The sequence below is a fragment of the Ovis aries genome, chromosome 12 (genome assembly GCF_016772045.2).
Source record: "Ovis aries strain OAR_USU_Benz2616 breed Rambouillet chromosome 12, ARS-UI_Ramb_v3.0, whole genome shotgun sequence".
Lineage (NCBI taxonomy): Eukaryota > Metazoa > Chordata > Mammalia > Artiodactyla > Bovidae > Ovis > Ovis aries.
In genome coordinates, this window is record NC_056065.1 from 3,539,799 (window position 1) to 3,610,828 (window position 71,030).

General features: G+C 49.2%; 1 protein-coding gene and 1 long non-coding RNA gene across 6 annotated transcripts; one reads left to right on the forward strand and one right to left on the reverse strand.

The window, feature by feature from the left end:
- Nucleotides 1–2,918: 2,918 nt before the first annotated feature.
- On the forward strand, nt 2,919–20,786 carry LOC132657493 (uncharacterized). Its single transcript, XR_009595786.1, has 3 exons — nt 2,919–3,229; nt 3,516–6,806; nt 8,838–20,786. It is a non-coding gene; the product is annotated as an uncharacterized LOC132657493 (long non-coding RNA).
- RAB7B (RAB7B, member RAS oncogene family) lies at nt 12,040–52,157 on the reverse strand. 5 transcript variants are annotated; one of them, XM_042257000.1, is made up of 7 exons: nt 51,937–52,157; nt 49,783–49,914; nt 43,278–43,346; nt 42,668–42,794; nt 41,701–41,916; nt 32,408–32,533; nt 12,040–12,790 (listed from the first exon to the last, which is right to left on the reverse strand). In XM_042257000.1, exons 3-7 carry the CDS (start codon nt 43,328–43,330, stop codon nt 12,575–12,577), a joined length of 738 nt encoding a protein of 245 aa, XP_042112934.1. In that variant the 5' UTR covers nt 43,331–43,346; nt 49,783–49,914; nt 51,937–52,157; the 3' UTR covers nt 12,040–12,574. The 5 variants fall into 5 exon arrangements, with proteins under 5 accessions (XP_042112934.1, XP_042112933.1, XP_004013612.1 ...); XM_042256999.1 differs by lacking the exon at nt 49,783–49,914; XM_004013563.5 differs by lacking the exons at nt 12,040–12,790; nt 49,783–49,914 and adding an exon at nt 23,834–25,800.
- Nucleotides 52,158–71,030: the final 18,873 nt, after the last annotated feature.

Here is a 71,030-nt window from a genome sequence, read left to right on the forward strand (position 1 = left end):
ACCACAGTTCAAAAACATCAATTCTCCAGCGCCCAGCTTTCTTTATAGTTCAACTCTCACATCCATACATGACTACTGAAAAAACCATAGCTTTGACTAGATGGACCTTTGTCAGCAAAGTAATGTCTTTGCTTTTTAATATGCTGTCTAGGTTGGTCATAGCTTTTCTTCCAAGAAGCAAACGTCTTTGAATTACATGGCTGCAGTCACCATTGGCAGAGATTTTGAAGACCAAGAAAATAAAGTCTGTCACTGTTTCCATTGTTTCCCCGTCTATCTGCCATGAAATGATGGGACCGGATGCCTTGATCTTAGTTTTTGTAATGTTGAGTTTTAAGCCAGCTTTTTCACTCTCCTCTTTCACTTTCATCAAGAGGCTCTTCAGTTCTTCTTCACTTTCTACCAAAAGGGTGGTGTCATCTGCATATCTGAGGTTACTGATGTTTCTCCTGGCAATCTTGATTCCAGCCTGTGCTTCATCCAGTCTGGCATTTTGCATGATGTACTCTGCATATAAGCTAAATAAGCAGGGTGACAACATACAGCCTTGACGTACTCCTTTCCTAATTTGGAACCAGTCCATTGTTCCATGTCCAGTTCTAACTGTTGCTTCTTGAACTGCATGCAGATTTCTCAGGAGGCAGGTCAGGTGGTCTGGCATTCCCATCTCTTTCAGAATTTTCCAGTTTATTGTGATCCACACAGTCAAAGTCTTCGGCCTTTGACTAGAAGTCAATAAAGCAGAAGTAGATGATTTTCTGAAACTTTCTTGCATTTTCCATGATCCAATGGATGTTGGCAATTTGATCTCTGGTTCCTCTGCCTTTTCTAAATCCAGCTTGAACATCTGGAAGTTCACAGTTCACATACTGTTGAAGCCTAGCTTGCAGAATTTTGAGCATTACTTTACTAGCATGTTGGGATGAGTAAAACTGTGCAGTAGTTGGAACATTCTTTGGCATTGCCTTTCTTTGGGATTGGAATCAAAACTGACCTTTTCCAGTCCTGTGGCCACTGCTGAGTTTTCCAAAGTTGCTGGCATACTGAGTACAGCTCTTTGATAGCATCATCTTTTAGGATTTGAAATAATGCAACTGGAATTCCATCACCTCCATTAGCTTTGTTCACAGTAATACTTCCTAAAGCCCACTTGGCTTTGCATTCCAGGATGTCTGGCTCTAGGTGAGTCATCACACCATCATCGTTATCTGGCTCATAAGGATCTTTTTTGTATCATTCTTCTGTGTATTCTTGTCACCTCTTCCTAATATCTTCTGCTTCTGTTAGGTCCATACGATTTCTATCCTTTATCGAGCCCATCTTTGCATGAAATGTTCCCTTGGTATCTCTAATTTTCTTGAAAAGATCTCTAGTCCTTTCCATTCTATTGCTTTCCTCTATTTCTTTGCACTGATCTCTTAGGAAGGCTTTCTTATCTCTCCTTGCTATTCTTTGGAATACTACATTCAAATGGGTATATCTTTCCTTTCCTCCTTTGCTTTTAGCTTCTATTCTTTTCTCAGCTATTTGTAAGGCCTCCTCAGACAGCCATTTTGCCTTTTTGCATTTCTTTTTCTTAGGGATGGTCTCGATCACCGCCTCCTGTACAAAGTCATGACCTCCATCCATAGTTCTTCACGCACTCCATCAAATCTAATCCCTGATTCTATTTGTCACTTCCATGGTATAATCATAAAGGATTTGATTTAGGTCATACCTGAATGGTCTAGTGGTTTTCCCTAGTTTCTTCAATTTAAGTCTGAATTTGGCAATAAGGAGTTCATGATCTGAGCCACAGTCAGCTCCCAGTCTTGCTTTTGCCGACAGTATAGAGCTTCTCCATCTTTGGCTGCAAATAATATAATCAATCTGATTTCAGTATTGACCATCTGGTGATGTCTGTGTGTAGAGAGGTCTCTCGTGTTATTGGGAAAGGGTGTTTGCTATGACCAGTGCATTTTCTTGGCAAAGCTCTGTTAGCCTTTGCCCTGCTTCATTTTGTACTCCAAGGATAAACTTGCCTGTTACTCCAAATATCTCTTGACTTCCTACTTTTGAGTTCCAGTCTCCTGTGATGAAAAGGACATCTTTTTTGGGTGTTAGTTCTAGAGGGTCTTGTAGGTCATCATAGAATCATTCAACTTCAGCTTCTTTGGCATTAGTGGTTGGGGCATAGACTTAAATTAGTGTGATATTGAATGATTTGCCTCCAAAAGGGCAGAGATCATTCTGTCATTTTTGAGACTGCACCCAGGTGCTGCATTTCAGAGTCTTTGTTGACTATGAGGGCTACTCCATTTCTTCTAAGGGATTCCTGCCCATAGCAGTGGATAAAATAGTTATCTGAATTAAATTTGCCCATTCTGGTCCATTTTATCTCACTGATTCCTAAAATGTTGATGTTTACTCTTGCCATTTCCTGTTTGACCACTTCTAATGTACCTCGATTCATGGACCTAATATACCACTGAAGGAGGAAACAGACAGAGCTGGACTCCGTCTCAGGCCAGGCTGCGAACATCAGGCTACATGCATGGTCACCCTCCCAATGGACTCTGAACTTTGTGCCTGGTGTCTATAGAAATGGCATACCCATGGAAAACCAGACTCCGCCCCCCCCCCCAACCACCGCGCCCAGATAAAAGAGCCTCAGGACTTGTACTTGGACTCTCCCTTGCATAAAAGAATATGCTAATTATCTCTGTAACAGAACAAAGTGGTAAATTCCATTATGTTTATTGGGATATGACCACAGGCCTATTGATAAATATCCACTGTTTATCTACTCTTGTGACACTTGAATCATGTGTTAACTTTGATCCTATCTCTCTTTTACCTTGCCCAGATTAGTTTCAGGGAATCTGGGGAGGCGGGTTTGAGCAAGCACACTTAGGGTATATAAGGTTTTCACAAAAACTGGTTGGGGTCCTTGGCTAAGAGGAGACTCTGCCTTGGGCCCGCAGGTGTAATAAGCTGCACTCCACTATCTGCATTGTCCTTCTGAGTGAATTTGTTTTCCAGAACGCATGGCTACAACATTTGGTGCTTTGGCCGGGAAACTCCTTACTTTGAGGAGACAAGTCCCATTTGGGATTACTCTGAGGCCTTGTGACTTGAATCTTTTAGAGGGGGAAAGGCACCTCACCCTTCTGGAAGGATTCTGCTTCTCAACGCCTGGACCTTTCACGTTAGCAGGTAGTGGACGGCAGCAGGGGAACTGAGCACTCAGGTGAGGAGGAACCCACCCAGCAGGGTGGGAGAGGGGGCCTGATCACCCCCTGGGAGGGACTAGAAGGAGCGGGGACCCACAGGAGCCTGGAATAGGCAGGCAGCGATTGCTTGGTACACAGATCGTACACAGATAGACAAGCATGCTAGGGTTAGGAAGGGAATTTGTGAAGGTCATTTAGGAGGTGTGTCCATGCCGTCTCAGGGAAAATTATTACCAGCGATCACCAGGGGATTTTTAGGATAGGAAACTGGTCCTTGTATGCTCATATTCTGCCCTCTCCCAGGAGGTGTCCCGTCTGCTGTGAAATTCTTGACCCCCTTGGAATTGTCAGGCTGGAAGGAGGGGGATACATAAGTGAGTATGAATTGGCTTTTCGGGAGACGGCCTGGGACATGGGATATTTAACCCATCTATGTTTTCATCTGCACCTGATCAAGCCCACCAAGGCAGAACTTAAAGGGAGAAACAGTCTTGGACCACATGGTGTTCTGGTTGGGCCTTGCTGACCAGCAGGTGAAGACACACCGATCCCCCTTCTCCCTCTGGGATCTGGCAGGATTTGGACGAGGACGACCTGCCCCTCCCCCATACAGGATGATGACGCGCCCGCCGCCCAGTTCTCCACCATGACCAGAGGCCGCCTTGATGCCCGATCCAGGGCCAGGTGAGTTTCCAGCAGCAGCCGCTGCTCCTCCGCCAGCTCTCCCGGAGGTCGTAGAGCTGCCACCTCGGCGGGCTCCGATCCTGGTGGCAGAAGCCTCTGGCCAACACTTCCAGGATCCGGCTCCAGCCGAACCGCCCAAGCTATACCCGCCTCTCCTGGTGAGTACTGACAAGAAGTAGAGGGAGACGTTGGAATTAAGCAGAGACTGCACTCTGCCAGAGAGCTGGAGGGAACGAAAGAGAAAAGACTGGAGATTTGCAATGCTAGCTGCTGCGCTGGGAAAGTCTATCTCGGGCTCTTTGGAAAACCTCCTCTGCCCCAGGGACAGGACGTCCTTCAACCAGTCCCAACGGAGGCCTCGGGCCCCATTACAGCCAAACCAGTGTGCCCGGTGTGAGGTTTTGGCCACTGGAAGAATGAGTGCCCTAAGGCAAGGAAGGAAGAGGAAGCTCCCGCAGCTGTGGGGCTTGCTGACTTGGAAATTATATAGGGCTGCCAGGCTCAGAGATATCAGGTCCCTGAGAGCCCATGGTCACCTTAAAAGTGAGGGACCAAAACATTGACCTCATGGTGGATACAGGAGCAGAACTTTCCGTAGTAACAAAACCTGTGACACCATTATCCAAAGAGACTACTGCTGTAACTGGGGCATCGGAGAAGAGACGATTAAATCGTTTTGCCAGTCCAGAAAATGTCAGATGAGGGGCACCAAGTGATTCATGAGTTCATCTACATCACAGAGTGCCCAGTAGCCCTGTTGGGAAGAGACTTGCTCTCCAAACTAGGAGCACAAGTGATGTTCTCCCCTGAGGAGAGGCCCACCTTCTGGATGGGCACTATGGCTTATTTGCTCTCTCTCTCAATACCACCCCAAGGTGAGTGGAGGTTGCATGAGCCTCCGAAGGAAAAACCAGGGCGGGCGGAAGAGCAAGAGAGAGAGAGCTAACTCAGTTATTCCCTGATGTCTGGGTGGAAGACACCCCCACCCCCCCTGCTCCCCCCATGCTGGTTCAACATCAAGCCCCAGTGATAATAGAACTCAAAGCAAGCACCATCCCGGTTAGAAAGCACCAGTACCCACTACCGATAGAGGCCTGGGCAAGCATACTGCCCCACATCAATAGACTGAAACAAGCGGGCATTCTAGGAGAGTGCCAGTCGGCTTGGAATACGCCGATCCTGCCAGTCAAAAAGGAAGGACAGGGCTATAGGCCTGTACAAGATCTCAGGGTAGTCAACCAGGCTACTGTGACTTTACACCCCACTGTTCCAAACCCCTATACCTTACTCAGCCTCTTCCCGCCAAGGACTAAAGTTTATACTCGCCTAGATCTCAAGGAGGCCTTCTTCTGCATACACCTTGCCCCAGCATCACAGCCCATCTTTGCTTTGAGTGGGAAGATCCAGTTGGGGGCGCCAAACAACAGCTCACCTGGACTACCCCACAAGGGTTTAAGAACTCCCCAACCATCTTTGGGGAAGCCTTGGCTTCTGACCTGGACTCATTCCATCTGGAAGAGTATGGATGTTGGCTCCTACAATACGGGGATGACCTGCTGCTGGCCGCTGAGACCAAGGAAAAATGCTGGGAAGGGACAAAAACACTGCTCCAGCTGCGGAGGAAGCAGGTTACCGGGTGTCGAAGAAGAAGGCACAGACCTGCAAGGAGGAGGTAAGGTTTGTTTTAAAGGACACAAGGGTCCAGACCCTAGTTGGGTCCTGTGTACTGATGGCACTAGCCTGATAAAACAAGGACAACGGCTGTCAGGTTAGCCAAAGCAGAAGGGGCCATCAAGACTGAAAAGGGATGGTGGGAATTGCCAAGTGGCAAATTATTGGTCCTGGAGGAGCTGGCACTCAATCTGGTAAGCCAAGCACACCAAGCGACCCACCTAGGCCATGCTGCCTGCTCACAGGTTAATGCTGCCTCTCGGGTATTCAGACAAAAACCTCCGGGTATTCAGCTGAAAGGCACGCTGCCCTTTGAACACCTGGGAGTGGACTTCACTGAAATGAAACCTCACCGACACTACTGTTACCTGCTGGTCAAGGTATGTACGTTCTCAGGATGCGTAGAAGCTTTTCCTACCTGGACTGAAAGAGCATCAGAAGTAGCCCGGTGCCTGCTTAGGGAAATAGTTCCCAGACGTGGATTTCCTACCAGCATCGGATCAGACAATGGCCTGGCTTTTGTAGCTGATTCAGTACAACAAGTAAGCAAAACTTTAAACATCAAATGGAAACTGCAGACTGCATATAGGCCCAGAGTCCTGAGATGGTGGAATGAACCAGCCAGACATTAAAGAGACTCTCCAAGTGGATCATAGAGACTGACTGCTCCTGGGTGGACTTGCTTCTGACGGCTCTGCTCAGACTCAGGATGACCCCACAGTCCCAACGCTATTCTCCATACGAAATCGTGTGTGGCAGGCCCCCTCCCATAATAAAACAGGTGTCAACAAATTTGCCTCAGGTAAGGGGGGATAGGATTTCACAGCAGATGGAACTGGGTAAGGTAATAAATCGGGTTCCCTTGGGGAACAGATTCATGAGTTTACGCCTCTTGACCAAGTATGGGTCAAAGATTGGAAACGTGACTTGCTAGCCCCTTGGTGAAAGGGCCCTTATGTTATTCTAACTACCCCTACTGCAGTTAAAGTTGCAATTATTGCCCCTTGGATCCATCATACGAGGGTGAAGAGAACATACCACGCAGACCCAGAAAACGCTGAGTGGACTGCACAGAGGGACCCCACTGACCTTCGAGAGACTAAGACCATCCTTAAGAAGAAGGAAAAGAAGACCCCGGATGAGCCCCTTGAGGATGAAGCTGCATAATCAACTCCTGCTGCTTGGTCTCATCAACGTGCACATTCTTACGCCAACTTCCACAATACCTCCAGCATTTGGGTATGTGGGGCTCTGCCTCTGTCTGTGATGGATGGACTTCCCTGGTGCTGTCACCGCTCTGCCAAGGAGATTTTAAACCACTCTGCTCTTTTCTGGGACACAATCATAATCTCTCCCTGTTCTCTGGGTGTAAGCCAGACCTACAGTCAACAGACTTGAGTCATAGGGTTACATTTGATATAAATGCCAGTGTAAAAAAGCCTAACCTACAACAAGCCCCGGTAAATCTACCTTATTTACATGCTATGTGGACAAGATCCGTGTTTCAGTGGTATGAGTATATTGTTGCCTTATTCGTACCCTCTATAGGGACAACAGATATTATGATTAAAGTAGAGGCCTTGACTAATTTCACAAAACAGGCCCTCCTAGATAGAACAAAAGCTATCCAAGCCTTAAATGAAGTGCAAAGCCAAGTGAGAAAAGCGGTAATTCAAAATAGAATGGCTTTGGACATACTCACAGCTGCTCAAGGAGGGACCTGTGCTACAATTAAGGCTGAATGTTGTGTATGCCTTCCTGACTTATCTGGCAATGTATCAACTGCTGTGGGTGGGTGGGTGGGATAGTCGCCTAGTCGTGTCCGACGCTTTGCGACCCCATGAACTGTAGCCCGTCAGGCTCCTCTATCTGTGGGATTCTCCAGGCAAGAATACTGGAGTGGATCGCCAGTCCCTTCTCCAGACGATCTTCCTGACCCAGGGATCAAACCCGGGTCTCCTGCATTGCAGGCAGATTCTTTACCATCTGAGCTATAGGGTTTAGATGACATGAAAAGCCAGATAAAAGCAATGTCGAATGAAAACATTCCTTTCTGGACTTGGGCCCTATCTTGGGTAAAGGCTGATTGGTGGAAAACTATATTTGCCATGGTTGTAGTTGCCTTGATAGCTCTGCTTTGTGGACCCTGCATTTTACAATGTGTTAGGCAGCACGTATGGTCACCCTCCCAACGGACTCTGAACTTTGTGCCTGGTGTCTATAGAAATGGCATACCCATGGAAAACCAGACCCCCCTCTCCCCCAGATAAAAGAGCCTCAGGACTTGTACTTGGACTCTCCCTTGCCTAAAAGAATATGCTAATTATCTCTGTAACAGAACAAAGTGGTAAACTCCATTATGTTTACTGGGATATGACCACAGGCCTATTGATAAATATCCACTGTTTATCTACTCTTGTGACACTTGAATCATGTGTTAACTTTGATCCTATCTCTCTTTTACCTTGCCCAGATTAGTTTCAGGGAATCTGGGGAGGCGGGTTTGGGCACGTACATGTGGGGTATATAAGGTTTTCACAAAAACTGGTTGGGGTCCTTGGCTAAGAGGAGGCTCTGTCTTGGGCCCGCCGGTGTAATAAGCTGCACTCCACTATCTGCACTGTCCTTCTGAGTGAGTTTGTTCCCCAGAACGCGTGGCTACAACACCACGTTCTTATGCAATATTATTCTTTACAGCATCGGACTTTACTTCCATCACCAGTCACATTCACAACTGGGTGCTGTTTTAACTTTGGCTCTGTCTTTTCTTTCTTTCTGGAGCTATTTCTCCACTCTTCTCTAGTAGCATATTGGGCACCTACCAACCTGGGGAGTTCATCTTTCAGTGTCATATCTTTTGCCTTTTCATACTATTCATGGAGTTCTCAACGCAAGAATGATGAAGTGGTTTGCCATTCTCTTCTCCAGCGGACCACGTTTTGTCAGAACTCTCTTGGGTGGCCCTACCGGGCATGGCTCACAGTTTTATTGAGTTAGCCAAGGCTGTGATCCATGTGATCAGTTTGGCTAGTTTTCTATGATTGTGGTTTTCATTCTGTCTGCTCTCTGCTAAGAGGCTTGTGGAAGCTTCCTGATGGGAGATACTGACTGTGGGGGAATCTGAGTCTTGTGCTGATGGGCAGGGCCATGCTCAGTAAATCTTTAATCAAATTTTCTGTTGATTAAATGGGCTGTGTTCCTTCCTTGTCGTTTGGCCTGAGGCCAAACTATGGTAGGAGAAATTACAATAATGGTGATCTTCTTCAAAAGGACCTGCTGCTGCTACTGCTAAGTCACTTCAGTCGTGTCCGACTCTGTGCGACCCCATAGACGGCAGCCCACCAGGCTCCCCCATCCCTGGGATTCTCCAGGCAAGAACACTGGAGTGGGTTGCCATTTCCTTCTCCAATGCATGAAAGTGAAAAGTGAAAGTGAAGTCGCTCAGTCGTGTCTGATTCTTAGCGACCCCATGGATTGCAGCCTACCAGGCCCCTCCGTCCATGGGATTTTCCAGGCAAGAGTACTGGAGTGGGGTGCCATTGCCTACTCCGTCAAAAGGACCTAAACCTGCACTATTGTTTTCAATGCCCCAACCCTGCTGCAGGCCACTGAAGACTCAGGCCTCTGCTGGAGACTCCTGGACACTCACAGGCAAGTCTGGCTCAGTCTTTTGTGGGGACACCACTCCTTTTTCCTAGCTCCTGGTGCACACAAGGTTTTGTTTGTGCCCTCTAAGCGTCTGTTTTCCCAGTCCTGTGGAAGTTCTGTAATCAAACCCCACTGGCCTCCAAAGTCAAATTCCCCGGGGGTTCTCAGTCCCTTCACTGGATACCCAGGTTGGGAAATCTGTTGTGGGTCCTAGAACTTTCCTAACAGTCTGAGAATTTCTTTGGTATAATTGTTCTGCAGTTTGTGGGTCGTCTGCTTGGCGGCTTTATGGTAGAGCTAATGGCGACCTCCTCAAGAGGACTTGTGCCACGTGACCCATAGTCACGTTATATTCCCTCGCACTGCTATTTGTATTCCTCCAAAATTCATACAATGCTATTTGTGCTCCTCACTTATTCATACATATTCCTCCCTAATACCCCAAACTCATGGTATTAGGAGGTGGAGTCTTTGGCAGGTGGTTGTGTCATGAGGGTGGAGCCTTCATGAATGGGATTAGTGCCCTTATAAAAGAGACTCTGGAGAACAAGCTTGTCCCTTCTACCCTGTGAGGACACAGTAAGAATCTGGCCAACTGAAACCCAGAAGAGGGTCCTCAGCAGAACCCGGCTGTACTTGTACCCTGGTCTTGGGCTTTCAGCGTCTAGACCCGTGAGACATAATTTATGGTGTTTATTAGCTGCTTAGCCCGGAGAAGGCGATGGCGCCCCACTCCAGGACTCTTGCCTGGAAAATCCAGGAGGAGCCTGGTAGGCTGCAGTCCGTGGGGTCGCTAAGAGTCGGACACGACTGAGCGACTTCACTTTCACTTTTCACTTTCATGCATCGGAGAAGGAAATGGCAGCCCACTCCAGTGTTCTTGCCTGGAGAATCCCAGGGACGGGGGAGCCTGGTGGGCTGCCGTCTATGGGGTCGCACAGAGTCGGACACGACTGAAGCGCCTTAGCAGCAGCAGCAGTCTGGTGTTTTATTCCTGTAGCCTGAACAGACTTAGACTCGCACCCTATTCTTCACCCGCTGCGCTCACTCCTCTGGACACCTTATATGATCATCTGTCTACGGTCCGCTTTTCATGCTAGAATACAAACTCCGTGACAGTGTGTTTTGTTCACTGATCCATCCCTAGAATAGTGCCCAACACACAGTAGTCACTCAGTAAATATAAATGGAATCACTGAATGGAAGTTAGAAGGCAGAATTAGTGAAAGTCAGGTGTAGGCTTCAGATCTCTCAAGGAGGGGGCAGCATAGCTGACTAACAGCTCAGCTTCTAGAGCTTGACAGCTTGGGTTTGGGTTTCAGCTTTGTCACATACTAGTGTCCAAAATGGACAAGTAATTTAACCTCTCTGTGCCTCAGTTGAAAACCACAGTAATAGAAAACTAACCAAACTGATCACATGGACCACAGCCTTGTCTAACTCAAAGGAACTATGAACCATGCCCTGTAGGGCCACCCAAGATGGACGGGCCATAGTGGAGAGTTCCACCTTACCTGCCTCCTGAGAAATCTGCAAGAAGCAACAGTTAGAACTGGACATGGAACAATGGACTGGTTCCAAATTGGGAAAGGAGTATGTCAAGGCTGTATATTGTCACCCTGCTTATTTAGCTTATATGCTAAATAGTACATCATGTGAAATGCCAGGCTGGATGACGCACAATCTGGAATCAAGATTGCTGGGAGAAATATCAATAACCTCAGATATGCAGATGACACCACCCTTACGGCCGAAAGCGAAGAAGAGCTAAAGAGCCTCTTGATGAAAGTGAAAGAGGAGAGTGAAAAAGGTGGCTTAAAACTCAACATTACAAAAACTAAGATCATGGCATCCGGTGCCATCACTTCATGGCAAATAGATGGGGAAACAACAGAAACAATGGCAGACTTCATTTTTTTTGGTCTCCAAAATCACTGCAGATGTGACTACAACCATGAAATTAAAAGACATTTGCTTCTTGAAAGAAAAGCTATGACCACACTAGACAGCACATAAAAAGCAGAGACATTACTTTGCCAACAAAGGTCCATCTAGTCAAAGCTATGGTTTTTCCAGTAGTCATGTATGGATGTGAAAGTTGGACTATAAAGAAAGCTGAGTGCTGAAGAATTGGTGCTTTTGAATTGTGGTGTTGGAGAAGACTTTTGAGAGTCCCTTGGACTGCAAGGAGATAAAACAAGTTAATCCTAAAGGAAATCAGTCCTGAATATGCATTGGAAGGACTGAGGCTGAAGCTGAAACTTCAGTACTTTGGCCACCTGATGCGAAGAACTGACTCATTAGAAAAGGCCCTGGTGCTAGGAAAGATTGAAGGCAGGAGGAGAAGGGGATAACAGAGGATGAGATGGTTGGATGGCATCACTGACTTGATGGACGTGAGTTTGAGCAAGCTCTGGGAGTTGATGATGGACAGGGAAGCCTGGCGTGCTGCAGTCCATAGGGTCACAAAGAATTGGACATGACTGAGTAACTGAACTGAACTGAACTGTGCCTCAGTTTCCCCATATGTCTAATGTGGATTATGATTTAACACCTAGTTCACAGGACTCTTGTGAGGACTAAAATAGTTAACATTCATAAACTGCTCAGAACAGTGCCTAGTACATAATAAGCCTCAATATATGTTCGATCGTCTAACACATTATTGACCAGGGGATTTTTGCAGAAACTAACACCTGTGGCATTAATATGTATTGTGTTAAAAATAAGCAACCCACCAACCAACCAACAAAGATATTTTGAATTCAGCATTCCCTCCCTACACCATGTTATGCAGAGCTGTATAGTTTTCAAATGACTAGCATATATATAATTTTACTTTATTTTTCTATCATTTTTCTATCTTACCCTGTGAAATGAGCAAGAAATAATAATAATAACTATTTTTTAGCAGTGTCTCATGGCATGCAGACTCCTAATTCTCTGACCTTTGGTGGAACATGTGCCCTCTGCTATGGAAGCACAGAATCTAACCACTGGACTGCCAGGGAAATCCCCAGGAAACAACTATTGTTCTCATTGTACAGAAGAGAAAACTGAGGCTAGAAAGAATACTAGCTTAATATCACAAAAAAAACTTCGTTAAAATCACCTGACTTCAAATCTATGGCCCTGTCTCTGATTTCACAGGTAATTCTCTGCCCTAGATGTAGCCTGAAACAGGGAAAAAATCAAATCAGAGACTGGTAGAGATTCTCAGAAGTCCTATAAACACCAGTCTCTCTCATTTTCAGAGTTTTGAAATGCACTTAATTTTCTCCAATCATGGGCTCGTATTGCATATAGAACAGATGTTTCTGAGATTTTAAGGGCAAAGAAATCTCCCAGAAATTCAAGAGCTATGGATCCGAGGCTACAGATGTCTGGGGAGCTCCCTGCTGACCGAAGACCTGTCTTCCCAAAACAGTGGCTGTGGGCTCAGAACCGTGCTGGGGCATGGCAGCAGGGAGGACGCAGTGAGCTCCGCCCATGAGGTCTTCTCTCTGGTCCAGTTTGGAGGATGCAGGCAGAGTCTTCCTGGGGCTAAATGTGCCAGCCGCCTGCTTCCAGACACTCTGCAAAGGTGAGAGAATTGGATTTTGCTTTTACAAGTGACCTCAATGCTAACCAGGCAGCTTGAGTCCCAGAAGTCAGTGAGGGAAGATGAGTAGGTGTGAGCAGGATGGATGACTTCTTTTGTTTGTTCTCTCACTCATTCATTCATTCATTTAATTGCACCCTTAACTTAATAAAGGTAAGTTAAAGAATCTGATAACCTTTATTCACAAAGAGATTTAAGCCAATCCTCCTGAAACTCTTCCCGACCCAAGAATAACCAGCATTTATTGCTGGGCCTACCACCTTCTCCTGAGACATAAACCGAGATTTATCACAGGTCTCACACTTTTAATACACTTTACAACTCTACCAAGATAATATTAGAGAGTCCCCCAAATTTCAGATCTGTTTTCTCGGCTAATGCCATAAAGAACAGTAAACCTAGTTACGGGCCGTCCTGTGAAAACCCCTTTCATTTTGACCTGTGGTCCTTCTCTACTTCTCTAATTGTGCTTTCTTAGATTCTGTATCTGTCAGTTCGGCAGCAACAAATCACAGGGCCACCCTCAGAGCTAGAATTGTTTATGTCTCTGCTGCAAGCAGCCTGCCTGGAGCACACCTTTCCAGTGTAGACCCAAGCCTCTGCCACCTTCGACTCTCACACACCATGTAAATGTTTCTCCTGTCCTAAATCAACCCAGGGCCAGGAACCAGACGACTAGGTAAAGACTCACTTGCCCCAAAGCCTGTGGGAATTACTTAAACCAGCCAGTCGTAAACTTTTTACTCAGCCCTGCCTTGCCTTTCCTGCAGAAACCCCAACAAAGCCCGTGTTCTAGGGATCACCACTCTTTCTCCTAGTTTTCCTTCCTGATCACCCTGGTCACCAAAGACAGAAACACGTTAAGATGTATTATTTCAGGGACTAAAGTGATAATTTAATGTTCATTTTGCGACATGCCAATAAAATATTACAGGAAAGGACCAAATGAACAGAAATGATGGAGAATACTTAATGTACTGGGGGACACACTATTAGTAATTACGGGCTTCCCAAGTGGCTCACTGGGTAAAGAATCTGCCTGCAATGCAGGAGACGAAGGACACTTGGGTTCAATTCCTGGGTCAGGAAGATCTCCTGGAGGAGGACATTGCAACCCACTCTAGTAGTTTTGCTTGGGGAATCACATGGACAGAGGAGCCTGGCAGGCTGCAGTCCATGAGGTCACAAAGAGTCAGACATGGCTGAAGCGACTGAGTACGCGTTGAGCATCTACTACAAGCAGGCACAGCACATACATAACCCTTAATGGTAAACATTATTATCCCTACGTACAGAGGAGAAGGCAATGGCACCCCACTCCAGTACTCTTGCCTGCAAACCCCATGGACGGAGGAGCCTGGTGGGCTGCAATCCATGCGGTTGCTAGGAGTCAGACACGACTGAGTGACTTCACTTTCACTTTTCACTTTCATGCATTGGAGAAGGAAATGGCAACCCACTCCAGTGTTCTTGCCTGGAGGATCCCAGGGACGGGGGAGCCTGGTGGGCTGCCGTCTATGGGGTCGCACAGAGTCGGACACTACTGAAGTGACTTAGCACAGATGAGACCATGGATGCTCTGAGAGGGCGGGGGACAGGCCCAAGTTCACACAGCTACGAAAAACAAAGTCAGGCTTCAAACCCAGGAGGGCCTGATGCTAAGGCTCAGACTGTGGCTAAAATTTTAAAAATTGAATCCCTGAGTGGTTAAAATACGTGTAATATATGTAGCATACACCGAAGACACAAAGTGTAATAACAACATGACTGCCTGTGGCCTCAACCCAACTGGAGAAATAGAAGTCTTCCAGCATCGTCCTGGTGCCTTGAGTGTCTGGCCCCTATTGCAGCTCTGCCGACCCTGACCCTGACCCTGTCAAAGGTAAACACAGTCTAAATTTGGGGTCCAGGTGTCCCTTATTTGCTCGCCTTGTATTGCTTTCTGTTGTTTTGCCACATGCAATTATGATAAATATGTATGAAGATAAGCTGTTAAGTTTTAAGCTTTACATAAATGCTTTACCATATGTCTTCTATGGCTTGCTATCTCCCAGAGCTTCTGAGTTTCACCCAGTTGATGTGTGTGGCTTTATTTATTTCCAGTGCTGGGAAGTGCCACTGTTTGAATATACCACATTTTATTTATCTGACTTCCTGGCAGATGTTTAGATCATTTTCAGTTTCTTAAAAAAAAATTTTTTTTTTTGCTATTACAAACAATACAACAAAAAATTCTTTCAGGGGAGACTTTCCTGGTGGTCCAGTGGCTAAGTTTCCATGCTCCCAATGCAGGGGTTCTGGGTTCAATCTCTGGTCAGGGAACTACATCCCACGTGCTGCAACTAAGAGTTCACAGGCTCCAACGAAAGACCCCAGATGCCACGACTAAAGACCCCAGATGCCACGACTACAGACCCCAGATGCCACAACTAAAGACCCCAGATGCCACAACCAAAGACCCCAGATGCCACGACTAAAGACCCCAGATGCCACGACTAAAGGCCCCAGATGCCACGACTAAAGGCCCCAGATGCCACGACTAAAGACCCCAGATGCCACGACTAAAGACCCCAGATGCCACGACTAAAGATCCCAGATGCCACAACTAAAGACCCCAGATGCCACAACTAAAGACCCCAGATGCCACGACTAAAGACCCCAGATGCCACGACTAAAGACCCCAGATGCCACGACTAAAGGCCCCAGATGCCACGACTAAAGACCCCAGATGCCACGATTAAAGACCCCAGATGCCACGACTAAAGATCCCAGATGCCACAACTAAAGACCCCAGATGCCACGACTAAAGGCCCCAGATGCCACGACTAAAGACCCCAGATGCCACGATTAAAGACCCCAGATGCCACGACTAAAGACCCCACATGCTGCAACCAAAAACAAAGATCCTGCATGCCACAACGAGCATCGAAGCTCCTGTGTGCCACAAGAAATAAGCAAATTTAAAAAAAATTCCTTTTAAAAATTGAACTAAAATTGAAGTTTAATTGATTCACAATATTATGTTGGGCTCAGGTGTACAGCAAAGTGATTTGGTTTTATATATATATATATATATATATATATATATATATATATATACACATATTCTTTTTTAGATTCTTTTGCATTATAGGTTATTACGAGATACTGAATATAGTTCCCCGTGCTATACAGTAAACTCTTATTGTTTATCAGGGGATCTTCCTGATCCAGGGATCAAACATAGGTCTCCCACATTGTAGGCAGATTTTTTACCATCTGAGCCATTGGGGAAGCCCCATTTTATATATGATGATGTGTATCTGTTAGTCCCATATTCCTAATTTATCCCCATCCCTCCCCTTCTCTCTTTGGTAACCATAAATTTGCTTTCTATGTCTGTGAGTTTGTTTCTGTTCTGTAATTAAGTTCTTTTGTCCTATTCTTTAGATTCCACATACAAGTGATATCATACAATATTTGTCTTTGTCTGACTTACTTCACTTGGTATGACAACCTCTAGGTCCATCCATGTTGCTGCAAATGGCATTTATTTCATTCTTTTTTTAATGGCTTAGAATTTTCCATTATATATATATATATATATATATATATATATATATACACACCATATCTCCTTATCCATTCATCTGTTGATGGACACGTAGGTTGCTTCTATGTCTTGTCTATTGTAAATAGCGCTGTTATGAACATTGGGGAGCATGTATCTTTTTGAATTATGGTTTTCTCCAGACATATGCCCAGGTAACTCCTGAGTCCCTTGGATGGCAAGGACAACAAGAAGATCAAACCAGTCAATCCTAAGGGAAATCAATCCATTGGATATTCATTGGAAGAACTGATGCTGAAGGTGCAACTCCAGTTATTTTGGTCAACTGACTTGAAAAACGGGCTCATTGGAAAAGTCCCTCATGCTGGGAAAGATTGAGGGTAGAAGAAGAGGGCATTAGAGGATGAGATGGCTGGATGGCATCACTAATGCAATGGACATGACCTTGGGCAAACTCCAGGAGATGGTGAGGGACAGGGAGGCCTGGCATGTTGCAATCCATGGGGTTGCAGAGTCGGACATGACTGGGTGACTGAACAACTACAACAATGGTAACTTTATTTCTATACTTTAAAGGATCCTCTACAGTGTTCTTCATAATGGCTGCACCAACTTACATGCCTACAAACAGTGTAGGAGGGTCCCCTTTTCTCTGCACCCTCTTCAGCATGTATGGTTTGTAGACTTCTTGATGCTGGCCATTCTGACTGGAGTGAGGTGATCCCTCACTGTAGTTTTGACTTGTATTTCTTTAATAAGTAGTGATGTTGAGGATATTTTATGTGCCTGTTGACCATCTGTTGTATTTTTGGGGAAATATCTATTTAGGTGTTCTGCTCATTTTTTGATTGAGTTGTTTGTTTTGTTGTCGTTGTTGAGTTGTATGAGGCTATTTCTATATTTTGGAAATAAAGCCCTTGTTGGTTGCTTCATATGCAAATATTTTCTCCCATCCTGTAGGCTGTCTTTTCATTTTGTTTATGTGTGGTGTGAAGGAGTGTTCTAACTTCATTGATTTACATTTGGCTGTCCAGCTTTCCCACCCACTCCAGTGTTCTTGCCTGGAGAATCCCAGGGATGGGGGAGCCTGATGGGCTGCCATCTATGGGGTCGCACAGAGTCGGACACGACTGGAGCGACTTAGCAGCAGCAGCAGCAGCAGCAGCAGTCGCAGCAGCAGTCCAGCTTTCCCAATACCACTTGTTGAAGAGACTGTCTCTTCTCCATTGCGTAGTCTTGCCTCCTTTGTCAAAAATTAGTTGACCCAGGTGTGTGGGTTTATTTCTAGGCTCTCTATTTTGCTCCATTGATCTGTATGTCTGTTTTTGTTCAATACCACACTATTTTGATTACTATTGTATGAAGTCTGGGAGGGTTATGCCTCTAGCTTTGTTCTTTTTCCTCAGGATTTCTTTGGCAAGTCTAGATCTTTTGTGGTTCCATATAAATTTTAGGATTATTTGTTCTAGTTCTGGGGGAAATATCATTGATATTTTGATAGGGAGCACTTTAAATCTGTAGATTGCTTTGGTTAGGATGACCATTTTAACTATATTGATTCTTCCAACCCAAGAGCACAGGATATGCGTGTCCCATTTCCTTGAATCTCCTTTGATTTCCTTTATTAATTTTTATATTTCTTAGTGTGTAAGTCTTTTACCACTTGGTTAGACTTAATCCTAAGAATTTTATTTTTGTGATGCAAATTTAAACAGGATTTTTGTTTCTACTTTATGATAATTCATTGTTAGTATAAAGAAATGCCTCAGATTTCTATACATGAATTTATATCCTGCTCCCTGTTGAACCAATTTATCAGTTCTAATAGTTTTGGCTTGATAAAGGACAGAAATGGTATGGACCTAACAGAAGCAGAAGATATTAAGAAGAGGTGGCAAGAATACACAGAGGAACTTACAAAAAAGATCTTCATGATGAAGATAATCAGAATGGTGTGATCACTCACCTAGAGCCAGACATCCTGGAATGTGAAGTCAAGTGGGCCTTAGAAAGCATCACTATGAACAAAGCTAGTGGAGGTGATGGAATTCCAGTGGAGCTATTTCAAATCCTGAAAGATGATGCTGTGAAAGTGCTGCACTCAATATGCCAGCACATTTGGAAAACTCAGCAGTGGCCACAGGACTGGAAAAGGTCCATTTTCATTCTAATCCCAAAGAAAGGCAATGCCAAAGAATGCTCAAACTACCGCACAATTGCACTCATCTCACATGCTAGTAAAGTAATGCTCAAGATTTTCCAAGCCAGGCTTCAGCAGTACGTGAACTGTGAACTTCCAGATGTTCAAGCTGGTTTTAGAAAGGGTAGAGGAACCAGAGATCAAATCGCCAACATCTGCTGGATCATGGAAAAAGCAAGAGAGTTCCAGAAAAACATCAATTTCTGCTTTATTGACTATGCCAAAGCCTTTGACTGTGTGGATCACATCACAATAAACTGTGGAAAATTCTGAAAGAGATGGGAATATCAGACCACCTAACCTGCCTCTTGAGAAACCTACTTGCAGGTCAGGAAGCAACAGTTAGAACTGGACATGGAACAGCAAACTGGTTCCAAATAGGAAAAGGAGTACGTCAAGGCTGTATATTGTCACCCTGCTTATTTAACTTCTATTCAGAGTACATCGTGAGAAACGCTGGGCTGGAAGAAGTACAAGCTGGAATCAATATTGCCAGGAGAAATATCAATAACCTCAGATATGCATATGACACCACCCTTATAGCAGAAAGTGAAGAGGAACTAAAAAGGCTCTTGATGAAAGTGAAAGAGGAGAGTGAAAAAGTTGGCTTAAACTCAACATTCAGAAAATGAAGATCATGGCATCTGGTCCCATCACTTTAGTGTCAGACTTTATCTTTTGGTCTCCAAAATCACTGCAGATGGTGACTGCAGCCATGAAATTAAAAGACGCTTACTCCTTGGAAGGAAAGTTATGACCAACCTAGATAGCATATTCAAAAGCAGAGACATTACTTTGCCAACAAAGGTCCGTCTAGTCAAGGCTATGGCTTTTCCTGTGGTCATGTGTGGATGTGAGAGTTGGACTGTGAAGAAGGCTGAGCACTGAAGAATTGATGCTTTTGAACTGTGGTGTTGGAGAAGACTCTTGAGAGTCCCTTGAACTGCAAGGAGATCCAACCAGTCCATTCTGAAGGAGATCAGCCCTGGGATTTCTTTGGAAGGAATGATGCTAAAGCTGAAACTCCAGTACTTTGGCCACCTCATGCGAAGAGTTGACTCATTGGAAAAGACTCTGATGCTGGGAGTGATTGGGGGCAGGAGGAGAAGGGGACGACAGAGGATGAGATGACTGGATGGCATCACGGACTCAATGGACGTGAGTCTGAGTGAACTCCAGGAGTTGGTATGGGCAGGGAGGCCTGGCATGCTGCAGTTCATGAGGTCTCAAAGAGTCTGACATGACTGAGCGCCTGAAGTGAACTGAACTGAATCGTTTTGGTGTGGAGTCTTTAGGGTTTTCTATGTAGTGTATCATGTTATCTGCATATAATGAGACTTTTACTTCTTCCTTCTGATGTGGATACTTTTCATTTCTTTTTCTTGCCTGATTACTGTGGCTAGGACTTCCAATACTATGTAGAATAGAAGTGGTGAAAGTGAGCAACCTTGTCTTGTTCCAGAATTTAGTGGGAAGGCTTTCAGACTTTTACTGGTTAGTATTATGTCAGCCATGGGAGAAAATTCTTGATCATGTCCTCTGGTGCACCAGGAAGGGTTTTGCCTGTGCAGGGACAGAACTGTAGGATTGGAGGGCCTGAATGTGGTGCCTTACTCCATCTAGCCCCCAGATAATTGCACCAGTTTAGTTTGGAGTTTATAAGCTAGAGCAGCATCTTTTCAGGGGTCAGTGTTTCAGTTAGGAAAGGGAGTTCCAGGGTGTTGACAAACTGGTAAGCCCTGAGATTAGCCTTGGGAAATTCCTAAGTGTAGTCATTACATGGTAATTCACAAAGCAGTGCAGACTTGATTGTTCATCTCCAGAGCTGAGTTTCTGAGACTGGAAACACTTGCTCAGTTACTAGCTAACATCCCAGTACAGAGGATCCTCCTCCAGGACACAGGAGAACCAAGAGAACCTGAGGGGCTCTCACCACATCCCAGAGGACTTGGCATCTCAGCCAGAGCACGTGGGCTGGGAGGATTTCTTAAGGGTGTCCTCTATGGCGGCAGAATCTAAGTTTGTCAGCCTTGGATTCAAGGCCATAGGATGTGACTGATTGGAGGCAGGCAGATCCTGGTTGGAGTTTTGCTTCTCTCCCTGTTTGTTCTTTTTTTCCATCAACACTCATTTTCCTTCTTTTAAATTGTTGATTATATAATACATTGAAAGAATTCAAAATTTGAATTGCAAAATTATACAAAGAAGAGTCTTGCTGTCTCTCCAGTCTTGTGTTTGCCCAGTCCCTCTCTGAAAGGTAATCACTTTTATCTACTTCTCATGCATTCTTCTAGAGTTTTCTTTATATACAAGCAAAAATGAACATAAAGTCTTATTTGAGTCTCCTGTTATAGAAGATATAGCATATTATTCCCATGATTCTGCATTGCTTTTTAATGTGCAGTGCATCTCAGATATCTTTTCCAGGTCATTACATAAAACATTGAATTGTCATTAAAAAAAAATACCTGTGTAGTATTCCATTTCACAGTATTTGTTATCTACTATGCACCAGCCTCCATGCTGAGTGCTGGGGTTAAAGTGATCAATCAAAATAGGCCCTACCTTCAGAGATACTACAGTCTAGGCAAATGGACAAAAAACTATGATAAAATACTGGAGGAGCTGTGCCTGTCAAAACTATTTCTCCAGCCCCAACCATTTGTCAGGCATTTCTCTGGGCATGGGGGAGAAGACAGTGGATAAAACCAATGAAAATGCCTGCCCTGTGGCACTTCTATCCTAGTGGAGCTGAAGTTCTGGCACTGTGTTCACGGGGGGCTCAGGGATGTCCACAGTGGGGCCCCTCACTTGGTCTCAGGATCAGGTAATCCTTACTGAAGAAGATAATGATTTAGCTGATAACTAGCAGCTAAGGAGGAATTAGATTGGGGAAGGGCCAGAGAGGAACCAGTGCACCCAACAGAGGTCCCCATGCCAGGCGTGGCAGGGTGAGAGGCATGTCTGGGGACTGAGAGGAGGTCCTTCATTTGCAGCCGTGAGGGAGGCTGTGGCCAGAGCTGAGCCCCGATGAGCAGGCCCTGGCTGGTGGGGGCAGCCCCTGCAGATCCCAGGAACTGTCCTGTGGATGCGGCTGCGATGGTTGCCATGTGGAGCAGCCAGGAAAGGGATCAGCGGGCAGGCGGTGGGCTCCAGGCCAGGGCAGTGGGGTCCAGGCGAGGCATGCGGTCGGCTGGACCTGCTGGAGCAGAGGATGGGGGGGAGGGAATGATTCCAAGAGAAGGATGAGGTGGGATGTGAAGCGAGGAGGGGAAGCCTCTGAAAGATGAGGCCAAGGCCTCCCCCCATGGGCTGTTCTGGGGCTTCACTGGTATGAGGAAGGCTCTCAGCAGCGTTTCTGTTCCTGCACTGCCAACACCGCTTCACGTGGTTTTTTGCTCCCCTCCAAGCCTACGAGCTTATTTTTACTTTGTCTGTACTTTAGCAAGGGAAATCCACTGTCTGATCTTCTAATCCCTTGCTCCCTACCCCCTCCACTCAACACACACACACACACACAGAGGCACACACTGGTCCTGGTACAGTGGTGCAGGCCGCTGCCCTCTAATGGAACTAAACTTCCCGCCATGCCTGACCCTGCTTCCAGCTTTCACCTCGGGGGGAGCCTCCAGGTGTGCATGCCACGGGTCCGGCCTCATACCGGTCCACTGTTGCAGCTGGGTCTGCTGTGCATGGCAGTGGGTCTTGGGTGTTGCCGCGGCCAATGTGGCTGCCCCTGGACTGAGCTTCTGGGAACAGGATCACATCATGGGTGCCTGCTGGTGGCTGAGAGCAGGACCTACCCCTGGCTGTGGAGGGGACAGTGGGAGCCTCTGAGGAGGAGCAAACACAGAAACAGCATTTCCCCCAATCCCCATGGGCAGTGGGGCCAGGCCAGGTTTGTTTTTTTTCCCAAGGCCCATGGGCATGTGTGGGCTTCCCTTGTGGCCCAGCTGGTAAAGACTCCGCCTGCAAAGCAGGAGACCCTGGTTTGATTCCTGGGTCAGAAATATCCTCTGGAGAAGGGATAGGCTACCCACTCCAGCATTCTGGCCTGGAGAATTCCACGGACTGTATAGTCTATGGGGTGGCTAAGAGTGGAGAAGGTGATGGCACCCCACTCCAGTACTCTTGCCTAGAAAATCCCATGGACGGAGAAGCTTGGTAGGCTGCAGTCCATGGGGTCGCTAAGAGTCGGACACGACTGAGCGACTTCACTTTCACTTTTCACTTTCATGCATTGGAGAAGGAAATGGCAACCCACTCCAGTGTTCTTGCCTGGAGAATCCCAGGGACGGGGGAGCCTGGTGGGCTGCCGTCTATGGGGTCGCACAGAGTTGGACACGACTGAAGCAACTTAGCAGCAGCAGCAGCAAGAGGGGGACACGACCGAGTGACTTTCACTTTCACGTTATGGGTGTGTGCCACACAGAGCCCTGGGCTGGATTCTCGATTATTCACTAGCAGCCTGCAGCTGCCCCTCGGAGCAGGGCTGTGGTGGGTCCAGGAAGGGCCTGGTCACCCAGTCTTGTTGGCTGGGTCCCCTCTCTGAAGGGATGCTGAGGGCAGGGCCCTGCGACTTGCTGTCCCACCCCCATGCAGGCTCTAGTGGGCTCTCCTGGGCCTGGAGTTAGAGCCCCCTCACCTTGCCTCTCGCTGCCAATACCTGCTCCTGTGGGGTGGGAACTGAGGGCCAGCCTGATTCAGACGTGGGGCTGGGGGTGAGGAGCGGCCCACAGTGTCTCAGCTGAGTTCCATCTTGAGACTGGTCACTAGCATGTCCCTTAGTCGTGATAGGAGGGAGGCTGTGGGCTGCGGCCCCTACTCTCCACCCGCATGCAAACATTCGGTCCTGGCTCCTGACTCCAGACAAGACTCAGAATGTGTGGTTTGGGCCTGGGGTTGGATCTCCACGTGACTTTTGCAGAGACAGAACCTTTTATCTCCAAGCAGCTCAGCTGGTCCTGGCCAGGGTCTGTCATTCTGGGGAGCCCTGAGAACACGCGTACTTAGTCATGACTTCCTAAGCAGGTGGTCCCTGCGCTCAGAAGGACCCCATGCTTGTTTTAACAGTTCAGCGTCACCGTCTTGGAACTTGCGATTTTTGGACAAGGCACAAGGCGTTTTCATTTTGCAGTGAGCACTGACCGGTACGGTCCTATTTCACGTTTTGATGTCTTTGTCTTCCCTTTTAGTATCTTTTGAATTTTGAACTATGCAGATATTGAAAAAAAAAAAAGACTTTAAAAGCCAAATACCACAAAGGATTAAAACTAAGAAAGACGTTTATTATCTGTCGTGCACATTTAGAATGGTCCCTAGGCCCACTGAAGTGCACAAGCTGTGGTACACATTCCATGCACCACGCATCCAGTCCACAGTCCCACTGCCCCCGGGAGAGCAGACACGCAGAGTGCCGCCCCCACAAAGGACGCAGAGCCAGAGCTGTGCGCGGGGCCGCCTGCTCCTGTGGGGAGAAGGGGTTCCCCAAACTCTTACTGACCCCTCACCTGCCCTTTCCTCTACCTCTGGGCAAATCTTCAGTGCCAGGTGACGCTTGGAAGTCCAGTGCTCACATTCAGAGAAGGGTACTGCTGTGTTGACAGGAGACTTCCGTGGTGGGCATGGATGTGGCCGCGGAAACCCTGGGGGTGGTCAGTCATCTCGCCTACTCCCTTCAGGTTGGGCTCTGTAAATGCTGCTCATCACCAGCAGAAAAAGAAGGTTATGGCTGTAGCATCTGCAGGAACAGACTCCCCAGCGTTCCAGTATTTATCACCGATGCTGATTTCTTGCCTGAATCACCGATGCTGCAGTTTTTGCCCACCTTTCAGTAGGATTAAGAAATTGGTATGTTTCTGCCTCATGAATCTCGAAGGACTGAAAATGCCCGGAGCCAAAGAAAGAGCTCTGAGCATCTCAGCAGACGAAAACTGCGGCCCTTCCAGCGTCCATCGAGCCGCCCTTTCCCGCTCTGCTGGGAGGCGCACTGCTGCCCTCTGGTGGCCGGCTGGCAAGGAGTCTTCCAGGGGTGGGGGTGGGGGTGGGGGTCCACTTTGTCCCTGGAATAGCAGCTTTGAGTTCTCAGGTTAATGAGTGTCTTTTCACTGTCCCTGGAATAAAACAAGCTTGTCCTTGACTTGGAGCCTTGGCCCTTGCTTCTACCTGTCTTCAGAATGCTCTTCATCCAATTCAGATGGCAGCCGTTTTCTCATTCTCCAGCCTTTGGGCCAGTGTCGCTTCCCCAGGGAAGCCCTCCTGGGCTACCTTGGCTGAAACAGCACCTAACCCCACCCTCCGCCCTTCTCTCTCCCATCACCTCGCTTACCTGCTAATTGAAAACATCTCAAATTCTGGGTTTCCTGCCTCCCCCTCTCCAGAACGTCAGACCAGGAGAGCAAGGTCTTTGTTACACGCGTCCCTGGACCTCAAGGCATCGTACGTAGTAGATACACAAAAGGACTTGTGGAGTGAATGGCCAGTGTGTCTCCACAAGAGCGCCTGGGATTGAAGCTGAGCTTCTGGTCCTCAGGAGCCACAGGATGTGGGCAGGGCGCGCGCCACCCTCGTGTGACAGACGAACCAGCGGAGGCTGCAGCCTACCAGCAAGGAGACACACACGGCCCGGTGGGGGGGGGGGGGGCGGGAGGGCGGTCTTCCTGTGCTCCTTCTGTCCTGCGCTGCGGGGGGGACAGACAGATGGTGTCCCAGGCCTGACCAGCTGCTGCCAGGGGTTGAGGGGACCTCCTCCCCGGCCCTGGTTGCAGGGATCCTGGTCCACAGCTGTGCGGCGGCTCTGAGGGGGTGGGGTGCGGTGGGCGCGCTGAGGAAGGCCGGTCCATCGCCTCCGCACGCAGGGGCCCGGGTGCAGGGATGCGCCTTCCAAAGCAGGAGGTGTCTGGGGAGGGCGCAGGGCAGGAAAGCCGGGGCCAGCGAGGGGGCCGTGACTCCTCTGGGACTCGGCTGGGACGTCCCGGTTCGGCCCTGACTGTCTGCACTCCGCCTGAGGCAGGGCTGGTCTGGAGGCGAGGGCCGCGGCTGGCCTCGGAGCCTGGCTGCGGTCTGAGCGCGGGCGGCCGGCGGGGCTGGGGGCCCGGGTGGCCAGCTCGGCGCACGCTCCGTCCTTGGGCGCGCAGAGCCGGGGTCCGGAGGGTCAGCAGCATCTGCTCTTGGGCTGGTCTTCCGGTGAGAGCTTGATGGAGTCTGTGAGGTAACTCTCTAAGATGCTTCGATACTGCGGAAGGAAAAGAGGCGTTAGCGTTCGCCTCTCCGCGGGCCGAGCTCCCGCTGCCCTCTATTTCTCAATGGCCGGTGGTGGTCGGGCTTTCTGTTCGCTAGCCTTGTGCAGCTGGGAGGCCCAGGGGAGGTCTTCCCCGCCCGCTCCTGCCTCACCGCCTTCTCCAGCTCCTTCAGCGGAGCCCAGAGCAGGCCGGCGGCTGCATGGCCGGGACACCCTAGAGGGAGCGGCTGAGAGATGGGGGCTCCGCAAGAAGCAAACACGTGAGGAAGGGCTGGCTCCCAGGCCCGGTGCCCCGAGTTCTGGGCCGTAAGGCTGAACTACTGCTCAGCCTGAGGGTGGCAGCGAGCGGCGGGGCATCAGAGGACCTTCTTGTGCGTCTTGGGGGCCGCCATCGTGAGGGCGAAGCAGCCCAGGTCTCCTGACCTCCAGCCGGGTCCCCTCACTCACCATTCTCCAGAGAGGACAACCCAGGGGACGTCTGACCTCAGGTGACAGAGATGAGAGCCCACTGCTTGTGCCTGCAGAAGATGTCCCTGCGGACGTCCCCACACCCCAACCTTCTGTGTCCAGCTCCCAACCTCCCCTCCATCCTCTGTCCCTCCCACGTCCAGGGAGCCCTCCCAAAAACAGACTCAATGTTTCTACTGGGCCTTTTTGCCTCTCTGCCCAGCCTCCCAAAGTCTCCTGTCTCAGCAAGGTACAGAGAAAGCCTGCGGTCAGTCTGACAGGCCTCTGCCCACCCGGCTGGCCACCCCTCTGCCATGAGCCGCCCTTCTTGGCACAGGGGTGAGGCGGGGAGGCCGACCTCCTGCAGGAGATGGGCCTCTTCTTGGGGGGTCACGTCTCTTTCCCTGCTCACGCTCCCCCGTCTCTGAGCTCCCAGCCTTTACGCTCCTCCCACGGCGGGTGTTGTGTGTGTGATGGTGAGTGGATCACTCACCACCCACACCAGTGGATATGCCAATGTGGACCTGAGCTGGGAACCAGCCTCCTCCATGCGGCTGTCTCAAGTGTCCCTCCGAGGGGACAATTTCCAAAATGATGTCTGTGCCTTTACTTCCTCTGTGGGTCCCAGCTGGGGAATGTCAACCAGATCCTTAGTGCCCATGACTCTGGATCCCAGGAGGCTGCTTCGCCCTCACGATGGTGGCCCCCAAGATGCACAAGAAGGTCCTCTGATGCCCCACCGCTCACTGCCACCCTCAGGCTGAGCAGTAGTTCAGCCTGACAGCCCAGAACTCAGGGCACCGGGCCTGGGACCCAGCCCTTCTTCACGTGTTTGCTTCTTGCAGAGCCCCCATCTCTCAGCTGGTAGGGTGTCCTGGCCAGCAGAGCACAGCTCCCCTTAGTCAGCCCGGATGATGGGCCTAGAGTAGCCCCCAGCAAATTCTCTGGGGAAATTAGAATTTTCTTTGTCGTGTATGCACGCGTGCATGGTGAATCCCTTCAGTTGTGTCCGCCTCTTTGCGACCCTGTGGACTGTAGCCCTCTAGGCTCCTCTGTCCATGGGATTCTCTGGGCAAGAATACTGGAGTGGGTTGCCATGTCCTCCTCTGGAGAATCTTCCCCACCCGGGGATGGAACCCATGTTTCTTACATCTCATGCACTGGCAGGTGGGTTCTTTAGCACTAGCGCCACCTGGGAAGCCTTGTCATATATATATATATTAATAGCAAGTATTAGTTTTGGGGAGTGGGGGCCAGCATCTCCCAGTGAAAGCCTGTCCCTCCAGGGATGTCTCACGCCAGCCCTGTATCTCCCTCTGCTGGGGAGGATCCTAGCCCACTGCTTGTAGACCCAGCCTGCAGACCTCAGATTCCCCCAGCTCCTCACCCCAAGAGAGCAGACTCCTACCCAGAGGTGCCCAAGCAGAGAAAATGGCTCGAGAAGCTCCTTCTCCCAGCACCGCCGAGGCCTGGTGTGCGGGCTGGGGTCTGCACGGCTCGGGACACCGCCTAGTCCTGCAGTCAGTCCCTTCTGCAGGGCCTGCGCGCTCCATTGAGTGGACTGCGATTAAAAGCCTGACGCTTCTGAGCCTCACCGGGAGGGGCAAGGTGGAGACGAGCATTACTGTTTAGGCTGACAGATCCACTGCTTCCAGAAAGACAGGCTTTTGAAAGGAGCCTCTTATTGTGGTATTCTGTCAGGCCTCCTCTCACCGGGAACGACAAAGGCACCTTGGCTGGAATCAGAACATTTTCTTGGACCTGTTGGGCCAGGAGGCTGGGCCTGCTGTTTCATCACCCCGAGAGTGCCCCAGCCTCACATCCAGGCCGGTTGAGACCATGAGGAGAGCCTGGGCCTCAGCCTCAGTTGCTGGACTTGGGGAGGAGAGTCTGAGCTGCCGGAGTAGCTGCGCACTTTCTGAGCCGCTTTGCGCTTTGCGGAACAAACAGAATGCTGCTTCGGAAGACGTGAGAGGCCTGCTCATCCGTTACACAGGTAAAGACTGAGGTCTTCAGGCCGGCTCTCTTCACCCAGTAATAGTCACATCCTCCCCAGGGTCACGTCAGCCCTGAGCTCTTTCTGTTTATGACATCATTTCACTCGATAAGGGCATCATCTCAATCCTCGGGTTTCCTACAGAGCTTCCAAGCCACCAGCAGGCCATAATTAGCCTCCCTGTGAAATTCAGACCACTGACTTCTTGGCAAGTTTGTGCATGCCGAGTGACATGACACCTAGAATCCTAACACACCATTTCGGTGAGGATGTGGCTGTGAGTCTGTCTCTCCGAGCCTGGTCACCTCATGACCCTGCCTTTACATCCTACACCCCAAGGACCTTATAAAAGTCCTGTAATTTCACTAGGCTCAGCTGTTAGTCAGCCTGCCTTCTCCCAGACATGGTAATTATGTCTTTCTCTAATTAACCCAAAAGGAACTGGGCCTCCACACTGCGGCCCACGCCAGGCCTAACCAGCCCAGCAGGGGTGGTATTGCCAGCTTGGTAAGAGCAAAATCCTATCAGCCCAAATCCCCCAAAGCAGGCGGGTTCCCCTTCTTTGATTATGAGGGCATTCTTTTTTAAAAACTAAATAATTAATTTTAATTGGAGGCTAATTACTTTACAAGATTGTAGTGATTTTGTCATACACTGACATGAATCAGCCATGGGTGTACATGTGTCCCCCATCCTGAACCCCTCTCCCACCTCCCTCCCCATCCCATCCCTCAGGGTCATCCCAGTGCACCAGCCCTGAGCACCCTATCTCATGCATCGAACCTGGACTGGCAATCTGTTACACATATGGTAATATACATGTTTCAATGCTATTCTATGAGGGGCATCATAACCATGAATAGCTAAACACCTGATCCTTTCAAGTGGCCAGATTGGGACACTAAAGTAACTATCTGCCTTCTCTCCTTTCAGAATGCAAACTGAGCACCTCTTCTGGTATTCTACCTGTAAATCGCTCCTTCCATCCAGAGCTCGCTGCAGAACTCAGACGTTCCAAGGAAGCCGTGTGCCCCATCGCTCCTCCTCTTGTGAGGCTTCTGCTGTCCCTCGTCTCTTTTCTATCTTGGTCGATAGCATCACTAATCAATCATTCCTACGTTTGGCAAGCTAGAAACCTCGTCATCAACTTCAGCAGCTCCTGATTCCTTCTCTCCTCTATTTGATCATCATCAACCATCAATAGCGCTCCCTCCAAAGTCTCTTAAATCCACCGCATCCTTGTCATCTCCATCTTCTCATGCCTGTACCTTCAGAACCACCCATCAAGCTCATCTTCCCTGCAGCATGAAACTTCCCTGCGCTTTCGTTTAAAAATAGCTACCTTTTAGGGCCTGCTCTCGTGGTCTAGGGATTAAGAATGCAGGTTTGATCTAAGAGTCACATGCCTCGGGGCAGCGAAACCCACATGCTATCACTACTGAGTCCAGGTGCCACAACGAAGACCCAGTGAAACCAAAATAAATGAATAGAAACCGCTACCTTTCCTTCATAGCCTTCTCTGGACCACCACATTACTTTATCTAGAGGAAGACACTATTACTTGTACTGTAAAGGGAGGGAAGCGATGGCTTAAGGAAGCACGTGACTTGTCAAGGACACAGTGAGTAAGAGCGGGATTTAAAGCCAGATCCGCTGATTCAGAACCCAGCTCTTCCCACCCCAGGCTGGGCTCCCTCCGTCATCCTCCTCTCCAAGGATTCTGGACTGCTGTGCATGAGCACATGCGAAGGAGAGACAGGTCCTTGGAGGAAATGTCCTTGAAAACTCTTCTTTGACCTTAAAATAGAGTTTTGCAAACTCCAGCTTCACCTTAAAAACCCACATGTGTTTCTACATTCTTCGTCCTAGTACGTATGTTTGTTTTAGCGCAAAATGTTTCTCCTCCAAATTTCTCAATAACGGGGACATAGCAGGAGGACAGACCCTGGCTTCCAGGCCCCGGGGGGCTCCTGTGTGGCCCAGGGGTCTGGCAGTGGGTCTAGAGACGACGGGCCTATCATATGCAGTCTGAGGTCTGGTCGGGGCTCAGCAGGCCTCCATGGCCTGCTGCTGTTGAGGTCGAGAGCCTTGCTGCTCACCTTGGCCCAGCGCCCCCAGCTTCCTCCAGGCCACATCTCCCCCTCGTACAAATGGAGCCCGTGGCGGTCCCTCACATGAGCCCCGGGGACTCACACCTGGGCCGCTGTCATGCCCTTCTTGCTGCCCTTCTGCAGCTGCTGCTCACACCTGCACCGGCCTAGCCGTCCACCTGCAAACTGTCTGTCATCTCAGCATCCAACCGACAGGCCCCTTCTCCGGGTAGGCATCCTAACCGGCCTTGCCACCAGTGCCTCTCAGTCACGCTGATGCCTTGGCCATTCTCCTCCCCCCCCCCCCCCCCCCCCCCACCCCCGCCCATGGCACTTTCCTCACCCCCCGACCGTCTTTTGTGGATGCCTTAATCCTCTACCTGACCACGGGCCAGGAGGTCTGCATCGCTAGCCCTGGCCTGACATCTCAAGAATTTTTATGGGATGGAATTATTTCTGTTTTATAGGTGAGGAAACTGAGGCTCAGAGGAGTCATAGGTCTTGCCCAGGAGTCCACCTGAAAGCATAAGGCCAGGATCCAGCTGAGGCCAGTCTGACTGTGGATATCGCGCCTTCGGCCTCTAGACTTCCCATCGTAGGTTCCCTCCATCATCATGAGGGACTGACTCGGGGTTGCCAGTCCACCCTCTTGACAAGTAAGGCCGTTGGGAAGAAAACAAGACAAGACAGGCTAACATCTAATAACGCCGCTGCGTCAGGACAGAGGCACAGCAGGAAGGACATGGCTTCAGGAATGAGGACATGCCTTCTCCAGGGAGGACGGATGCTCACCGCACACAGACACGGGCTGGTGGAGCTGATGGAGCTTCCCTGTGAGGAGGCATTTGGTGATCACAGCACCGTGTGTGTGGTGGATCGTCGATCACGCGTCACCCTACAGGGTCAAGCAGCTGCCCGCGCCTTCCAGGGAATGGCCTAAGCAGGCACGTCTGTGCTACCAACTGGGTTACAGAGCTGCGCTTGACCAAGCGCTGGAGATAGTCAGCCCCTGCTTCCCACCAAAGGAGACGGTGAGGGCGGGTGGCCTGGAGGGCATGTATTAAGAATAGCCCGCGAGGACAAACCCTAAGGTTAAGGCAATGGGGTATGAAGATGGCGAGCTTGAACCCTCTCCCTGGGCAGCTTCTGGGGGTGGCTGCTGTCCCCATGGTGGGCAGTGCCAGGCAGTGGGCTACTCTGCAGAGGGCAGCCCTCCAACCGGCTGTCCTCATCTGCTCTTTTCCTTAAAGATTAAAAATTAAAAATCACTGCTGTGATGGCCTTCTCCGTGCTTCTAAGAACCCACCTTGGCTGGATGTGGCAGAACAGTGAAACGGGCTGAGCCCCTCCCAATGCCAGTCTCTCACGGACCCTCTTCATAGTTTCCAGACTCCACACAGAATGGGACTGAAACCCTGCTAATGCTGCCGGGCAGCCCGCCCTGAGCTTCCTCTCCTCTCTCCTGCCTCCCTTCCGCAGTGCGGGCTGTGTGCCCCTCCTCTGGGGCCCCCTCACCCATCCTTGCCCACCGTGCAAAGCCTGCGCTGCAGCTGCTCCCATGGGGACCTGTCTTCTTACGAGACTGACGGGCCCTGGGGCACTGCAAGGGGCCCGGCGCAAATGGCGCACTCAAGACCTGCTTGTTGCAAGACCACACCACGGGGTCTACATCTATCCATTGTCTTGATTGGAGGATGTCAGCAAATTCTCCAGGCTTGATTATTCCCCCTGGACCAATACTTAACACCATGGGGCTGCTCTCGCATCAGTGAGGACTGAACTAGCTCATCGCTTCTGAGACTCTTACTGAATTCGAATCTCCGGGGGTGAGGTACAGGACCGTATTTTATGGAAACTCCACAAATGATAATCAGTCAGACTGAGGGACCACCAATGATGAACCCCCCCATAAAGCTAAGGAAGCTTAATGCCTCTGGAATTCTGTGGTTCCAGAATTAGAGTACTGTTGAGCTCACTCAGCGACTGATTAAGATAATGAGCAATACTGTCGCAGCCGCATCCCTCCCTGTGCCCGCCCTAGGGGGCAGCCCTGGCATGTGCCACTCACCCTCGACAGAGCCCGACTGGCCAGCATCTCAAAGGCTTGTACCACGTTGATGTCATTCTTGGCACTGACTTCAAAATAGGGAATATCCTTCTCTTTACACCAGCCTTGGGCTACCTCTTGCGGAACCTGCACGAGGGGAAGAAATGACCACCATTCCTGTATCATCTTCACCATCATCCCTGATGTCATCATGTCCCCACCACGATCATCTCCACCATCCAAGCCCCACCTTCTCCACTGCCAATCCCAAATACTGAGAACCTTCCATGCGGCTGTAAGCTTACGTGTGCTATTTTTGCTATTATTTTTTTTGTTAACATAAGCCAACGAGGTGGCTATTGTTAGCTCCATTTCACACACAAGGAGATTGGAGACTGGCATATGTAGGGCTGAGCAGGATTTGAACACAGGCTTGGAAGAATTAAAGCCCTCCTCACTACAGCGTCTTCCTGAGGCCTACACTGGGAGTGGCTTCTTGCCAGCAGCTCCTTCCTCAGTGCCTGCAAAGGGAGGTGGGTGCAACACACACCAGCCAGGGCCTGGGGGGAGGACCCATTCTCCTGAGCAGGCTTATCAGGCCTATGCTGCTGGGCAGAGACCCGGGTCCCTGCTAACCTTTCTTGCCCAGGAGAAAGTCCTGGGAGCAGATGATAAGCTTCTAGTCTGGGCCACATGATGGATTAGACGACTGATCATACTAACTCATTTAATCCTCTAACAACCTTGTGAAGTGGGTCTTTTTAGCTGCACTATATAGGTAAGAGAAGCAGAAGATATTAAGAAGAGGTGGCAAGAATACACAGGAGAACTGTACAAAAAAGATCTTCAAGACCCAGATAATCACGATGATGTGATCACTCATCTAGAGCCAGACATCCTGGAATGTGAAGTCAAGTGGGCCTTAGAAAGCATCACTATGAACAAAGCTAGTGGAGGTGATGGAATTCCAGTGGAGCTATTTCAAATCCTGAAAGACGATGCTGTGAAAGTGCTGCACTCAATATGCCAGGAAATCTGGAAAACTCAGCAGTGGCCACAGGACTGGAAAAGGTCCATTTTCATTCCAATCCCAAAGAAAGGCAATGCCAAAGAATGCTCAAACTACCACACAATTGCACTCATCTCACATGCTAGTAAAGTAATGCTCAACATTCTCTAAGCCAGGCTTCAGCAATATGTGAACTGTGAACTTCCAGATGTTCAAGCTGGTTTTAGAAAAGGCAGAGGAACCAGAGATCAAATTGCCAACATCCACTGGATCATGGAAAAAGCAAGAGAGTTCCAGAAAAACATCTACTTCTGCTTTATTGACTATGCCAAAGCCTTTGACTGTGTGGATCACAATAAACTGTGGAAAATTCTGAAAGAGATGGGAATACCAGACCACCTGACCTACCTCTTGAGAAATCTGTATGCAGGTCAGGAAGCAACAGTTAGAACTGGACATGGAACAGACTGGTTCCAAATAGGAAAAGGAGTACGTCAAGGCTGTAAATTGTCACCTTGCTTATTTCACTTCTATGCAGAGTACATCGTGAGAAACGCTGGGCTGGAAGAAGTACAAGCTGGAATCAAGATTGCCGGGAGAAATATCAATAACCTCAGATATGCAGATGACAACATCCTTATGGCAGAAAATGAAGAAGAACTAAAGAGCCTCTTGATGAAAGTGAAAGAAGAGAGTGAAAAAATTGGCTTAAAGCTCAACATTCAGAAAATGAAGATCATGGCATCTGGTCTCATCACTTCATGGGAAATAGATGGGGAAACAGTGGAAACAGTGTTAGACTTTATCTTTTTGGGCTCCAAAATCACTGCAAATGGTGACTGCAGTCATGAAATTAAAAGACGCTTACTCCTTGGAAGGAAAGTTATGACCAACCTAGATAGCATATTCAAAAGCAGAGACATTACTTTGCCAACTAAAGTCCGTCTAGTCAAGGCTATGGTTTTTCCTGTGGTCACATATGGATGTGAGAGTTGGACTGTGAAGAAGGCTGAGCGCCGAAGAATTGATGCTTTTGAACGGTGTTGTTGGAGAAGACTCTTGAGAGTCCCTTGGATTGCAAGGAGATCCAACCAGTCCATTCTGAAGGAGATCAGCCCTGGGATTTCTTTGGAAGGAATGATGCTAAAGCTGAAACTCCAGTACTTTGGCCACCTCATGCGAAGAGTTGACTCACTGGAAAAGACTCTGATGCTGGGAGTGATTGGGGGCAGGAGGAGAAGGGGACGACAGAGGATGAGATGGCTGGATGGCATCACTGACTCAATGGACATGAGTCTGAGTGAACTCCGGGAGATGGTAATGGACAGGGAGGCCTGGCTTGCTGCGATTCATGGGGTCGCAAGGAGTCGGACACGACTGAGTGACTGAACTGAACTGAACTGATAGGTAAGAGGGCTTCCCTGATAGCTTAGTTGGTAAAGAATCTGCCTGCAATGCAGGAGACCCCGGTTCAATCCCTGGGTCAGAAAGATTCTTGGGCTTCCCTGTGGCTCAGCTGGTAAAAAATCTGCCTGCAATGTGGGAGACCTGGGTTTAGTCCCTGGGTTGGGAAGATCCCCTGGAGAAGGGAAAGGCCTTATCCTCCAATATCCTTGCCTGGAGAATTCCATGGACTGTATAGTCCATGGGGTTGCAAAGAGTCAAACACGCCTGAATGACTTTCACTCACTTGTAAATAAGACCCCTGAGGTCAGAGTTTCAGCAGCTTGCCTCAGATCACACAGCTAAGAACGGCAGAGCTCAGAGGCAGCTCCAGCCCCGCCCTCTCACTCCGCCTGCACTGCCCTCTGCTGGGCCCTGCGCAGGAACTGTGCTCTGTTGTCTCCCACTGGACTCTAGCTTTCTTAGCTCAGAAAGAAACAAAGAAAGTAAAAGTGAAGTCACTCAGTCGTGTCCAATTCTCTGCGACCCCATGGACTGTAGCCTGCCAGGTTCCTCTGTCCATGGCATTCTCCAGGCAAGAATACTGGAGAGCGTTGCCATTTCCTCCTCCAGGGGATCTTCCCGACCCAGGGATCGAACCCAGGACTCCTGCACAGCAGGTAGACTCTTTACTGTCTGAGTTGAGAGCTCAGAGTCAGGACTTTTTAGCTCTTGGCCTGGCTCTACAAGCCACTCTGTTCAGGCTGAATGAATACACCTCTACCCAAATGTAAATACCAATCACAGTTTGAGGCCATTGCCTTGGAGAAGGCTCTGGCAGCTCTGCAGTTTACCTCCAAAGACCATTGGCTCCGCTGAGTTTAGTCTAATCAGTTATTTGGGGGAATAAGGAATGACCATATGTTGATATTTGCTGTGCCTGGAACTTTATAACCATTGTTTCATTTTGTTTAAGGTAGCCAAGGTTTTTCTCATAACAAAGAATGACTCAGCTCCTTTTCCTGAACACCGGGCAGCCAGGGGGAGATCTGAGACTATCCTTTGTCTCCTGCAGGTTCGGGAAAGTCTGTCTTCCTGGGGTTAAAGGAGCTCCACTTTTGCCTGTCTCTTTGGTCCTTGCTGTTCTGGCCCCAGGTCCAGGCACTGGGGTTGGCTGAGTGGCCTGCCCCCTGGGGTGTCCGGACGGCATCCCCACACCCCCTTCCTTCCCCAGCCTCCTGGGAGCTGCTGTGCTGGAGCAGAGCAGGGAGCGGCCCCGGCGCTGGCCTTGGCCTCTGGTCCTAAGGTCCTCCTGCCTCGTGGTGCGAGGGGCTCCCCAGCAGCCAGGACGGCCCCCTCCCCTGGAGCATAAGCGCCCCTGACCCGGCGAACAACCAAGATGCCTCACAGCTCGGGCAAAATCCTGAGCTATGTGGATGAAGCGTCGAGGATGGCCAGGTTGCTGATTATGGTTGTCCTCACCAGTAACACACACATAATCGACCATTAGAAATTAACATGTTGCAATATGTCGATGGCATCTTAGGAGTGCAAAGGGCTTTGTATCTTTTAAAGTCCTTGAAAAGACTTTAGGGCAAGGACTGGACTTCCTCTTCTTGCTCCCTCCTTCTTTATATCCTGCCCCCCCACCAGGTGACGAGCATCTTTCTGGGCACACTGTTGGTCCTTGGGAGTTGCAGAAAACATGGAAGCGAACTGAAATGAACTCAAGTGCCTCTGCTTTTCCGGGAGGCAGGGAGCTTCTTCATATCTCACGGCGTGAGAAGCAGAAGCCCAGACTGGTGCCCAGGTTCACCCAGAGACAGAGCTAGGAAGATAAGCCCTCATGTACAGTGATACATAGGTACAGCCCCTTCTCTGCCGTGGACCGTGACCGACCCTGCCCGCTGCCTGGCGTGACAGGCATTTATCTCATTTCTCCCCGCTCCTTCTCTGTCCAGTTTTTACAGAGTGGTTAAATACATACTCCAGAATATCAGTTGAGATTGTGTTGCGAATTAACCTTCTTTTTATAATCCCCCCACGTCTTCCAGTCAACCTCAGAAAGTTGCCACGGGGAAAAAATGACCCACACGGCAGTTTTCATTTTTCCTTCCCAATTCTAGCACCAGCTTCATGATTTTTAAAATCTTGTTGTCTTTTATTTATAAAATAACAGTTATATATATCTGAGGCTCTGACTGTAGACATAAACTCAGGTTGTGGTACATGGAGACATGGGAAGGGTGAAAACTTTGGAAGTGTTACTCCGTTGATTTTTGTTTTGGCTGATGTGTGTGTGAGCCAAGTTGCTTCAGTCATGTCTGACTCTTTGCTACCCTATGGGCTGTAGCCACCAGGCTCCTCTGGCCTTGACAATATACTGTTAATGGTCTTCCCAGGTGGTGCTACTGGTAAAGAACCCAACTGCCTAAACAGGAAGCATGAGAGATGTGGGTTTGATCCCTGGGTCCGGACGATCCCGAGGAGGGCATGGTAACCCACTCTAGTATTCTTGCCTGGAGAGTCCCGTGAACAGAGGAGCCTGGTGGGCTACAGTCCACAGGGTCACAAAGAGTAGAACATAACTGAGGTGACTTAGCATGCACACATGCTATTAACATTTTATTTTTCATCAGCGGTCAAACGTTTGACAAAATTAGTCCATTTTGCAGACGTTTATCTATGATGCTTTTCCATCTCGTATGCATCTAAAATGATCAATTGTGTGTCTTGAGACAGGTCAGATACATTCTAAACCAATAAAAAATAACGGAGAATATCTTCAGAAAACATAATCCCAACGTTATGCATCAGCAGTAAATCAGAACCTGCCTACCTGAGAGCAAAGAATTTACATCCTAATGAATAAATTCCTCATAGCACAGATGCTAGCAGAGCTGTTTTTTTTTTAACAGTTTTTTTTTTTTTCACTTTTACCTCTGTAAAACAGGTAGAGACTTTAAGAAAAACCTAAGTCAGCAATTTCTTTACAATTATCCTGGTGAGATATTGATTGATTGATTATGGTAAAATACACACAAATATAAAATATAAAAATATATATAATATATAAATATAAAATTTAAACTTTATATAAGTATAATATATTTTATATAATTATATATTTAATGTAATTGTATTATATGTTCATATATTTTATATAAATATAAAATGTGTCATTTTGGCTATACTGAAGCGTCCAGTTCAGTGGCATCAGTACATCACATCACTGTGCAACCATCATCAATGCTCATATCCCCAGCTCAGTCAGTAAAGAATCTGCCTGCAGCGCAGGAGACCCGGGTTCAGTCCCTGGGTGGGGAAGATCCCCTGGAGAAAGGAATTTCAACTCACTCCAGTATTCTCGCCTGGAGAATCCCATGGCAGAGGATTGGTAGGATACAGTCCATGGGGTGGCAATCCACAGGGTCGTGAAGAGTTGGACACGACTGAGCGACTAACACTTCATCATGCCACATCTAGCATATGTGTTTTAAATACTCATTTTCTTTTTGTTAAGTAGGAAGAACTTCCCTATATTTCCAGCCCACACACCAGAGATATTAAATTAAGAAGGTGGGTAACAATCTCTTTCATGTATTAAGATTGCCATGTGCTTTATAGCATCATTGCCTGTGAGCCTCAAATAACCTCATGAAATCTGAGTCTGGTGTCCAAAGCTGGAACTAGCCAAAGACACACATGAATTTGAGCTTACAGAAGGTGGTCCTTCAGGGTCCTTATCCACTCAGCCCTGTGAAAGTGAGGACTATCTGCAGCCCACTCTCCAAGCCCGGGCTTCGCCTCTCAGGGTCGGCAGCATCCTCTGCCCGGTCTGTGCCCTTGGAGGGCGGCTGCCTCCCAGCCTCACCTCTGGCTCCCCATCCCGGGTCTCTGGATCAAAGTCCGTCTGCGAGCCCCACTCGCAGCTCCTCCTCTGCACGTCCCTGTGCTCGTTTCATGCCTGTGAGCACTTCCTCACCTCTCTTCCTCCCCTCTCTTCCTCCGGCTTGCCCCACTGCAAATCCTGTCGCCTTCTCCAGGGGGAGGGCGCTTTCCACACCCTGTTCAGCACAGATTCCAGAGATGGAGTTGGGCTTGCCTGGGGCTTCACTGCTTCTTTCAAACCTTTATTCTTCCTCTCTCTGCAGAACAAAGCTCATGCCCCTGCAGCTGGGACTGGATGCCTCTACCCTTCTGAGTCATCACTTTACGCCTCCCATTGGGTACCCTCATTCCTTGGAGGCTCGTGATCTGGTGAAGCTTCCTTTCCATGCAGCCCCGAGCCTCACACTTCTTTCCCCTCCCACCATCTCCACCATCTCCCCATTCCGCCTGCCCCTCCAGGCCCAGCCCAGGGCCTCCATGAACCTTTACATGTGGTCTCTTTTTCCCTTCCTCCTTTTGCCTGCTCTTCAACCTCCGGCAGCCCCCTGGTTCTTCAGCCTCTCTTAGTCTCTCCTCTTCCCTCCGTGGGTCTCAGCGCCCTCACAGCTCTGTTCTTCAGCTGCTCTTGTCTGGAAAAACCTTCCCTCAGGTCCCTGGCCTTCACCCCATGCACTGCTGTTGAAGAAAACCACAACCCGGACTCCGCTCAGCTGGTCTCCTGGTCTCCTCCCGTAGCAGAGCCCTTGCTGCACCATCAGTCCCGCGCTCCGTCCTTGGCCAACTCCTTCACCTCTTTCTCTCCACAGTACCTGGCGCAGCCTCACCATGATGCTCAAGACTCCTTCTTGCCTCCTTTCCTCCTCCCTCTCAACAGAAGATGCTGCCTCTTACCTCACTGAGGGAAAGTCAGACTCTCAGTCTTGAACACCCTTGACCTCCCACCCCACGACCTACAGAAGCAAGATGCTAAAATGGAAGTTGTGGCAGAGACACTACCATCTGATAGATGCTGGACATCAAGTTGGTTGGGAGAGAGCCCACCCACGGGACCGTGCACATTTCCAAAGGTTGATGAGCAAGAATTTGCTGAATGACTCCAAGCCTTCTGGCGTCAATAGAAAAAGATTGAAAAGGAGGGTTTAGAAAGGATATTTTTTGCAGAGAACTCTGTTGGGGGAACACCCACACAAGAGGAAGACCGCATAAAGCTTCAACTCTGACCAAAAGAGGACTTCAGAGAGGCCACGTGGCAGTTGGTGGCTACAGTGGACTGGTATCTAACTGCACCCGTGGGGTTTAAGGTGAAAGGCATCAGGGCAGAGAGAGGACGGTGCCCTGAGAATGAATTACCCCAGGCTCATCAGTGCAGCCAGCACGTACCGGTGCGCCCTGGGAAGGAGAGCTCGCCAGCCTGCGGCTGTTACAAACCCTGGGAGAGCATCTGCAGGAGAAGCCGAACCGTAGGACGGAGGATGGCTCTTAAACTCCTCAATTAGGAGCTGAGGAGAGAGAGGAAGAATATGCAAGACCTTTGCCATGGGAGGTTCATTTAAATGTTCCACTGGAGGCTTCTTAGGACCCAAAGGAGTCGCCCACCAAGAGATATATCTGCTGGAGCGCACAAACCGTCTCGAGACAGTACCAGTCAAATAAAGATTTCCCTGCCCTTCCGACCACTTCTCCCTCTTTCTGCTTCACTCCTAACAGAGCCTGAACCCAGAGTCATCCTGAGAAGGGGGGGACACGTGGACGTGAAAAGCTGGCAATGGGATCTGCCTCCTAGGCCACCGTGTTCTCACCTGCTGCTGGCCCCAGTGCGAAAGTTCGAGACTGCTTGGCTGTGAACCACCTTAGGACTTTGACTCTTACTTGAGATTGAGGGTTTGTAATTAGAGAGTTGACACTAAATTTGCAACCTGAAGTAACCAGAGAATTGATGACTTCTATATTTCTATTTCCAGCATAGACTTCTCCTTTGAAGTTTCATTCTTATGTGCTCTAAAGCCTACTGGTCATCCCCAGTCAGCTGTTCTATAAGCTGCTCAAACTCAGCATGTCAAATCCAAGCTCATCTTTCTCTCTAAACAGGAGGCTCTTCCTTATGGAGGCAGTGGCTTAGCTGGAAGCACCCTCATTCACCATCCACCCTTCATCCTTCCAGATGATGCTTCGGTTCTCCTATCACTTTTTACTTGAACCCTTTTGAAAATGTGGTTCAAATATGATGACTCAGTTCCCCATTTATGGTCTCTATTTGAAACTCTAAGACAACCTGTTCAAACACTCTTTGTGGTGTCTTTTGGGTTTTGTTTGGCACAAGAACATCTTTTATAAATTACATTACTTTTACTCTTTTCTTATTAGTAGGCAACGATGAACAGAGCTTGACTCAATGCCACTGCAATAAGTAAATACCTACATAAATGTGGTCACTGCCGTCATGGAGCAAGCAGATCATTTGTTAAGTGGTTAGCCAGCTGATGTAGAATATGCTTAAGCTAATAAAAATACATATTACTATTTTCTCAGAATATCTGAAGACTCAAGGATTCATAAGTACAGACTCCCTATCTGACCTTGGGTAGAACTAATATTCTACCAAAAAAAAAAAAATTATTCTACAGGTTAATTCAAATCCCATGTGCCTACTTCTTAGGCCTGCATTCTTTCATTCCCTGTCTCTAGACAGAATTGCCTTCAGTTCTCAGCTCATATCATGATGCTATTTCTTATGTTTGCTCATGTTGTTTCTTCAGCCTGGAACCCACTTCCTCTAGGAAGCCGTTTCTATACCCTGGATTTCAGTAGATAGATGCCCTTTCACTGTGGTCCCCAAGGTGATCTCTATGATTGCTCATGATTTACCATATTGCACCATAATTATCTTTAAAATGCATCCATTATTAGACTGTGAAATTCTTAAGGTAAGGACTATGCCTGCTTCAGCTCTGTGTGTGTGGGACTTAGCCCAGCGCCTGGCATGTAGCTGGTCCTCACGTGTTTGGTGAATGGATGGATGAGCTGACGGTACCTGCCGGTCTGCCAGATCAATCTTGTTCCCCAGCACCACCATGGGGTAGGACTGCTCCATCGGAATGGTTTTGGCCAGAACATCACCCCGCCAGGTTTCCAGGGCTTCGAAGGACTCCAGGTCAGTGACATCAAAAGCCAGGACACAGCCATCAGAGCCTTTGTAGAATGTAGACACCATGGAGCGGAATCGCTCCTGGCCGCCTGTGTCCCAGATCTGGAAGAGAAAGAGCAGTAGCCCCGTGGGGCCGTGATGAGTGGCTGAAGGGACGTTCAACCAGGCCACCTCATGTCAAAGCTTCCTTTCTGGGTAGGGGGCAGATCCCTGGTAAAGGTGCATGCGGTCCTTTCATACACAGATATGAGTCTCTGTCATTCATGTACGCTACAGCATCTCTGCACTAATATTTAGCTTCCCTGATGGCTCAGACAGTAAAGAATCTACCTGTAATGCAGGAGACCCAGGTTCGATCCCCGGGTCTGGAAGATCCCCTGGAGAAGGGAATGGGTACCCACTCTAGTATTCCAGCCTGGAGAATCTAACGGACAGAGGAGCCTGGCGGGTTACAGTCCATGGGGTTGCAAAGAGCAGACACGACTGAGCAACTAACCCTTTTAAGAGTACTTTCACATCTGAGCCCTCATTTTCTCCCAGGTCAGATGTGAAAGTACTCCTGAATACCAGGATTTGCAGACACTACTGTCTGTTGCTGCTGCTCAATACTGCTGATATAGTGTGACAGCAGCCGTAAGGACATGAGGAAACAAATGGGCAGGGCTGTACTCCATTAAAACTTCATTTTCAAAAGCAGATGGAGGACCAGATTTGGCCCATGAGTTGAAGTTTGCTGATCTATGCTCTAGACGATTCTATTTCTGGGTGCACATTGCTGTGTGAGTGCCTGTCCCGGAACTGTGGGGTGACTTTCAGGCATATATGTTGAAGAGGGGATGGGAGGGCTGCTCACCTGTAGCTTCAAGGTTGTGTCATCCAGTATGATAATCTTGGAGAGGATGCTGGCCCCCAGTGTGGTCTGATAGTCTTCGTAAAATGTCTTATGCACATATTGGTGGAGGAGGGAGGTCTTTCCAACACTGAGAGAAAAAACCAGGACACGTGACACGCACCCCCATACCATTCTCAGCATCTTGCCCTTCTCACCACCGTTTCTCTCTGAGACCTTGAATTTCTAACATTTGCAGTTTGAGTAGCAAGGGACTAGGGAGTGGACTCTAGAAATAGGGACCGAGGTGAGCAGAGAAGTTTGTAGAGAGCTGAGTGCCTCCCAGCAAAATGGTCAGGCCTTTCGCGTATGTGGCAAGGCGGAGGAAGGCAGACGCTCTAAATGGTTTGCCTAGTTCACACACCCAGGTACTGTGGCATTGCTGCAGAGCTGGGTTCAAAAACCAGGTCTGTTTCTCCCACCTCAGCTCCCTTCCTTGGGGTGGAACGCCCTCCCTGGTGCCACTCTGAATCAGAAAGGGACCCGTGGAAGCAGGCAGCACATCCTGGATGTCTCACTGTCCTTGGGAGGGGCTGCTTCCCAGCCCCCAGACCCCGAGCTGAACTTGGCTTACCCCAGGGCTCCAATGATGATGAGCTTGAGGTCCACCTTCTTCCGAGGATTCATGGAGGGGCTTCAGAATCTGCAGGGAAACAGAAGTCGTCCCCAAGCTGTCCAGAGGCCCCTGTGGCCTTTGTCACTGGGGCTGGCCTCTCCTCTCCCCTGCCATGTGCAGATCACTACCAGGGGCTTGGGTGGGCTTGTTCTGCAAAGGAGGCAGATGACCGAGCAGCCCCCACACACTCCTGCCCTCACTTCTCCTGGGGTTTTCCCTGGGGCTGGAAGGATGGTGGCCCCACGGGACAGGCTCTCCTCTCACCTTTAGCTCTACCCTCCCTGCTCTTGGAGGCAGCAGCCTGGAGCACCAAGGCTGGACTGGACTGAACAGAGGCCTTGCAGACAGACAAGCCCGGAGCTGGGGTGGAGGGCAGTGCGGGAAGAGGAGATGGGGGCGGGACAAGGGGCCCATTGTTCGGACCGCAGAGAGGCCTCTGGTGGAGCGGTGCCCTCCCCCAGCCCGAGGTGCTGCTGCCTTGGCAGAATCAAAAGGCTCTTCTCTCATGCAGCTGGTGGGGGTGTAACTGGTACATGTTTCTGGAAAGCTGCTTGGCAGCCAGTAGAGAGCCTTAAAAATGTCCCTGCCCTCCACTTCTAGGAATTTGTTCTAAAAAAATTATCTGAAATGCTGGCAAAGGCTCTTGTTCAAGAATGTGCTTCCCCAGTGTCATTGATAAACATCCAACAATTAAGAAATGGTTAAAAAAATTACGGCGCAGAGTGAACTCTTAAGCAGTCATTACAGTGGAGTTTGTGAGCGTGTTATAATAATGTGGGAAAATGCTTATGCCATGGGATCTAAATGAAAAACAAAAGACACTGAACTGTAGAAACCATGCCCCCATCCCCATCCCCAGTACTGAAACGAATTCCTGTTGTGTGCGTAGTCACTCAGTCATGTCTGATTCTTTGGAACCCAATGGACTCCTCTGTCCACCAGGCTCCTCTGTCCATGGGACTTTCCAGGCCAGAATACTGGAGAGTTGCCATGCCCTCCTCCAGGGGGTCTTCCTAACCCAGGGATCGAACCCAGGTCACCCACACTGCAGGCGGATTCTTTACCATCTGAGCCACCAGGGAAGCCCAAGAATACTGGAGTGGGTAGCTTATCCCTCTCCAAGGGATCTTCCTGCCCCAAGAATCAAACCAGGGTCTCCTGCATTGCAGGCAGATTCTTTACCAGCTGAGCTACCAGGGAAGCCTGAAATGAATTCCCACCTGCATGGAAAAAGTTCTAGAAGGAAATATATAAAAAATGTAAGTGATTAATTCTGGATGGTAGAAAACTACATGATTTTACTTTTGTTCTCTATACTTTTTAGTATGTTCCTTTTTTTTTTTTTTTACAGCAAACACGTCAAACAAGTATTGTTCCTGTAAGAGGAAAACGCTTATATGTATGTATATATATATGCGTGCATGCTAAACCACTTCAGTTGAGTCCAGCTCTTTGTGCCTGTATGGACTGTAGCCCGTCAGCCTCCTCTGTCCATGGGCTTCTCCAGGCAAGAAAACTGGAGTGGGTTGCCATATTCTCCTCGAGGGGATCTTTCAGACCCAGGGATTAAACCTGCATCTCTGACCTGTCCTGCATTGACAGATGGGTTCTTGACCACTAGCACCACCTGGGAAGCCTCATGTTTATACATACATACATACAAATGATATATTTATGCATATATAATTATTATTCTTAAGAAGATAAAGCAAAACTGTTTCAGGGAATTGCGCTTAATTAGCCTTTTCATTCTACCCCTATGTACACACACATATATACTATTCCCAACTCCTGGGTCTTCTAATCTCGGATGCACCAGATGTATGTGAGTTAACCTTGATCCGACTTTGCCTGGTTGAGGTATCAAAAGTTGGCCAACTTGAGTTTCCCTGGTGCTGAAATGGCTCTCCATTGGATGCCCTGAGGTTTCGGTTCTAGTTCTCACTTTGCTGCTGGGGCCAGTTACTTCCTGTCTTTGAGTCTTGGCTTTCTGACTACAGAATGAGCCATCTGGGTCCCAGTGACACAAGGCTCCTTAAAGTTGAAAAATGCTTCATCTGCTGGAGTTGTAAGTCGCTGGGCCATGAGAGACTTGCCCTGGACACTGGGAGGAGCAAAGGACAAAGCAAATAAGCGATTACCGCAGAGAGAAAGTGGAAACTGTCCTGACCGAAGCCTGGAGAAAGTGCTGTGAGGGGTTGTGTGTGTGTGTATGTATTTGTGGTAGCCGGCAATCCACCTGAGCCCTGCAGAAATGACGCATGAGGTTGGGGGAATATTTCAGAGGAGAGAATGAAACAATCAAGCTCGGGGGATAGGTGAGTGGAGGACAAGGGTGGTTTGCCTCAGGAAGGGTGAGGTGAGAGTGTAGGGAGAGAAAGCCTAGGAAGGAAGCAAGGTTAAGGGTCATGACTATCAGGCCAAGAATCTTGCCAAATGTTTATTTACTCGTTTGTCATATGCTTCCCACACTTTAGACAGGCAGAGGAAGAGAAGTCAAGCTGTTAAGCAGGGCTAGTATGTTGTAATGGGGTCACTGCCCACCAGGAAACCAGCTGCAGGATAAGTGACTCAGAAGCTCCTAAAGGGCACATGTCTCTAAGCATCAGTCACTGCTCAGGAAAGGGAGCGAGGGTGGGCTCCCACCTAAAGGCTTGGTGTAACCTGCTAACTTCGCCTCAAAAGCCAGTACAGAGCCCTGGGGAGTCAGAAAACAGCGGGGCAGGGGAGTGGGAAGGGAACCAGCATTGGCTGAGCATCCGCAGGGGTTGCTCCGTAGAGCTTAGAGAATTCTGAGCTTCAAAATGAGTACAACGGGGCGCAGAGAAGCCAAGCCACTCATAGCTCATCTAAGGCCACACGCGCAGCATACGGATGCGCTCATGTGTGAGCTGGAGGCCAGAGAGGCTGCTCTGTGCCTGTTGCCCCCTGACCTCGTGAGTTCGAATCTGTAGAATCTGTGTGCGCTGGATCTAGGGTATTCGACTCAGGTCTGGTAAACCCCAACCAATTCCTGGTAGAGCTGTAGGGGACTGAGAGAAAGGCAGCCAAAACGGTTAAGAGGCACAGCAGAAGCTGAGGGAATGGGCTGCTGGACAGGAGCTCTCGTGTGCAGACTGACCACAGGGGCCCGTGAGCGTCCTGAAGCAGAGGAGTGAGACATGTCACCACACAGCCGTCAACACTCACTCTAGGCTAAAATTTACTTGCCTGGTGTTGTGCAGAGCACTGTGTGAATATGCAAATAATATGCATATCATCATGAATTTAATAACACATAATACTTTATTATAATGCATTTATGGCACAAATTAAGGGCTCAAGAAATGTTAGCTATCTGATGTACCCAAAAATAGCCTGGGGGATTGATGCTACTGTTATCTCTGTTTTCCCACTGGAAGCAGGTGTTTAGAGGAGCCAGGTATGTAGCTCACCTCTAGAAGCAGTCTGTGAGTGGCAGAGCCTACATTAATCGTTGCTGGAAGTTGAATCCAGGCCTAGCTCCAGAGAACACTCTTAACTGCTAAGTCCTACCTACTGCTTTCTGCGAATCGGAAGGGAGGATCACACACCCTCTTGGTGCCCCTGTCAGAGTCTTGGGGGCTGGATGGTTTGGGATTGACGTGGCGCAGCAGAGCTGGGGTTGAGGGCAGGGGAGGCAGGAAGCGTATGTGGGTAACAGAAGATCAACGCCCACTCTGTGTAAAGTACTCCACAGACGGCAATCAAATACCACACAGGACACAAAAGTGAGCAAAGAGTAAGTAGCCAGCAGAGCAGTAAGTTTCGAGGGGTACTCAAACTTACCACTTTTTAAGTAAAAAATACTACTTTTTTCACCCACCAGAACAGCAAAAATTAAGAAGATTGATGATGGGGACTTCCCTGGTGGTCCAGTGGTTAAGAATCTGCCTTGCAATGCAGGGGATGTGGGTTCGACTCCTGGTCAGGGAACTAAGACCCCACACACCATGGAACAACTAAGCCTGTATGCCGCAACTACTGGACTTGCACACCAAAACTGCAGAGTCCGTATGCTGCAGTGGAGGACCCTGAATTATGCGGCGAAGATCCTGCGTGCCACAGCTAACACCTGGCACAGCCAAATAGCTAACTAAGTAAATAATGAGAAAAGATGATAATAACATGGGGAGAGGGTAAGGTGTATGGGAAGAGAAACATGGACTCACAGTACCATAAGTGAAACAGATAGCCAATGGGAATTTTCTGTATGGCTCGGGAAACTCAGAAAGGGGCTCTGAACCGACCCAGAGGGGTGGGGTGGGGAGGGAGGTTCAAAGGGAGGGGATATACGTATACCTATGTCTGATTCATGTTGAGGTTTGACAGAAAACAACAAAATTCTGTAAAGCAATTATCCTTCAATTAAAAAATAAATTAAAAAAAACTAACAGTAAAAAAAATTAGTGTTGACAAATGGGTGGGGAAAAACTCTCATTTATTGCTGATAGACTATTAATTGGCACCATCTTTTTGAAGGGTAATTTGACAGTAACAACATTTAATAGGAACATACCGTAGATTCTAATTCTAGAAGTGTATCCAACAGAAATACACATATGCTCAAATACACATTTTTGTAAAGGTAATTGCTGAAGAACCCTGTAACCTAAATGTCCATCAGTAAGAGACTGTGGCATAAATTATGATCATTCACACTCTGGAATACTAGGCAGTTTTCAAAGGAGTCAATTAATGAAGTGGAAAAGGATGATTTAAGTAAAATAAAATCACTGAACATTTTGTATAGTATGATCCCAAATGTATAAAAACAAACAACAGCCCTACGTATGTGACCATATGTTTAATATTATATCTATGCCTGTCCCGTAATACACAGACCCTTTTTTAATTCACTCCTTTAAGAAAAAACAAAACTGCCTTGTCCCGCAATACACAGAGGCTTCCCTCGTAGCTCAGTCGGTAAAGAATCCGCCTGCAATGCAGGAGACCTAGGTTCAATCCCTGTGTTGGGAAGATCCCCTGGAGAAGAAAATGGTAACCTACTCCAGTATTCTTGTCTGGAGAAATTCTCCATAGAAATGCTGAATTATAATGGCTCCAGTGTTATCCTCAACCATGCTCTTAAGACATTTGTGGGGACTTACACATTTGTGGGGTCCAATTTTGGGCTTCCCAGGTGACTCAGACGGCAAAGCGTCTGCCCACAATGCAGGAGACCCGGGTTCGATCCCTGGGTTGGGAAGATCCCTTGGAGAAGGAAATAGCAACCCACTCCAGTGTTCTTGCCTGGAGAATCCCAGGGACAGAGGAGCCTAGTGGGCTGCTTTCTATGGGGTCGCACAGAGTCGGACACGACTGAAGTGACTTAGCAGCAGCAGCAGCAGCCAGTATTCTTGCCTGGAAAATTCCATGGATGGAGGTGCCTGGTAGGCTACAGTCCATGGGGACACAAAGAGTCGGACACAACTGAGCTATTTCACTCCTTCTTTGCCATATACAGAAAGCTATGAATAGATGCATACTGAATGATTAACAGGAGGTTGGGAAAGGTAGATTAAAGGCTAGGAACTATTGTTTTCTTTTATATACCTCCCGTTAAATTTTGTTACACAAGTCTAAGTTATTGTAATTTAAAATATCTGATAAAGATGACATTCCTTTAAAAAGAGCAGGTGAATGGATGGATGGCAGCCCAAAGTCTTCTGACAGGATAGGCACATTTGTGCCTGGGGCAGGAGAGAGGCCTCCGGGGACCATGATCATGAGTTTCAGAGTCAGGATTTTCATCCCACCTCCGTGTGCCACAGGCCTTGGGAGAGTTTCTTAACCTTGGTGAGTCTGTTCCCTTGTGGGTAAAGTAGACATCCGTCATGGCTGAGGCTGATTCTGCAGGGTAGCAAGTGTGTCTCGTTCTTATAGCGAACTAAAAAGACCCAGTTAAACGGTTAACCGTAGCCGGGGACAGAGGCCGGATCCGCAGTGCCTGCTGCTTTCTGCGGTGCAGGCTCCCACCAAGGCTGATTTCAAGTGACCTTTGTGGATCCTGCTCCGGTACGCTAGAGAAGGACCCCGAAGTTCACCTGGAGCAACCTCCCACACCTCCACTATATTCACGGAGAGACAGAGCCAGATGTGCCCTCAATGGGCTTCCCGCCTCGAGGGGAGGATTTCCTCCAGAAGCCGCAGACAGAAGGCCCAGCTCCTCTGCTCCACGCCAGCCCTCCTGGGATTCACAGGGTGGGAGTTTTACTTGAGTCTTTTCTTCTCCAGATTCTAGCTCACCTCAGCTTCTACTCTGATCTCCCTCACCTACCACCACCTGGTCCTTCCCCTAATGTGCCCTCCACGTGTGCTGCCAGGCAGTTCCACCCCCCGCCCCCGGAACGGCAGGGATTTGCTGCGGGGGCTATTTACAACAGCATGTCCCCACCTCCCCTGCTCCACCACCTCGGTGTGTGCGGTTGACTCTGTTCCTCACCGTGCCTTCTCACAAGACTTTTAGGATCAAGCAATGCCGGGCCAAGAAACAAAAGCAGAAGAAACGCCCCATTCTCCCAATGGATTCACATGACAGCCGGTAATACGATCAGGTACAACTCCAAGAAGAGACCTGGGAGAAGAACCCAGCTGGGTCTGTAAGGAATCCCACGTGAGAGGGTCCCATGCTGACCTGGTATAAGGGTCACTGCTATTCCTCACATGCATATGACAAATCTCCGCTGTCTGGACAGCTGGGGGCACATTCTACTGGGGGAAAAATGGTTTTTCTCTTTGTTTTTGTGCTTATGCATTGTTAGGGTGGTTCAGCAGTAAATGTGTGAGCCCTTCTACTTGAAAAATTAAGCAGCCTGGTCCTTGGGCCCAGGATAACTAGCAGTCGGAGGGTGACCAGCCTGCATCTGCGGTGACGCTCGGTGGCTTGTGGGTAGACGCTGGCTGGGCTCCCCAGGGAAGCAAGGGCTGAAACCTCTTCCCATATCCTCCGGGTTCTGCCCTTGGCTGGGCTTTGGCACCGGCTGTCCTTTTAAGCTTCCTCCCTCCCAACCCAGCTGACTCAGATGCTTTAAACCAGTGCATCCTCCTAGAGGCCAGACTGAGTCATCACCCTCCACTGTTAAATAACAGAGAAAAGCAGGTTTGGAAAGCAGGGCCCCTGTTCAGCCAGCCCAGGCTCACACAGAACACAGTCTGCCGGGAACTATTCTCTTGCCTGCCAGGACTTAGCCTTGCCCATCTGCTAAAGCTAACTCATTGCCCAGAGAGTAAGAAAGACAGAGCTGATACCTCCCCATGCAACCCACCCCCTCCACACAAGTGTTTTTAAGCCAGTCTCCTAAGAACTCTTGGACCCAATCTGCTTTCACCTGCCCACTTTCCTTCTCTCTCTGCCCTTCTGGCCCCAACCAGGACTCAGACACAAGCTTCTGCCTCCTTGGTGTTGGGTGAGGGGGCACTGCTGCGGACAGGGAGGAGGGATGAGAGGCAGTGAGCAGGGGCAGACGAGCATTCAGCAGCTGGCAAAGCCTGCTCCTTCCTCCTACCCTCTCTGCTCCCATGCCTTGGCAAATCTCAGAGGTATCCACCCTAACACATAAATGGGGTTTACAATCTTGGGAGCAAGTTTGTCTTTGAAAAGACGCTATCAAGAGAGCACAAGTCTTTATTGCCTCTCAGGAAGGCTTGCAAGTCCACCTCACCCACCCCAATCCCAGCAGGTTCAGACCTGCTCTCTCGGGGATGTGTACCCACAGTCCTGGTTTCAGGAGGCTCAGCACTCCCGTTCTTTAAGTTATTTGGGGGTATTAGTCCTATCTCTCCAAGTAGACTGTCAGTGCCTAGAGGGCAGGACAATGCCTCACACCTTTCAATCCCTCTAAAGAGGCTGACCCATGCCAGGAATATTGAGTCTTCAATGAACAGTCGTCTATCCATCCATCCATCCATCAGGATATATACTGCGTGCCTACCACACATCAGTACTATGGAGGTCAAAGATATAGATCAATCACTATCTCCGTGGCCCTTGTGTGATAGGGAATGGATCAGACAGTCCAGAGCAATTATTTTCATTAATATACAATGATGCCTGTAATTACATGACACTTTGCAGTTAATAAAACGCCATCACAGCCCAGCGGGCTCCAGAGTCGGGAACAACTAGCTTGCAGCGAGCCAAGACTAAGCTCTGAGTCTATTCAACTCTGTTCATTGACTCCCTGAGCCCTGCAGAGCTACGCTGAGAAATATTTACGATTTAGAACAAGAGGGACGCTTTCCTACTCCAGGTGTTTCCTGGTTCCCCACGAGACCCTTGGGTTGACCCAGTTCCACCCTGGAAGGTGCCCTGTCAGTGTGATGGGTGCTGGAGGGCCCAGCCCCGCCGGCTCCCTCTCTGCCCTCCTCTGACTGTGTGGCCAGCCGCAGCGTCCTGCCCCCTGCCTGCGGCCATGCAGAGCCCCAACCAGGCTGGCTCGCTGGGCTGGGCAAGGAGTCCTTTCTGCCTTGGCTTGCTGCCACCCTCTAGGAGCTGCTCAGGCATGGAGGGGTCTCTGGGCTGGATCTACGCTCCACAGCTGCCAGATTCGAAGCCTCCCTGTCCTCCACTCCTCCCCACATCCACAAACCCAAATACCTCTGGGGTTGCTGGAACAGACAAGAACCAGGAAAAGCTTCCAGAGCCTTCTCAGCCTCCGATGGCAGGTGGGGGGTCGTCCCTGAGTCTGGGGGGCTCCTCTTAGAACAGCAGTCTCAGCTAGATCAAAGGAAAAAGGCTTTGGGAGCAAAGTTGCTGAGGCCAAGTCACTTCCTTCTGAGTTTTCCTCCTCTCTCTTTATGCACAAACTTGGGAAAGTTGCAAAAGAGGCTGGGCCGGTGTGACCTCAGCCCTGTGGGTGGAGTGGGTGGGGAGGATGGAAAGCTGGGCTTCCTCGCAGACTGGATCTGGGGCCTGCTGAGAATGGAGTTTACAGAGACTCTGGGCCCTGGGGCAGGGCAGGGCGGGCGGGGCGGATGGCAGGGATGAGGCAGGAGAGGCTGAGGGTCTGAGTCTGTGCCTCAGAGGGTCTGTTACCATAAAAAGCCTCTGGCTGTTTTTAGGAACTTCTGCATCTGCTGCTGGAAGCCAGCCAGTAGAGCTGCCCTTCTGTTGGTTGAATTATCAGACTCACGTGTGTGCCTGCTAGGGAGAGGTTCTGGTCCCCACACCTTGCCCTCACTCTTACGCTGCACACGCACACCACATCAATACCTCCCTCCCCACCAACCCCCCACCCCCGACACACACACACACACACACACACACAGAACCAGACTCGTGAGATGGGAGGCAAGTCCTGACATCTCCCCGGGCTTCTCGGGTAAGAGCGTGTGACCCAACCTGAAGTTCTTAGGAACCTACAGTGAGTTAAAATGTTAGTGTTCCCTAGAGCTCAACTTTTCTGTACACCAGTGCCAAATCAAATCCCCGAGACAGACTTTGGGGTGAAGCAGAAAAGGATAGCTTTATTACCTTGCCACGTAAAGGGGGGCCACAGAGGGCTAATGTCCTCAAAATTGTGTGTCCCAACCTAAGAAGATGGTGAGAGGTTTTATAGTAATTGTTCAAAGAAGGTGTGGTCAGCTCGTGCACATTCTTGGATGAGGTAAGTAGAAGTCAGTACTGTCATCCTTCAGGTCCAACTGGTCTGGGGTCTGCATGCCTGTGGGCGGCATACCATTGATAATCCTTAACTTCTCTCCCCTGGAGGGGGTTTCAGTACCTGCTGCTGCTCCTGCTACTGCTAAGTCGCTTCAGTTGTGTCCGACTCTGCGCGACCCCATAGACGGCAGCCCACCAGGCTCCCCCGTCCCTGGGATTCTCCAGGCAAGAACACTGGAGTGGGTTGCCATTTCCTTCTCCAATGCATGAAAGTGAAAAGTGAAAATGAAGTTGCCCAGTCATGTCGGACTCTCCGCGACCCCGTGGACTGCAGCCTACAGGCTCCTCTGTCCATGGGATTTTCCAGGCAAGAGTACTGGAGTGGGGTGCCATTGCCTTCTCCCGCAGTACCTGCAGAATAGCTTAGATAGTGCTGTGTGTATCCGTTGATGGCGAAGCAGGACCTTGCCCCGAGGCTGGTCTGCATTGCTTCTCCCTTGTCTTGCATCCCCTCCCTTCCCTAACTAACAACTCCTTGAAACTGCCCATTGGCACTCAGGGAAGGTCACAGAGGCTGAATGAAGACTTTTTCCTATAATCAAAGAAATGAAGGACACAGAAAGATTTTGTGCCCTTGAAGCCATTAGGTGTCATTTCCGGGGCCTCTGAAGAGCTTGTCCTTTACGTCCCAGTGCAGAGAAGAGTTCAGTGACAGCAGAGAAGTGATTTATTAGAATAGGATGCTGGTGAGGCTTACAGGCGGCAGGTGAGAAATGCCGCACCCGAGAACTTAGTGGGCTACAGTTTTAGAGTCAAAAGAAAAGTAGGAGCAGGAGAAGAGCTTCTTTGCCTTTCTTGAGGAGACATCATGTTTCCGTCACCAGCTCCTCCTCCAGGGTGAGCAGCGGAGTTTTCTCATCCCTACACGGTCAAGCTAGGTCCGCAGTTACTGTTTTTCTATGTGTGCAGAGAGCGTGTCCTAGGGATCATTAACGCCCTGAGCTCACTGGGCAGCGCATGGTCTCACGCCACCATTGTTTCATTGTTTGGGGGGGTGTCACGTGCTTCTGTTGCGTGGTTTTGTTGCTAAGCAAGCTTGCTTGGTTTTGTGGTTAAGCAAACCTGCTTTCTTGAGTAATCATTACCTTATAGGGGTCTCCCATATTTTTTTTTGACAGCTCCCTAGTGGAATTAACTATTCAGTCATCTACTTTGTCTGTTTACTCTTTCCCTATCACCCTAGAGTCCCACAGGGTCCTGCTCAGTACCATTAGTGAAAGGTTCATTTGAGCTGCCTGTCACTATGCCTTGGGTAACTATGGTTGGCAGATTAAAGGAGAATAAAGTGAGTTTAGACACTTGCAAATGAGGTGACTCACCAGATCCCAAGGAACCCCTCTAAGGCTTATAATACATTTATACACTGGGGGTGTCCCTGCCCCCCATCCCCGCACGAGCTGGGATTTTTCCCTCCTCATGAGGACCACCCTTTGTTTAATAGTCCTCACTGTTAGAAAGTTCTTTTGTCCAGTCTGAGTCCCCAATACCACTTCATCGCTGCTTACTGTCTAGGTCTGTTAGGTCAACTAGACTCTACATTTCTTAAGGGAGGACTTAATATCCTTGAACCCACACTTGGCCACAGGAAGTGACAGATACAGGGCCTGGAAAGGAATGTTTGATGGAACAGAAGCTCTAGTTGAAACTCATTTTTTTGTTTCACTGGCAAACACGCCTGGAGGGAGGGTGCAGTGACTTCCATGAAGTGTAATAATTGGACAGCATACATTAAGGTTGGAAAAATTCCAGGGCAAATTCCTCTTGGTCTACTTGAACTGAAAGGGTGTATCAGTTCACCCTCAGGACAACCACTGGTTTCTGACAGCTAATTTGCTTTTAAATGGGTGCCCTTTGGAATCTCCGGGCCCCCATTCTTCTCCTTTTCGGGGACCCGGTTTTAAATGACACATGTGTGCTGGGGGAGGGGACAGACAGGTATCCGTAAAGTTACAGAAGTGCATTTGAGCCTCTTTAGAGAGCATGTTGGAGAAGAAAATGGCAACCCACTCCAGTGTTCTTGCCTGGAGAATCCCAGGGATGGGAGAGCCTGGTAGGCTGCTGTCTATGGGGTCGCACAGAGTCGGACATGACTGAAGCGACTTAGCAGCAGCAGAGAGCATGTTAGAAGTGATCACGGGCCCCCTGGCTGCTGTGGGCGCTTGTGAGTAGGGGAAGTGGACTGTCCTCAGCTGATTTTGAACATGAGACTGAAACTTAAACTTTCAGAGATAATTACAGAACTGCCCTTAACGCCTTGGGAAGCCAAGTCACCAAGCACCTTTGGGCTCTAGTCTCTGCTTCCTCTGTCCACATGGATCAAAAGTCAGCAGCTTCCCCTCTCTCCCCCTGACACAGGCTCCACTGGAAAATGGCATTCAGCCTCTGCTCTGTGGGGGAGGCCCTGACTATGTGTTCATTGAATTGCCTTCCTTTCTTTCTCTTGCACGCATTCATTCAACAGTCAGACCCCTTGTGGGGACACAAAATGGATACTTGGCATTTTATCAGTGGGAATAAGACATGGTGCAAATAATGGTATAAGAAACACAGCTAAAGGGTTGTGGAGATTTAAAGGATCTCAGACAGGAAAGCTTTGTGAAGAGGAAGGATTTTCACTGGAAGATGCATGCCTTGGGAACATGTCCAGATGGTGGTAGGTGGCCAGGGAGTGAGGTTCACTATGAGACATGGTCTTGGGCGGGGCTGCGTGGGCCCTGGGTGACGGGAACAGTGATGCTGAAAGCTCAGCTTCTCTGCACACTGGTGCTGAATGGAGTCTCAAGGGTCAGAGTTTCAGGTGAAATAGCAAAGGACAGCTTTATTCCTTTGCCAGGCAAAGGGTGACACAGCAGACGCCTGCCTTGAAAAGCTAAGTGTCCCCCAGAGGAGGACTTGATGAGAAGCTTTGTAACAATACCTCCCAAGAGTGGGCTTGCTGATGAGATGAGGGTGTGTGCAGTTTCCTAATCCTCTAGGCCCTTTAATCTTTGCCTCAGGTGGGTCTTGGTGGCTCCTTCCTTGATTAGAAACTGTTTACATCTGCCCTATGGAACTCAGGAAAGGTCATGGAGGCTGGAGTCTTGCCTACAAGAAATGAGGGGGGAAAGGCCTCTGTGCTGGGAGCCCCACAGGGCTCCCCTTGGTTTCAAGAGGCTGATCTGCTTGGCAGAAGAGAGATGGCACAAAAGAGGCGCCGCCAGGGCTGACTGTTTCACAGGCGCAGCCCACAGCGCTGAGACGCCAACCTGGATTTTCGTGGCCCTGGGTCTAATATCTCGCGGCTACAGTGTCAACACCTGTTGAAAAGGAGTCCTTCTGGGGACTGTGCTCCTCTGGTGAACAGGGAAGAAAGAATCTTGGGAGTAAAACCATGAAGCTGAGGAAATGGCGGTGGCCCTGTTTGGCCCGGGGTAGAAGACGCGGGAGTGGAGGGAGGAGGTGAGGTGGAGGCCAGGCCCTCCAGAGCCCCGGAGCCCCGAGCCTGGGTTTGAGGCGAGCCGTGAGGAGCTGCTGGGGACTGGAGCAGGGGCAAATGTGGTTGGAGCCAGGCTTCTGAAATGTGTCTGGGAGGAGGAGAGACCCGGTCGGGTGGTTGGGATGCCCTGGAAATAGTCCTGGTGAAAGGCAGTGACGGGGCACAAGGGAACAAGCGGTGGGCGCGACCTTGTGACAGGCCCGCCAGGCCCGCGGTCGTGGAGTTAAGCCCGGCCTGGTGCCACCCCTCCACCCACAGATGCCGTGGCAGCCCTGCTAGGCCGGGTGTGGCTGCAAGCCCGGCTGCCTGCCCTCACTCCGGCACTTGGAGGGCGCTTACGATGGCTGACTGAACCCAAGGACTGCTCTGGGTTGGAGGGGGTGTGAGGGGTGGGGGAGCGGCCGGCTCTGCAGAGGAGGCTGCAGCTTGGGGGGCCCGGGTGTGATGCTGCTCACCTTGGGGGGAGACAACGCAATTGGTAGGGGGTGCGGGGGCTCCTCTCAGTGGGACGTCTTCCTGACCCCAGTTAGGCTCCGTGAGGGCAGACTCCACCTATCTGGTGCATGCTTGTGTGCCCAGGCCGCAGGGACAGTGCCTGGCGCTTGCTCTGGGCTAGGCCTGCCTCCTCCCCGCTCCCCATCTTGTTTCTGGCCAGAGCAGTACTGGGGAGGGCTCCTGCTGTTCCCTGGTCTCACACCTGTGAACACGACCACCGGGGTCAAGGAGCCTGCGGGCAGGGTGCTGACCACGGACAGGGTGCTGGGCCTCCTCCCGGGCTGGGGGATGGCAGGAACACTGGCTCCCAGCAGTTTCCTGGAGAGGCTGCGATTACAAGTCAGACGTGCAGGGACCAAATCCCCAAGAAAGGCTGTGAGCAACAGATCCAGGAGAAGAAAGATCCCGGCAGATAGGAGTCCTAACTCACTCACGGCCCTCACACCATCCTGCCAATTGGTCCATTCTGAGCTCACCTCCTTGTATCTATTCCCCTTCTCTGTCTTTCTCACTTCCCTTTTCTGCTTTCTTGCTTCCTTGGAATTGAACTTCCCAATAAAAACTTAAATATCAGCTTCTGACTCAGGCATTTCCAAAAAAATTTCCTCTTAGGGAAACAGGCCTAAGGTAGGGCTCCATAAATATTTGCTGGGCAAATGAAAGAACCGTATGACCAACTGGTGCAGGATGAGAAACAAAGATACAGGAGCTAATTTGAAAAAGTCACAGGTTTAGAGATGGTCGGTCCACTCGGGGACTGTCTCCATAGGCCATACCCAGCAGAGACGCCCCATCTCAGAGTGGTGGGAAGGGGACAGAGAGAAGAGGCTGAGGCAGACGCGAGTCACACTCACATTTAAGAAGCAGGAGAAAAGAAGGGATCCTCGCAAGAGGCCTGGTGAGGCAGAGACGACCAGTGTTCATTCAAAGCCCCCATACACCACCAGGCCACAGCTCGCTACCCATTCCCAGCCCCTCTAGACAGCTGTGGCCGCGGACCACCTTTTAGCCGATGGACAGAAAGATGAACAAGACAGAGTGCCTGCTCCTGTAGACCTCAAGTCAAATAAATCCAGAGAAGTGTCCCGCTGGCACCTGGGCCTCTTTCAGGTCTGGCCTGGGAAGACCTCCTAGCAAAGCTGCTGCATTCTCCCTGCCCACAGGATAGTAGAATGACTCTGAGGTCCAAGGGGGTGCGGGAACCACAGGCAAATGGAGTCCAGGGTTTTGAAGCATTGTCTTTTCAACTGGCCTCTCCATGAATGAGGAATACACTTCAATTGGGTTAAGCCACTTGATTTGGCTGGGAGAGGGGGGTTCTCTGTTAAAGAAGCTAGTGTTATGTCATAACCTAGCAAGTGTGGAAAAGACGAGGGCAGATGCTGACGCTGAGGAGTGGAACACACTGTGGTCCTGAGGCCTGGCCTTGTGGCTCTAAACCCTGGTGTCTTCCACACACCCCAGGTTTGTGTGGATGTTGGGTGAGTTCTTGTACACCTCCTCTCATAAGCACAAGCTCTTTTAAGAGCTCCCTAGCCAAAGTCACTGAGCCGTGCTCCCAAGGTCACTGACGTCCACACGGGGCAGTCATCCCAGCCTCCCTTCCACGGTGATATGCACGTGCCAGAGCGGTTCAGCTGAAAACAGTAGACACGGCAGGAAGGACAGAGCAGAGAAGCCCTGACGACCTCATCACTGAGGCCCCAGGAGCTACCTCTGTGTGCCTGCCATGCACGACTCAGTGCCAGGCGCCCCTCCACCCTGTGGGGCCCACTCAAGATTCCCATTCCCAGGCGAGAGCCTCAGACAGGGGTCACTTGAGGCCAGTGTTCTTCCTGTCATGTCGGTGGTGATGATGGGAACCCCAGGCCCCCCAGGAGAGGCTATAGGACTTAGAACAGGAGGAGGAGGATGCCTCAAAGGAAGTGAGGCCTCCTGTCCCCCAACAAACAATAGCAGGTTCCCTGGAATCCTCTTGGCAGGATCTTATCTCCATGTAGGAGCAGGCAGGAGGAAGGCGTTTGGATTCTTTGGGGGAGTCAGCAACCACTAATCTTTCAGCAGCTTATATATTTTTATTTGAACAAGAAAACATTGTTAGGGAGACTGGCTGGAATCGACCTTTCATCTTTACCTTTGACATACCCTGAACTGCCAGTAACCCAAGGTGGGGAGGAGTATGAATCAGAAGCCGTGGGTGAGGGGCTGTGAGGCATGCATCCTATTTTTATCTCTATTTTTGATGACTTGTGTCATTGTTTTATACTCCAATTTCCCCATTAACAAAACAAGCTAAGAAAACCTCCTCTGCCTAATTTACAGATTTTTTTTGTGAGGGAAAGAAGAAAAAGAAAAGAAGAACAAAACACCAAAAACCCCTTAAAGGACTTTAGGGGTCCTTCTAAGAGCAGTTAGTCATCAGAGCATTTGCTCTGGTTTGAATTTTTTTCTCCTGAAAGATAGGTTGGAGTCTGAAGCCCTATGCCTCAGAATGACCCTATTTGGAAACAGGGTCTTTGAAAGTGCAATTAAAATTGAGGCGAGGTCATTCTAGAGTGGGGTGGGCCTTTCACCTGATATGGCTGGTGTCCTTATAAGAAGGAAGAGACATAGACACACACGGGGACGGCATCAGGTGATGAGGGAGGCAGACCCCGGAGAGACACGGCCGCAAGCCTAGGGCAGTGAGGACTCCAGCCGCCACCACAGGCTGGCTCAGGTGAGCAAGGATTCTTCCCCGTGACTCCAAGGAGGAGTGTGGCCTTGCTGACACCATCCGTCTTGGTTTCTAGTCTCCAGAACTGTGAGGCGATAGATACCTGCAACTTAGGCCACTCACTTTGTGGTGCCTGGCTGGGGCAGCCCTAGGAAATGAATGCAGCATCCTTCCCAGGGCACGGGGAAGCTTGGCCAAAGCTCTTGGCCCGTCCCTGAGAGGTGGTGACCTAGTATCAGACACGGAACAGGGTCCTGGATTTCAGAGGTGAAGGTCACAAGCAGCCAAAGTCAGTTGTGGAAAACCCAAAGCAGCCGTTCGGGTTAAGCAGGCTCACACAGGCAGCAGGAACCTAGTCCACGCCGACTGAAGGCGTCACTTCTGCCTTGAGGGGCCGGGGTGCTCAGAACAGAACCAGGTGAGGGCAGCCTCGAGACTGAGGGCGCTTTCACTTCCTAAGATGTGACTGAAGCATCACCTTCACACTCAGCTCCGCCACGCAGGCTCCTGGAACCACAGGTACCAGGCGGCTGCGCCAGCGTAGCTGCCCACGTGGCAATCATCCTTGAGGAGAAAGACTGTGGGGGTGTTCTCTACACGTTGGCCCCCGCCTCCGCAGTGCTTGTGTTGTTAACCCCTTTATTACGTGAAGTGAAAGGCGGTCAGTTGTGTCCCACTCTTTGCGACCCCATGAATTCTCTAGGCCAGAATACTGGAGTGGGTAACCTTTCGCCTCTCCAGGGGATCTTCCCAACCCAGGGATCGAACCCAGGTCTCCCGCATTGAAGGCGAATTCTTTACCAGCTGAGCCACAAGGGAAGTCCAAGAATACTGGAGTGGGTAGCCTATCCCTTATCCAGCAGATCTTCCCGACCCAGGGAATGAACCGGGGTCTCCTGCACTGCAGGCAGATTCTTTACCAACCGAGCTATCAGGGAAGCCTATAGTGAAGTCGCTCAGTTGTGTCCGACTCTTTGCGACCCCGTGGACTGTAGCCCGCCAGGCTCCTCCGTCCACGGGATTTCCCAGGCAAGAAATTTCTTATGCTGCTCTTGGTTTATTTGGATCAGATTATTCTCAATTCACTCTGAAAGCAATAATTTCATTAAATATATGTGTATATATATACATATAGGCAAAAAGACTATATATATTATATATATAAAGGCAAAAAAGAGTAAAAACAAAAGAAAAAACAGTGTGTGCATATATGTATAGCCATGAACTTTTTTGGTGTGTGCGTACCTGCATGCTAAGTTACTTCGGTCATGTTTGACTCTGCAACTGTATGGACTGTAGTCTGCCAGGTCCTCTGTTGATGGGATTCTCCAGGCAGGAGTACTGGAGTGGGTTGCCATGCCCTCCTCCAGGGGATCTACTTGACCCAAGGACTGAACCCTCGTCTCTTACATCTCTTGCATTGGCAGGCAGGTTCTTTACCATTAGCACTACCTGGGAAGCCCAGATACTAATGTACGTCTTTCATAAAATCTAAGTGGTATAAAGTGAACTTTTGAAAAGCAGGGGATACCTGTATTAGAAAGGTTTATGGATAAATTTTTGATGTGATGATATAATGCTAAGAATTTGCTTCAAAATAATCCAGGTATGTGGGGCTGGGAGTGGCTGGTGGTACAAGATGAAACAGGCCTGGCCGAGTATGGCTGTATCATAAAAATTGAGTTGGGGTGCACAGGGATTTATTGTATTGTGGTCTCTGCTTGGGCACATGTTTGGAGATTTCCATCATAAGACAAAAAGCAGTAAAGCAATAAAAGTTTCCCACACCCCTTAGGATTGTGGTTGTGGTTCCCACATTCCCTAGGACCTCAGTTATTCTACCATCCTGTGGACAGGGAGAGACTGCAGCAGCTCTGGTAAGAAGCCTTCCCAGGCCAGATTTCCACCATTAGCAAAAAGCAATAAAAAGTATGGGCATACAGCTTAGTTCTTCCGTCATGGAGGTGGAGTTGGCGTGTATGTGGGTGTGTACAAAGTGTGTGTGAGTGTGTGTTTGTGTGTACGTGCTCATGCTGTTTCACTCGAATTTGGTTGCAGCTCTGGAACAACTGCATTCTATCAAGAATAACTTTTTGACAGCTGTGGAGAATACGCAGCTGAATTTCCAAGGGGGTAGGCACAGACACAAGGCCCCTGCTGAGGGGGCTGCTGGGGCCAGCCCGACATGGGTATTCCCTTGGCCAAAGACAGTAAAAGCAGCTAATGGAGATATTACCTCATGTCCAGAAGGACCCCGCTGGAGGCTGGATGTCAGAATCTCAAAAGCTACTGGCTCAAAACTTCATTCCACCTATGGATTTCTGGAGTTGGAGGGGAGAATGCAAATACAGGGAAAGGAGGAAGTAGCTGACGAGAGGCTCTGCTGTGTGGTGGTGGTAGCTGTGCTGAATGGCGCTGGAAAGCTGCTTCACAGCTGCGGCTGGTGGGTTCTGAGGCGGGAGATGGATAAGCCCCAAGCTGAGCAGGTTCTGCCCGGTGCTCAGATGCTGTAAACTAGAGGGAGAAACAGGCTGGGCCCTGCCCAGACAAGAGGTAAAAGACTGCAGATTCCTGATTCTTGAAGTTAAGGAGGCCTCCCAGACTACATACAGGCAGAAAAACTCTCTGGAGGTCAGAAAGGGAGGAGGCGCCACCCCACAGTAAGTGATATCAGCTACCCATGGGCCTCTTCGCTAGAATCCATCTTGGCCAAGAGATATGTGTGCACACATGGGAGGACCCTGAAATACACTGAATACGGACTCAGAACCAGGCAGAGCAAGATGATTGTCCAAAGGAAACCCAGAAGAAATGTCCCATAAAAGTGATTTGAACTGCCACGAGAGTTTGACTTTCTCTGAGCCCATGCATGTGTCTATCCACACATACTTTTTTCCCTCCTAATAAACATTTTACTCACTCCACTACTTCCCATCTCTATGTGGAAATTCACTCCTACACAGCTGATGGGCCAGGGCCTTGCCACTGGAGACTGGTCCCTGGTGGTCTCGTGGCCAGGACTCGGCTCTCACAGCCTTGGCCTGACCACAGCCTCCGGCTGGGAACTGAAACCCTGCTTCGTCTGCTACAGGCTGGGGCAACCCGAGATCAGTTTCTCTCCCCTTTTCACATACCTATCCATGTTCACTCAATGAAGTGTTTGCACAGCTTTGTATATGTGGGTCTCAGCTTCTAAGTTCTACAGTTTTGATAATCGATCGTCTGTTATACACCCCCATTTTACAACTGGAGAAACTCAAACCTTGTTGCATGGCTGGAACAGCAAAAGGTTTGCAATGGAAGATCTTGGCTTAAATTCTGGTTTCTTTGGTTTCCAGCAAAACTCAGCTTAATTTGTCAAAGTAGAGGCATTGCTCTATAAGTGCCTTACCACTGCTATTCTCTTGTTGATTTTCTGGGAAGAATCATTTGAGTGGCTTCTTCTGGCTTTAAGGCAAGTAGGCATCCATTTTTCCATGAGAAGAGTTTGACCTCCCGGAACCTGCTTTTTCGATTTGGTGAAAACTTGGAGGTCTAACAAGTAGGAGCTGTCGTTTCAACAACCATTTGAAATTTGAGGTTGCCAATGAGGGTTTGGGAAAATTCACTGAGGGCTTCAGGAGTCTTCCCGAGAGGAAGGAGATGAAGATGCAGATTTATGACAGCATCCTTGATGGGTTGAGGTGGCTGTGATTGGAAACTGCTGGCGTAAAAGGACAATGGCACCATCATGGTCCAGGGAAGGTGTGTGGGTGAGCAGGGACTCATACGGGGTGGGCACGAGATAGTGGGGCCCTGGAGGGGGGCGGGTCGGCTGATGAGCTGAGCGCCATTGAAACGTCCAGTTGGCCCTCAGCATGGTGTTCACAGTGACAGCTCCAGAATTCCTTTGTTGGAGGAGCTCAGCGGGCTTGACACAGAGCTATGTTTTAAAGCAAAATGTTCATTTTTGTTGGCTTTGCCTATTTATACTTGGTGGCTTTGAGAGGGGGTTAAAGGAGGTCAAGGTGCGGGCCTAGGCAAAGCCCTCCATTCACGCCTCACAGCTTCCAACCGGTGCAGCGACCCTGATACCACGTGAAACTCCTGGGCAAAGCCATCTTATCAGAGTGTGTCACCAAAGAAATGCAGTGTTGAAAACTTGGGATCACAGATTTTCAAAACAGCTGGCCGTTCCCTTTTTACCTCACTCTCTAAATCTACCAGTCTCTGGAACAAGCATTTTCTTGTTTGAGGAGAACGTTAGCTTGAATGTTAGAAGAGATATAACCTTATTCTGTATCCCCACCCCCACCCCAGCAGCTCGTCTCTTGAATCACTTAACTCTCTGAGTCTCCATTCCCTCATCTATAAAATGGGATGAAAGGATCCTGGTCTGACTTGGTGGTTGAGGGATTAAATTTGTCAGTTGAAAAGTGCCCCCTGACAATGTCAGGAAACCTCATTAAATGGCTTGTGCAAGGCTGGCTGCTGCTTCGCAGCAAAACAGCAAATTAGAGGCAGCTGGGCCCCTGGCAGGGGGAATGCCTGCAAACGGGTCTGACGGGAGGGGGCTTCCTGAGGGCAGGCGACTGTTTGAAAAGGGGAAGTGGCAGGCGGGTGAGGACGGCCTGTGACTTGCGGAATAAGGAAGCAGTTCTTACCAGCAGGGTGTAGGAGGGTGTAGGGGACTCCGGGGATGGTAAAGGTAAGGATGTTGACGTACTCCACAGTGTACGTCAACACAGCACCAAGGACCTGCTCAGATGCGCCTCCATTCTGACTCACCGACTGTCAGCCCCTCCCCGCCGCAGGCGGGCACTCACGTCTCCATGCTGGGCGCTGCCCCAGTGACCTGTGCAGCTGCTTGCTGCTGTCCGAGGGGCCTGTGACGATAGAGGTCCCTGGGTTCACAATGACTTGGTGGCCCACGGAACCAAACATCTTGGTACCTTCCGCCTGGGTTCTGAGGGCAAAGGAAGCATCATCAGCCACTCCCTCCCCTCCCTTCTCCGCTTCCCTGCTGCTAAGCTGCTAAGTCGCTTCAGTCGTGCGGCCCCATAGACGGCAGCCCACCAGGCTCCCCCGTCCCTGGGATTCTCCAGGCAAGAACACTGGAGTGGGGTGCCATTTCCTTCTCCAGTTTCCCTGGCCCCCAGCAACTCTTACTCCCTGCCGGTTCTCTAATCCACTGAAGCACAGGAATAATTTCCATTTTGGTCTCTCTCACTACATGAGGGTTTCTCAGTTTTTCTTTTTTTTTTGGCGGGGGGCGGGGGCGGTGGTAAGGTCTATAGCATTCTGGAAATACATTCACTTCTCAACCAAGTACACACACATGCACACACATCAAAAATTTCATGAAACATGCTTAGTATGTGAAGTTCATGCTGATATCTTCACTTCAATGAAGGTACCCATTTCATTAAAAAAGGTAGGTCATGACCCCCTAAAATGGTGTCATGACCCACAATGGATAAATCCTTTCAGTTTGAAAAGCCCTCAGCAGACAGTAATCACTGGAGCCTTTTTGGCTTTTGTGTGCCAAGCACACCTTAAATTATGTTTCTTTGAATTCCTGCCTTGTCTGGAACAGTGCCAGGAATCTATGTCCACTTCTCTAGATTGTTCCATGCCTCTGAGTGTGTGTGTGTGAAGGCTCAGTCAGTGCCACACCCTCCATGAAGCCCTTGAGGAGTCCTTCAGAGAGCGGTAGACTTGCCCTTCCCTTTGGGTCGCTTTGGTGGCCCATCTTGTGGGGCAACTGACCAGCTTCCACTCTACACAGCAGTAGTTTGTGCATATTTTCATCTTCTGCAGTGCTTTACGAAGGCAAAACCCAAGTCCAGCTTATTTCTGCACCCCCGTGTCACTTAGCCCCTGTCTTACATGTTCATTTGTGTTGAATGAGTAGTTGGCTGTTGCTGCTGCTGCTAAGTCGCTTCAGTCGTGTCCGACTCTGTGCGACCCCAGAGACAGCAGCCCACCAGGCTCCCCCATCCCTGGGATTCTCCAGGTAAGAACACTGGAGTGGGTTGCCATTTCCTTCTCCAATGAGTGAAAGTGAAAAGTGAAAGTGAAGTCGCTCAGTCGTGTCTGACTCTTAGCGACCCCATGGACTGCAGCCTACCAGGCCCCTCCACCCATGGGATTTTCCAGGCAAGAGTACTGGAGTGGGGTGCCATCGCCTTTAGTATTTACTGTCTGTTGAATTGAAGATGCACCACACGTGTAGGAAAGGAGCTGAGAGTAGGTGCCGTGTGCTGGCTGTCCTGTCCTGCACCTCTGCTCACATCTCCTTACCTCTAGCCTCACACAACCAGCTTCTGGAATCCTCCCCAGTGACCAGCAGTTTCATTCAAGTCAACTCAGTTCATCAGATTTGAGTTTTGCCTGCTCTGTGTTCTCCCCTCATAGCAACCACTCTGTGGAGGATCCTCATGTGTCCACTGCAATCTGCCAGTCGCCTTGCTTGGCCATGTTGTCGTTTAGCTGCCAAGTCGTGTCTGACTCTTTGCAACCCCATGTGCTATAGCCCACCAGGCAACTCTGTCCATGGGATTGATTTCCCAGGCAAGAATACTTGAGCGGATTGCCATTTCCTTCTCCAGGGTGTCTTCCCGACCCAGGGATCGAACCCGAGTCTCCAGCATTGGCAGGTGGATTCTATACCACTGAACCACCTGGGAAGCCCTTGCTTGGTGACTAGAACCCAATTTAGGTCCCCAGAGAGACAGGAGTGGTCATAGCCTCTGAAAATCAGCTCACTCCCTGCACCACCTCCATGTCACCACATGGAAAGAAGGGCAGATTGTCAAGGAAGGGCCGCTGGAAAATCTGAGAGCTGAGCCTCAGCCAGGCCTCTGCTTCTTGGTTTGGTCACTCACAGCAAGTTCCGAGACAGGCAGAAATGTCAGCCTACCCTCTGAGACCAGGGCTTCTGACAGCTGTAAACTGACAAGTTACAACCGACAGCTGATCAACCTGAACCTTTGGCGGCAAAAAAACATAGAAAAAGAAACAGCTCTGCTCAATGATTTGTGAATATCCTCCTGCCTCTCCAATAGATGGGTAGGGAGGTGAAAAATGGAAACCACAGGTCTGGTCATGCCAAACTCATGTAGGATCAAGGCCAGCACCATCCTACGATGTGCATTCGCGATGTGACTTGTGGCGTGCCCCCAATATCGCTTTGCTCCAAATATCTTCCCCACTCTTGTAGTGGTGCCTGGGATTTCCACATTATTCACTCCTTTGTGTTGGGCAAAAATGCTGTTTGAAATCAACATGACTCACTGGAGCTTGAATATTTATTAATATTGTGTTTATTTTTCAGAATCTGTTCCACCACCTAGCAGGACCCTGGGGAAGCAGGACCTAAAACTGATCTGTTTTCAGGAGGAAAAGGATCAGTGAAATGCAAAACTTGGGGCCCTATATGCAGAGCAGTAAAGGGGCAGGGGACGGACATTTGTGGAAAACCAAAGAAAGTGGTTTCAGAGGTGCGAGAGTGGGCGAACGGATGCTTGTTGATGGCTTTTCTGCAAGGCGCCATGCTGGGAATGTTCCCTGCCTAATCTTATTAATACTTATGTCAACCTAGTGTCCATTTGAGGAAAATGAGGCTCAGGGAGATGAAGTAATGTAAGCTGGGGGCTTTAAGTCCCGGTCAGTCTGATTGCAAAGTCTTTGCTATTTTCCATCACAGTTTACTTTGTTCCAGGCTGAAAGGGAGCAGGAAGCTCTGAAAGGGAGCAGGAAGCTCTGAAAGGAGAAAGTGGAGGTGTCCAGACAGCCTGCCCTCTTATTCCCAGTTCTGCTCAGAAATGTCCCCACTGCAGCCAGGCTGGAGAAGAAGCTGTTTTAAGGAATTTTCAGTTCAGTTCAGTTCAGTCACTCAGTCGTGTGCAGCAGGCCAGGCCTCCCTGTCCATCACCAACTCCCAGAGTTTACTCAAACTCATGTCCTTTGAGTCGGTGATGCCATCCAACCATCTCATCCTCTGTCATCCCCTTCTCCTCCCACCTTCAATCTTTCCCAGCATCAGAGTCTTTTCCAGTGCATCAGCTCTTCACATCAAGTGGCCAAAGTATTGGTGTTTCAGCTTCAGCATCAGTCCTTCCAGTGATTATTGGAATGAATAAGGATTTTTAAGGCTCTCCAAATGGGAGAGGTGAGGGAGGATCTGGGTTTCTGCTGAAATAGGATAAGCTCAGGACAAGTCTCCCTGGGAAGCAGTCAGAGGTAAGAAATCTCTCCCTGACCTTCCTGGTACCCCAGGTAAGAGTGCCCAGAGACAGGTGAGTCTCATGACCTTTTCCAACTACAACACGCAATTTAAAAATTGTATAAATTGGCAAAGCACATATAAAATCAAGCCATTTTTAAGGGTACAGTTCAGTAGTGTTAAGCATGCTCACATGATTGTGCAACCAGTCCCCAGAAGCTTTTCATCCTGTAAAACTGAGACTCTACACCCATTCACAACTTCCCGCTGCCCCTTCCCTGGTCTCTGGGGGCCACCATTCTACTTTCTATTTCTACTTTCGCTACTTGGGGTGTGATAAATGAAATGCTACAGTCCTTGTTTTTTTTGTGTGTGTGTGACAAGTTTGTTTCATACTGTTAGAGTTTTCTTCCTCTTTCAGGTTGAATAATATTCTATTGTGTGTGCTAAGTTGCTTTTGTCCTGTTTGATTCTTTGCAGCCCCATGGACTGTAGCCCAACAGGCTCCTCTGGCCATGGGATTCTCCAGGCGAGAACACTGGAGTGGGTTGCCATTTCCTTTCCCAGGGGATCTTCCTGACCCAGGAATCAAACCCTCGACTCCCATGTCTCCTGCGTGGCAGGCGGATTCCTCACCACTGAGACACTCAGTTCAGTTCAGTTGCTTAGTTGCGTCCAACTCTTTGCAACCCCATGAATTGCAGCATGCTGGGCCTCCCTGTCCATCACCATCTCCCGGAGTTCACTCAAACTCACGTCCATCGAGTCGGTGATGTCATCCAGCCATCTCATCCTCGGTCGTCCCCTTCTCCTCCTGCCCCCAATCCCTCCCAGCATCAGAGTCTTTTCCAATGAATCAACTCTTTGCATGAGGTGGCCAAAGTATTGGAGTTTCAGCTTTAGCATCATTCCTTCCAAAGAACACCCAGGACTCATCTTTAGAATGGACTGGTTGGATCTCCTTGCGGTCCAAGGGACTCTCAAGAGTCTTCTCCAACACCACAGTTCAAAAGCCACTAGGGAAGCCCAGTATTCTATTGTATGTATATCACTCTTTGTTATTCCATCCATTAATGTGCAATTATTTTATTGTCAGCTAGCTTTTGAATTTTTCCCCCACCTTCTCCCATTGGAATTAAGCTTTTTGAGGTCAGGGACTGTCTTCCTTGTTTCACTGCGTTTCCAGTGCCTAGCAACACGGTCAGCACATAACTGGGGCTTGATAAATATTTATTCACTGCATAAACAAATGTCGAATCCCAGGGATTTCTTCAATTAGTCTAGTGTGGTACTGGTTATAAAGTCCTTTCCTCAACAACTTTATGAGGCAAACCCCATTTTCTCAATACTCTGAGAGTCTATGTTTCACCCCAAATCACACAGCTGGTACTAGCCCAAGCCAGAGCTCTAAGCCAGGAGTTGTGGCTGCTGAGGCTAGACATGCTGTTTCCCTGTGGTTGTAACCTTAATCTGGTGAGCCTCACAGGCCTTGCCTGTTCACGGACAGATTCATCAGCTTCTCAGCTGTCATGATGAACACCAGGGCCTCCCCTTCTGCGGCCAAGCAGGGATATCCCGGGCCCCAAATCCCATCAGACTCTGCATACGTGGTTACTCTGTGACACTCTATCAAACTGCTGGCCGACTGCAGCCAGTCCTATGTAATGGTGAAGCCTGAAGGAGAATCATACAGGGGATCTCTTGTAAATAGTGCAGTCTCAGACCCTCTGTGGCTAAAGCGAATTCTTCCCCTGCTTAACTTCCCTTGATTAAATGTTTTCTCCGTGTTTCCATTCACTTTCCTGTGTAAACATTTTTTATTGAAGTATAATACAGAAATCACAAATATACACTACAGTGAGGCTTCATAAACTATACACACAGGTAATCAAGCTCCTAAATTGAGAAACAAGACATGACAACGCGCTCCCCAGAAGGCCCATCACGCACCCCTCCAAATGCGGTTTTCCTGAAGAGTGACCAGTTATTACTGGCTGTTAGAAGCCATCAATCTCCTGGCTTCTAACAGCTTATACTTATCTTTGCCTATTTTTGAATTTCATATGAACGGAATCATACGGTATGAATTCTTCCATATCTAGCTTTTGTTACTCAACATGATGTTACTGCATGCTGTTGAATTTTCATTGTCTTTAGTATTCCATGGTATGAATATATTGTCATTATTTATCCATTCTACCATCAGTGGATATTTGAGATGTTTCCTGTATTTGACTAGTGCTAACGGTGCTGCTTGTCTTTTGGTGAACATGCTTCCCAGGTGATTTAGTGGTAAAGTGCCTGCCAATGCAGAAGATGCCAGTTTGATCCCTGGGTCTGGAAGATTCCCCTAGAGGAGGAAATGACAACCCACTCCAGTATTCTTGCTGGGAAAATCCCATGGACCGAGGAGTCTGGCAGGCTACAGAGTCACAAAGAGTGGGACATGGCTGAGCAGCTGAGCACACATGCCTGTGTACATATTACTGTTAGATATATGTCTAGGAGTAAAACTGCTAGATGATAGGGTTTGCAAGTGTTTTGAGTGAATATGACAGAGTTTTCCATAGAGATTGTATCAGTTGATGTTTCCAATATGCAATGTTTTGAAAGGTTCGGTTGATCCATATCCTCACCAATACTGGATATTGCCTGTTTTTCCCCCTTTAGTCTTTTCGTGAAATGCAGTGGGAGGCATTGAGGTTGTAGTTTGTGTTTCCAGATGACTAATAATTTGGACATTTGGATATTCTCTCTTGTGAAGCGGGTTATCTCCAAGAATCTTATTGATTAGTAGGAGTTCTTTATTCCAAATCAAGTGCTGTGTTGGATATATGGATTATAAACATCTTCTCCCAGACTGTGGCTGGTATTTTCACTCTCTTAATGGTGGGTGTTTTGGGGTTTTTTTTGATGAACAGAACATATGAATTTCAATGTAGTCAAATTTATCAATTTTCCCCTTATACTAATAATTAGTAATTTTTAAAACTTGTTACAGAAATGTTTGCCTACCTTAGGGTCATCAAAACATTGTCCTGTTTTTTTCTAAAACCTTTATTGTTTTACTTTCACATTTATATATATTTACAATCTATTGGAAGTTTGATAACGGGTGAGGTGATTCATTTTCTTTC

Bases quoted from the DNA above. Each gene is read 5' to 3' on its own strand.
- RAB7B (XM_042256999.1), bottom strand. From the start codon at position 43,330: ATGAATCCTCGGAAGAAGGTGGACCTCAAGCTCATCATCATTGGAGCC. The intron at 42,795-43,277 runs GTAAGCCAAGTT...TTTTTCTCTCAG, and splicing joins ATCATCATTGGAGCCCTGGG to TGTTGGAAAGACCTCCCTCC. The intron at 12,791-32,407 runs GTGAGTGGCACA...TCACCTTTGCAG, and splicing joins CCAGTCGGGCTCTGTCGAGG to AGTGTCTGGAAGCAGGCGGC.